This window comes from Oryx dammah, unplaced genomic scaffold (genome assembly GCF_014754425.2).
Source record: "Oryx dammah isolate SB20612 unplaced genomic scaffold, SCBI_Odam_1.1 HiC_scaffold_1, whole genome shotgun sequence".
In the NCBI taxonomy this organism is placed as follows: Eukaryota; Metazoa; Chordata; class Mammalia; order Artiodactyla; family Bovidae; genus Oryx; species Oryx dammah.
Window position 1 is genome coordinate 21,443,211 of NW_024070185.1, and position 72,089 is coordinate 21,515,299.

The following is a 72,089-nucleotide window of genomic DNA, read 5'->3' on the forward strand; positions in this document are numbered from 1 at the left end:
TAGTGACTCATACAAAGATGTCAGCAGTACACTGGCAATAGCAAAATGACATTTCTAAATTTAGCAGTTTATAAATCTTTAGGATGCCGGTAACATCCCATCCCCGCTCCACCATGCTCTTCTTCCACAAGTTGCTCATATGTGCAGAAGTCCTAAATGTGCATGGAGACAAGATGGAGACGTCCTCAGGGCACATCTCTCTGTTCCTTTCTTAGTGCCTACCAACACCTCTGTGCACTCTGGATGAAGCAATATGTATATTTCCCAAATGATAGCTTTTATTATTCCATTAAGATGCTAAATTTGTCTGGAAAAAATATATATAGAATATGTGCATGTTTCCAAAGATTCCAATTCAATGAATTATTTTCAAGGAGCAATGTGGAAACGAGCAAATTTCCTCCATCCTCCTATGTTATCTGTTACATGATATGAAATATGCAGTAATTTCACAGCCTCAAGAAAATTTTTTGCTTCTATCATTTTCTCTGGTTTATACAAGGCATTTACCAAATGTATCATGCACTCCTGATGTCATTTTGCCTGTTGTTCTAAGATGTCAGGGCTACAAATGCCCTTCAGAAATTTTACTAACATATGACTAACATATGACGGTATGCAAAAAAAAAAAAGAGAGAATATAATAGAATTATAGTTGGTGCACTGAACATATGGCTAAAAGAGAGATTCCTGAGCAAAGTGACATACAGGTATGGACCTAGGGATTGTCATACTGAGTGAAGTAAGTCAGACAGAGAAAGACAAATATCATATGCTATCACTTACATGTGGGATCTAAAAGCACAGTACAAATGACCTTATCTACAAAACAGAAATAGAGTTACAGAATGTAGAAAACAAGCTTATGGCTGTTATTGTTGGTTTTTTTCAGTCTCCAAGTTGTGTATCACTCTTTGTGAACCCATGGACTGTAGCACTCCAGGCTTCCCTGTTCCTCACCATCTCCCAGAGTTTGCCCAACATGAGTCCACTTAATCAGTGATGCCATCCAACCGTCTCATCTTCTGTCACCTTCTTCTCCTTCCCCCTTCAATCTCTCCCAGCATCGGGCTCTTTTCCACTGAGTTTGCTGTTTGTATTAGGTGGCTAGAATATGGGAGCTTCAGCTTCAGCATCAGCATCAGTCCTTTCAATGAGTATTCAGGGCTGATTCCCTTTAGGATTGACTGGTTGGATCTCCTTGCTGTCCAAGGGACTCTCAAGAGTCTTCTCCAGCACCATGGTTCAAAACCATCAATTCTTCAGCACTTTGCCTCCTTTTTGGTCCAACTCTCACATCCATACATGATTGCTGGAAAGACCATAGCCATGACTATACAGACCTTTGTCAGCAAAGCAATGTCTCTGCTTTTCAATACACTGTCTAGGTTTGTCATAGCTTTCCTTCCAAGGGGCAACTGTCTTCTAATTTTGTGGCTGCAGTCACCATCCGCTGTGATTTTAGAGCCCAAGAAGAAGAAATCTGTCACTGCTTCCACATTTTTCTTTTCTATTTGCTATGAAATGTTGGGACTGGATGTTTTTTATTAATATTGAGTTTTTTAAATTAATTTACTTTTTATTGGAGGATAATTGCTTTACAGAATTTTGTTGTTTTCTGTGAAACCTCAACATGAATCAGCCATAGGAATACATATATCCCCTCCCTTTTGAACCTCCCTCCCATCTCCCTCCTCATCCCACCCCTCTAGGTTGATACAGAGCCTCTGTTTGAGTTTTCTGAGCCATACAGCAAATTTCCATTGGCTATCTATTTCACATACAGTGATGTACAAGAGAAGAAAAAAGATCTACAAAATCAATCCCAAACAATTAAGAAAATGGCAATAGGAGCACATATATCAATAATTGCTTTAAATGTAAATGGATTAAATGCTCCAACCAAAAGACACAGACTGGCTGAATGGATACAAAAACAAGACCCATAAATATGCTGTCTACAAGAAACCCACTTCAGACATAAAGACACATATAGACTGAAAGTGAGAGGATGGAAAAATATATTCCATGCAAATGGGAAGCAAAAGAAAACTGGAGTAGCAATTCTCATATCAGTCATAATATTGAGTTTTAAGCTGGCCTTTTCACTCTCCTCTTTCACCCTCATCAAGAGAATGTTTAGTTCCTCTTTGCTTTCTGCCATTAGAGTGGTATCATCTGCATATCTGAGGTTGTTGACATTTGTCCCAGAAATCTTGATTTCAGCTTGTAACTCATCCAGCCCAGCATTTCACATGATGTGCTCTGCATGTAAGTTAAATAATCAGTATGACAATATACAGCCTTGTGGTACTCCTTTCTCAAATTTGAATCAGTCAGTTGTTCCATATAAGTTTCTAACTGTTGCTTCTTGACCTGCATACAGGTGATAAACTTATGGTTATCACAAGGTAAGGGAGAGGGAGAGATAAACTGGGAGATTGGGATTGGCATATACATGCTACTATATATAGAAGATATAACTAATAAGGACTTACTGTATAGTATATGGAACTATATTCAATGCCCTGTAATGACCTATATGAGAAACAAATAATAATAATAAAAAAGAGTATATATGTATATGTATAACTGATTCACTTTGCTGGATACCTGAAACTAACACAACATTGTAAATCAATGATACTTCAATAATTTTTTTAAATAGTTGCTATTAATCCCTCATTTGCACACCTCTTCATCATGGAAATCTTCCCATCAGTGAATGTAAGAGTCCATCATGTGGACTTCCACCTACTTGACATGACTTTCTACAAATGGTTAAGTATATAATAAGCCTTTTGCCTCTAATATTCCCTAGTGGCTCAGATGGTAAAGCATCTGCCTACAATGCCTACCATGTGGGAGACCTGGGTTCAATCCCTGGGTCAGGAAGATCTCCTGGAGAAGGAAATGGCAACCCACTCCAGTATTCTTGCCTGGAAAATCCCATGGATGGTGGAACCAGATAGGCTACAGTCCATGGGGTCGCAAAGAGTCGGACAGGACTGAGCGACTTCACTTCACTTTGCCTCTCTTCCATTTTTCTCCACATATCTTTATAAAATATCCCATTCTTGAGGTCAATGACAACAACAAAACTGTCATTTAAGTGGGATGGAGTGGGAGGAAGGTTCAGAAGAGAGGGGACATATGTGTACCTATGGCTGATTCAGGTTGATGTATGGCAGAAACCAACACAATATTGTAAAGTAATTATTCTTCCATTAAAAGTTAATATTTTTTAAAAGAGAAAAGAATAAATGTATCCAGCAGATGAACATACTAAAAGGCTGAAATCAATAAGATAATTCTTTACAAAATAGTAGCTTAGTGGCAAAGCTGAAGTATAGAGACACAGAAATTACTTACAAGAAACAGCTTTAGTCAAGGTAGGGAATGCACATTTTGTGACTATATAGAAGTGCAGACATTTCCCAACAGCCTTCCTCCACTCACATTTGCTTTCTCTCTCTTTATTTAGTATTATGCTTCTATCATTCTTCTTAATTTACCTATTTCTGATTCCTCATCCCTCAACACTTTTTGTTGTTAGAAGTTCTAGAAGGAAGTCAACTGGATTAGTTTTCTAAGATAGTAATTGTATTCTCTAATTTATAGAAGGCTTTCTGAATACAGAAATAATTCTCTCTAAAGTAGAGATAGCACTGTATTGAAAAATGTAAACATATAGTATACAAAATTTTGGTTGACATGTGACCAGATTAATCAAAACTTTCATCTTTCTTTGATATGTTAAATATCTCCATTGGTAGAATTTGTCCTTAAGGGATTCTCAGTTATTCTATTTGTATTGTCTGATGTGCTTACCATTTATATTACAACAAATAGAATGTTCTGTATTCGAAACAATTGAACTGAACAAGCAGTTCTTGACTTTGCATGTCTAATATACAAATTTCAAAGACTCAGCGTGTGATATATTATGCCTGGTTACTGACTCAGCTAAGTATCTCTACAATGAAAATAAAAGCATCTGAATCAAGAGTCCCCTCTGGCTTAAGAAAATAAAGTAATCAGCTTTCCAACTGGATTAAAGATAATGGTTACTCCTTGTTGGGAAGAAATGAGGTCAGATTCTGTTTCTACAATCAGGTGACTTTTAGGCTCCCACCTGAAGATCCAATGAGGATAAACAGAACTTCCAATTATGCTTAAAGATAGGTTGTAGGGAAAGACAGGTCCAAAGTTTACTTCTTCAAGATGATTATTTGCTGAAGTTTGTTACTGAATTTATACCAACAAATAAACTAAAATTGGACTTCCTTGATAGCTCAGTTGGTAAAAAATCTGCCTGCAATGAAGGAGCCCCTGGGTTGATTTCTGGATTGGGAAGATCTGCTGGAGAAGGGATAGGCTACCCACTCCAGTATTCTTGGGCTTACCTTGTGGCTCAGCTGGTAAAGAATCTGCCAGCAATGCGGGAGGCCTGGATTTGATCCCTGGATTGGGAAGATCCCCTGAAGAAAGGAAAGGGTACCCACTCCAGTATTTGGGCCTAGAGAATTCCATGGACTGTATAGGCCATGGAGTCGCAGAGAGTCGGACACCACTGAACAACTTTCACTTTCACTTTCAAACTAAAATTAGCACCACTTTCATTTATTCCCATTTTCTTAATCTTAAAGCATGAAAAAAAAGCAATACTTCCCTGAATTTTTCTTTATTCTTTTTACAATTCAAGATGTACACATCTATCCTATTTTTTATGTCTTTTAGATATTGATGAATTATTTAGAAAGTAGGAACCATGGGATCCAATTCTTTGGTGACAGTTGTTCACCCATCCCAATCTCAAAGCAAATTATAAAATAACAGTTTTGGTACTAAGAGGGCAGTAACTATGTGATTTTTTTTCTTCTTTCTTTCTGTTTTTAGTCTATGGTAGTTCCTATTGTGAAGTGATAATTTGGCTTTTCATTGTTGTTGTTATTTTAGTCCCTAAATTGTGTCAGATTCCTCTGAAACCCTATGGATTATTATTGCCCATCTGTCTACTCTGTCCATGGGATTTTTCAGGCAAGAATACTGGAGTGGCTTGCCATTTCCTACTCCAGGCGATCTTCCCAACCCAGGGATCTAACCCACATCTCCTGCATTTCAGCCCTTTATTTACTGCTAAATCACCAGGGAAGCCCATCTTTTCATTAATTGGTTAAAAAAAAAACAAAAACTTTTTTATTTCCCTTTCTTTCTCCCTTAGAGAGAAAAACTGTTGGCTGGATGCTGGAGATATTATTACTAACAAAACATCTATATGGTCTCTTTATTAATACAGGACTTTAAAGGGAGGTAAACTTTTATTTAAGAGATTTCTGTATAAAGACAATAATCTGTCAGCTAGGTGTGTATAGAACAGGGAGATGGAATCACTGACTCAGGTCTCAGGTGCAGAGGGAAAGCCAATGTCACAGGAAACAATGATATGACAAACAGGCCTACATTGATTAAGCTGGGCTATTTTCACAGCTAACTCCAGTAAATGCAGGCAGCAGAAAAACTAAGGTGTCAGTCCAATTCTACCCCTTCTCCCCAGATATCACACTTGGCTCTAGAATTCTAGGAAAAGCAGATGCTCACTCTGCCCCTTGTACAAAGTCACTATTTACTGGCATCAGGACAATTTATTTAGGCTACTCCAATCCCTTTAGACTCAAATCTTTCAGAATATCTGAAGAAATAGACATGGCTTGTCATGACCACACTCCTCAATAAACAGGAAAGCAAAATGCTTTTCTACATAAACATCTGTTGCAAAGCAAATGAGTGAAAGCAGTGTAATTTTGTTTTCCCTTTCTTACTACCCATGGTGTAGCCTCCTGTGTCACAGAATTTCTACACCTGCAGAGTACAAAAAATGAGGACTTTGATGTACTATAGTTATAATGCACCTCACAAAATTTTCTTCCTCTTAAATGAGTTACAGTCATTTCATCTTAAAAAACATGAAATCAGAGGTAATTAAAAAGTAGCTGAAAGAGCTACTCAAACTCTAATCTCTTTCCTTTATAAGAAATGGAACCAACCAACTCCTCTTAAATTAACCATTAAGAAAAAAAAAAAGATGAAAGCTCACTAAAAAATGACTTTAGTCAACCTCATGCCAATACATAAGCATCTAGAATGAGAATTAAGTTCATAGCATATCCTTGCTTTGTGTTGTGAAATAGAGACTACCTGGTATGGCTAGAGAAGACAGGAAATTATAAAGCTTCCTATTAATTAAAAAAAAATAGACCTGGAAAAAATGTTAAAAATAATCTACAGCAGCAACTTACTCTTGTGATAAGCAAAGTGGAGTAGAGGGAAATTAGTGGTCTGCCTATGAGTAAACATTTACTTGGAAATAGAAGTAAGATTGAAAAACAAGACATGGAAGAGCAGAGGCTCTAGAGTCAAACTTTCTTTGAATACCAGCTATGCCTTAAGAAAAGTTACTTAAACTCTTTAGCATAAATCCTCTAACTGTGAAACAGAATTATTTATTAATACCTATGTTGTAAACTTAAATAGTTGCAGGATAAAATGAGATAATGCACTGTCTATAGAAGCTATCAGTAATGAAAACAAACTTGCCTTCTCCAAATTTAAATAATGAGAAAAATAATGGATCATAGCTGAGAAAAGTGAAATCTTCTTTCAGAAAGACCTGACCAGAGTTACCAATCACAGCTAAAAGTGAGAGCAATATTTGGTGGGTTCTAGGATGGTCAGTCTAGGGCTTCCCTGATAGCTCAGTTGATAAAGAATCCGCCTGCAATGCAGGAGACCCCGGTTCAATTCCTAGGTTGGGAAGATCCCCTGGAGAAGGGAAAGGCTACCCACTCCAGTATTCTGGCCTAGAGAATTCCATGGACAGTCCTGGTCAGTCTAAAGGCAAAGAAAAACAAGATACTTAAGCAGTTGTTAGCAGTGGTCATTCATGCAATACCCAGCAAAAGATCACCTGGTCCGGCAGACCTGAAAATTTGATCCCCTGGATAAATAAATACATGTTATAAAAAAGGACAGAGTAGTATCCTCAAAGCCTTATTTATTAAGCATTTATATCTTACAACCAAATTCTCCTTTTCTGGTAGATTCTAAACAAACATCGACTTATATGATTTGCCACTATAGTTTGATTATTGAGAAAAATATCCCAGGAAATTAACACATTGATACATTATGTTAATGAGAACTTTGTTAGCATGAGTCTGCATTCTTGAATGTGATCAAATTGGGAATCCTAATGAAAATTTAATTCAGGGATGAAAGCAAGTCCATCATTATGAATATACAACATTTGAGGTCATACTATATGTCTCCATAGCCTGCTGGTGTTTTCCAGACGAATTCACTCTGAATTTTCATGTGCCATACAGACTTTTGGGTAACTTCTCTAATAATAACTTTTTAGAGTTATGTTGGAATGATTAGGGATATATTATATTTAAAGTATCCAGTGTAAAGCCTTGGCATATGTCTCAAGAAGTATTCTCTTCCTTTACATTTTTAAGTCAATACACTTTCCTCTATATCACTCTTATTCCAAGTTTCACCTTTGCACATAAAATTAACACAAATTAATCGACATATTTTAATTTTTAAAGATCTAAAAATAATTCATTTTTCCAATAAAAATAATAAATACATTCAATATATCAGACAATGCTATCTGTTAAAGATTCAATAAAAAATAGGATGTTCTAGATACAAAATACTAGCAAACCAAATTCAACAATACAGTAAAAAGAACATATACCATGATTGGTGGGATTTACCCCAGGGATGTAAGGATTTTTCAATATCCATAAATTAATCAATGTGATTGATTAACAAATTAATAAACTGAATAAATTAACAAACTGAATAACAAAAACCATATTATCATCTCAATAGATGCAGAAAAAGCTTTTGATAAAATTGAATACCATTTTATGATAAAACATCTCCAAAAAACAGGCACAGAGGGAACAAAATTCAACATAATAAAGACCGTATATGACAAACCAACAGCTAGCATCATACTCAATGATGAAAAGCTGAAAGCATTGCCTCTAAGATCAAGAATAAGACAATGATGCCACTCTTGCCATTTTCATTCAACATAGTTTTGGAAGTCATAGCCACAGCAATTGTAAAAGAAAAACAAAAGGAATCCAAATTGGAAAGGAAGAAGTAAAACTGTCACCATTGGCAGATGACATGATACTACACAGAAAATCCTGAAGACACCACCAGAAAACTATGAGAGTTTTCAACAAATCTGGTAAAGTTGCTGGATTCAAAGTTAATATACAGAAATCTGCTGCATTTCTACAGAACAACAAACTGAGAAAGAGAATTTTAAAAACAAGCCCATTTACCATCACATTAAAAAGAATAAAACATCTAGGAATAAATTTACCTAAGGAGGCAAAAGACCTCTACTCAGAAAAATATGACACTGGTGAAAGAAACTGAAGACAACACAAGCAGATGGAAAGACATGTAATGAGATTTGAAGAATCAATTGTTAAAATGGCCATGCGACCCAAGGAAATCTGTGGATTAATGTGATCTTTATCAAAATACCAATGGCATCTTTATAGAGCTGGAAAAATATTTTTTAAACTTGTATGGAAACCCAAGAGAACCCAGACGGTCAAAAAAGTCTTGAGAAAGAAGAACAGAGTTGGAAGAATCACATTCTCTCACATCAGACTTTACTACAAAGCTGCAGTGATCAAAACATTATGGTACTGGCAAAAAAAAAAAAAAAAAAGACATATAAATCCATGGAACAGGATAGACAGTCCAGAAATAAGCTCATGCACTTATGGCCAATGAATATACAACAAAGGAAGGAAGAATATACAATTGAGAAAAGACAGTCTTCAATAAGTGATGCTGGGAAAACTGGTCAGCTACATGTAAAAGAGTAAGTACCCTATACAAAATAAACTCAAAATGGATTAAGATCTAAATGTAAGACTGGATACTATAAAACTCCTAAAAGAAAAGATAGAATACTCTGACTTAAATTGAAAAGATACTAAAGCAAAAGTAAATAAATGGGACCTAATTAAAGTTAAAAGCTTTTGCACTGCAAAGTAAACCATTGACAAAACAAAAAGACAACTTACTAAATGAGAGAAAATATTTGCAAATGATATGACCAATAATGGATTAATATCCAACTTATATAAATAGCTCATATAACTCAATAGCAGGAAAACAAACAACCCAATTTTAAAATAAACAGAATAACTGAATAGATGTTTTCCCATAGAGGACAAGCAGATGGCCAACAGGCACATGAAAAGATGTTTAACATCACTAATTATCAGGGCATTGCAAATCAAAACTACAATGAGATACCACCTCACACCTGTCAAAATGGCTATCATCAAAAACAACACAAATAACAAATGTCTTCCAGGATGTGGAGTAAAGGGAACCCTGTTATTCTTTTGATGGGAATGGGAATTGGTGCAGCCACTGTGGAAAGTAGTATGGTGGTTTCTCTAAAAGCTAAAAATAGAACTAACATCAATTCAGTTCATTTGCTCAGTCATGTCCAACTCTTTGCAACCCCATGTACTGCAGCATGCCAGGCTTCCCTGTCCATCACCAACTCCCAGAGCTTGCTCAAACTCATGTCCATTGAGTCAGTGATGCCATCCAATCATCTCATCTTCTGTCATCCCCTTCTCCTGCCTTCAATCTTTCCCAGCATTAGGGTCTTTTCTAATGAGTCGGCTCTTCATATCAGGTGACCAAAGTACTGGAGCATCAGTTTCATCATCAGTCCTTCCAAAGGATATTCAGGACTGATTTCCTTCAGGGTTGACTTGTTTGATTTCCTTGCAGTCCAAGAGACTCTCAAGAGTCTTCTCCAACACCACAGTTCAAAAGCATCAGTTCTTCAGCACTCAGCTTTCTTTGTGGTCCGACTCTCACATCCATACATGACTACTGGAAAAACCACAACTTTAACTATATGGATCTTTATTGGCAAAGTAATGTCTCTGCTTTTTAATATTCTGTCTAGATTGGTCATAGCTTTTCTTCCAAGGAGCAAGCATCTTTTTATTTCATCTGCAGTCATTTTGGAGCCCAAGGAAATAAATTCTCTCTCTGCTTCCATTGTTTGCCCATCTATTTGTCATAAAGTGATGGGATCAGATGCCATGATCTTAGTTATTTGAATGTTGAGTTTTAAGCCAGCTTTTCACTCTCCTCTTTCACCCTCATCCTCACCCTCATCTTCACACTAACCTTAACTCTAACTGCTTTTCATCAACTTGATAAACTTGATAAACTAAATAGAACTACCATGTGTGTGTATTAAGTTGTTCAGTCATATCAGGCTCTTTGAAACCCTATGGACTATTGCTTGCCAGGCTCCTCTGTCCATGGGTTTCTCCAGGAAAGAATACTGGATTGGATTGCAATGCCCTCCTCCACAGGATCTTCCCAACCCAGGAATTAAACCTGCATCTCTACATTGGTAGGTGGGTTCTTTACCACAAGCACCACCGAGAAAGCCCAGAACTACCATATGACTCAGCAATTCTACTCCTGAGAATTGAACAGAGTTAAACTTATTAATTCAAAAAGATACATACACACCAATTTTCATAGTAGCATAATTTATAATTGCCAATATATGGAAGCAACCTAAGTGTTCATCAACAGATGAATGGATGAGGAAGATGTGGTATGCATATATATACACACACACACACAAATACTACTCAGCCATAAAAAAGAAAGAAAATTTTTCATTTGTAGCAGCATGGATGGACTTGGACAGCACTATGCTAGGTGAAATGTCAGTCAGAGAAAAGCAGATATATGATATTACTTATATGTGGAATCTAAAACTACAACAAACTAGTGAATATAACAAAAAAGAAGCAGACTCACAGATGAACAAACTAGTGGTAACAAGGAAGGGGAGTTTTAGGGTAGGGGAGTGGGAGGCACAAACAAAATAAATTCTTAATATGTAATCATCAGGTAATAAAATGGGAGAATTTTTTTTAATAGGGTGCTTCTTTGATCTGAAACTTACTTTCTACCTAGTTTCTTCATTACGGTACTATGTGATTATTGTAATAATAGAAGCAACAATATTATAAGACAGTGGGTGCGTAAGTAGAGCCTAGCCTTGGGGAAGAGTAAGAACTTCCTATGGAGCATAACAAATAAAATGTTTCTAACAAACAAGATATGGAGGAAATGTTTGGAGTAGGAGAAGGGGGAGGAAAAGGAGTAAAGAAGGAAAACTTTGAGTAAAGGCCCAAACATAAGAACTAGTATAGGAAACTCAGGGAATTTTAAATTATTCAGGAAAATTTGAGAGTTAGGGGCTTATCCTGAGAGAATAAAGGATTTTGATGAAACACAGTAACATTTGAGTTTCTTTAAAGAAAAAAACAAAAACAAAACTCACTGGCTGCAACAGGATAGTTGAATGGAGAAGTAATGCCTGAGACAAGGAGACTACTTGTTGTACAATCAAACTAGGAGATAACTTGAGGACATGGCATTGTGTGTAGAAGAACATGGCCTGATTAGATAAACATTTAGTTGTGAGATTAAAGACAGGATGATTTCCAGGACTTTTGTTTAGGCAAATGATTAAATCATTTCTTTCTTTAATACCAGAAGCAGAGTGGAAAGAGGTAGAATGGAGATTACGGGTCATCTTGTGGTATTTCCTTTTGAGAGAACTGTAGAATGGATTGATGAGAACTGTCTGAGCTAAAGATTATATAGTTATCAGAATAGAGTAACAGTTTTGGAGAAATTCATTCAGGAAACCTATGTGTAGTAAGGAGAAAAAACTAATTACAAAATCCTGGATATTTAATAACATGGTAAACAAGAAATACATTCAGTATCTGAGCCAATGAATACATATCAAGCTGCCTGCCATGCAGGAGATAAGTTCAATCCCTGAGTTGGAAGATCCCCTGGAAAAGGAAATGGCAACCCACTCCAGTATTCTTGCCTGGGAAACCCCATGGTCAGAGGAGTCTGGCGGGCTACAGTCCATGGGTTTGCAGAATAGGACATGACTGAGTGTTCTTGCCTGGAGAATCCTAGGGATGGGGGAGCCTGGTGGGCTGCCGTCTCTGGGGTTGCACAGAGTCGGACACGACTGAAGCTACTTAGCAGCTTAGCAGAGCAACCTAAGACATCGGATAAACATAATTGTGGTTTCAAACCATGAATTTTAAATCATTATAACTAGGCTCAAACACATCTTTATTAATCAAAATAGGAACCATTACAACCAACACATTTTTGTCAATGAGAAATAAGTTTGTTTATTCCTGTAGCATAAGTCTGTGCCTTGGGATTCAGTGAACTCTTGGAAAGCAGTTTCTGCCTCCTGCTAGTTATGGAAGCATTTTCCCTGCAAAAAGTTATTGAGATGCTTGAAGAAGTGGTAGTCAGTTGGTGAGAGGTCAGGTGAATATGGCAGATGAGGCAAAACTTTGTAGCCCAATTTGTTCAACTTTTGAAATGTTGGTTGTGTAGTGTGTGGTCAGGTGCTATTGTGGAGAAGAACTGGGCCCTTTCTGTTGACAAATGCCAGCTGCAGGCTCTGTAATTTTTCAGTGCATCTCATCAATTTGCTGAGCATACTTCTCAGATGGAATAGTTTTCCCAGGATTCAGAAAGCTATAGTGGATCAGACAGCTTGGGAGCAGACCATCAAACAGTGACTATGACCTTTTCTTGGTGCAAGTTTGGCTTTAGGAAGTGCTTTGGAGCTTCTTGGCCCCACCACTGAACTGGGCATTGCACAAAATCCACTTTTTGTCACACATCACAATCCAATTGAGAAATGGTTTGTTGTTGTGTAGAATAAGAGAAGACAACACTTCAAAATGATGATTTTTTTAAAATTTGTGGTCAGCTCATGAGGCGTCCACTTATCAAGCTTTTTCACCCTTCCAATTTGTTTCAAATGCCAGATGACCACAGAATGGTCAATGTTCAGTTCTTCAGCAACTTCTTGTGAGGTTGTAAGAGGATCAGCTTCAATGATGCTCTCAGTTGGTCACTGTCAACATTTGATGGGCAGCCACTACACTCCGCATCTTCAAGTTTCATGTCTCCTTTGCAAGAGGTGGTCTTCTTGAACCACCTCTACACTGAAAGTCCATTAGAAGTTCCTGGGCCAAGTGGGTTGTTGATGCTGTGAGTTGTCTCCACTGCCTTACAACCCATTTTGAACTCAAATAAGAAAATTGCTCGAATTTGCTTGAATTGGCTTTTTGTCTAACATAACTTTTATAGTATAAAACACATATAAAACAAATAGTAAGTTAGAAGTCATTAGCAAAAATCATAAAGCAAGAAATGTGCATTAAAATTATGTATAACTTAACTACATTTATTTAAGAATGTATTACAGTATCTAAAGGCAAAGTTCAACAATGCAAAACCACAATTACTTTTGCAACAACCTAACAATATTCTTCAGAAGTAGGTTTTTCACGTATATATATTTGGACCAAACAAAAAAATAATAATAGAGAAGGACTTTGCTATACAAAGTTAATTTTCTAAGGACAACTTAAAGAGTAAAATATCCCTAATGGTATATAAAGAACCTGTAACAAGAACAAATGATCTAGTATAGATGATTGCAACAGTCAGTGTAGAACAGGGAGTATTTTGCTAATTATTAATTTAGACACCATTGTCAATGTTGATTCATATAACTTGTATTCTACCCATTGCTTAAGAAATAAGCTATTCTCTTTTAAAAGTCCTCTTTTCTCCCATTTTATATCAATGGATGCCAGAATACAGAATTTTCAGGTGCACTGTTGGGAAAAACTTTATATGGCTGTCAATTTAGCATTTTTAGTGAGGACTCTATAATATTTATTATTCAGTGCTAATGTCATCCAATTGCTTAAGGTAGATTCATTTTTGTTCTTACTTTTTATCATATATACAAAGCCACTTATCTTAGAATAACTAATCTTCCATTTTCCTCCACTCTACTTTCTTCATAAGGTATATTTTCATTGGTAGTAATGTTTTCATGTTATTGTTATCTCCTGACTATAAAAATGAAATTACATGCCAATGGAGCAAACTTTTCACTCTGTACATAAAAGCTAATGGCTTTTAGAACTCCATGCATTTCAATCAGGTAGTTTTGTAGTTAACAATAAGTTGCTTTCTTGGATGGTTGACTTAGAATGTTGGCTACCCAATGTGATGATATCAATTCAAAACTAAAGTGATAATTACCAATCATCAATAACTACCTAGGAAGAAACAATAGCTATGAAAAAAAAAAAGGCTTAATCTTTCTCCAGTTAAATGTACACTTAATAAGAAATATAAAATGTTATTGCTTCAGAGTGGCTATTAGTTTTATGAGATACATTAATGTTTGAAAACATTGCAGAGATTAATATTTTTAAAAATGAAACAGACTACATTGCTGCTGCTGTTAAGTTGCTTCAGTGGTGTCCAACTCTGTGCGATCCCATAGACGGAAGCCCACCAGGTTCCCCTGTCCCCGGGATTCTCCAGGCAAGAATACTGGAGTGGGTTGCCATTTCCCTCTCCAATGCATGAAAGAAAAAAGTGAAAGTAAAGTCACTCAGTCATGTCTGACTCTTAGCGACCCCATGGACTGCAGCCTACCAGGCTCCTCTGTCCATGGGATTTTCCAGGCAAGATTACTAGAGTGGGGTGCCATTGCCTTCTCCAAAACTACATTAGAGAACTTACTAATTATATTTTAGGAATATAATTTTGGATTTTATGGCTTCTGTCTACTCTAAAGTTTTTACTTCATATTTCTCTTTCAAAGACCTTAATGACCATTTTCTCTGATCTCATCAGCATTTCATGGATATTACACAGTCAATTTCTACCATAAAGGTCAAAAAAGGTTTAGAACTTGGCCATCAGTTCTTGTCAGAACTGAAGAACTAATTTCTTTGTAACCCAACCAGCAAAAACACAGATATTGCATAATTACTGACCTGTTCTAGAAGACAGTAAATGACCAATATACATTCAAACTTAATCAATGGAAATCTGACTAGATAAATACCATTTTAAAGAAATGGACTTAGGAAAAGTGGTGAGTCAGTTTGAGTTAGGTGATTGAAGGGTATAGAGAAGTTCTAGTAGGTACCAAAAGGAAAGGAAGTTATATAACCAATGCATGTTTTGTGTTTGCTTAAACTCAGTCTCTTTAATGCACAACATAAATACAAAAGTTGACTACATTTTATATGTGAGTTCTGTTGTTTATGAATAGGATGTTGGTTATTAACATAAGATCAATCTCTAAAAATTGTTTAACTCTTCAAACAAATTTCATTTTTAGTACATTCTTATGTCATTGCATACATATATGAAATTATTAAATTAGTTAACAATTATTTTTAAAAGCTTATTAGAAATAAAGAAAACATACTACAAAAGTAACATTAAAATTATTTTTGCCTTATAATTACATTTTTACTATCAATCAGTGCTCTGTAAAACTACTATTTGCCTATATTTTTCATTTCTTTCACTTAAAAATAAAAATATGATTCATCATAAAAGGGCTAGGTCTCTGTTGAAATTTGTTATTAGGATAGGCCCTGGGGGAAATTACTAGCAATGAAGAGGAAGGGAGGAAAGATAATTATTTCAACAACAACAAAAAAAGAAATGAATGAGTGAATAAGCCCAATAGAGGACTGTGTGAAAAGCAGAATCAGCATGGGGCTCATGAAGCATCCTATAGTAAGATTAACCAATGATAAATGAAAGTCAGAATGGGATGTGCACTAAGGTTCAAAACCTGCAGGATGGTGGAGTGCAAAGAGATGGGGAAGGGGTGGGGAACTAGAAGAAACATAAATGGTAAATCATTAGAAAATCTTAGATGAGGTAAAAAATGACTCAGGGATTCAGGTGGTTCCCAACTACTACTATATGGAGCTAAATTCATAGTGTAGTATAAATTATCTAGTCCAGTTCCCAGAAAGGAACGGTCTTTGATGTGTCCCATCAGACATTCAAACTGTACTTGTCATCTGGATTCTCTCATTCTAGGTTAACATTATCTCAAAGACAGCTTTTCCTACAGATTATATAGTCAAAGGAATGTTTTATAAGAGTGGTTAAAACTATATTCTGGAAGGAATCATAAGCAGTTTGTCAGAGAGTTAATACACAAGTGATCTAGGGTTCATTAGAACAACAATTCATCAATAGCAATATAATAAACATTCTAGAGAAAAATTTTGTAGTTGTTTGACAGAGCAAGCTGCAGGTAAATTTGGGGCATGTTAAGGGTAGGGGGAGTATAAATTGAAGGACAAATTTCAGCTGCATAGCAAACTATGTAGATTCACATGCACAAACCCATTATATAGACATATAAAAAATCACAAACTGAAATATATATACAGCTAAAATCAAATATTAATTTTAATCTCTATTCAAGGTAGAATAACAAAATTATCTCTGTCACCATTCTATTTAAATCCCTTGTTCATCACCTTGGTTTTGTATTATTCATGAATCTGCTTCAATAATCCATTCAGTTTGTATTCCAATCATCACATCCTTATTATTTCAGGTTTTATACATAATTTTTAGTGTCTCTGCCATCATTTGGCCCATGTTCACATTTTCTCTTGTTCAATTAAATATCTGTAACACTAGCTACAGTTATGCTTAGGTTTCTACTGTGCAGATCTAGGCAACACCGGTATTTTTTTAAATATATATTCTTCAAAAGTGTTCTCTTCAAATGCCAGCTTCATATTTCACAGAAATGATTGTCCTCTTAACTTTGTAAATCACCCTATGCTTTCTTTGAAATAATAGTGATGGATCTGTAGATTATACCATTGTTTGGCAAATAAGAAAAACAGTACAATTTGCAAAGTTAAAAAATTAAAAAAATTTTCTCTACTGTGCAGTCATCATTAATTCTCTGATATTTGCTGTTTTGCACTATAATGTCTTCCCACACTGGCACTAAAGAAGGCAGATTTGCCTAACAGTTGTGAATATAGACTACCAGAATCAGCAAGCGCTGATCATGATGGTTGCTTTGCCACTTACTAGCTGTGTGATCCTAGATAGATTATCAAATTATGAAGTCTCATTAAACCTATGTGTAAGAGGAGACAATAATTCTCATTACCAAATAATTTGTGATGGAAATTTTATGAATAAACATGTATATCACTCAGCACTGGGATTGTTATATTCTGAGTCAAGAAATGATGACACATTTTTTGTTTTTTCCCAGTTAAATAATTTCCATCCATTATGTAAGGACTATATAAACAAGTACTAGCAATTTACAAAATTAGTGAAGTAACAATCATGTAACCACTGCTCGATAACCAAACACAAATTTGAAGTAAAGAAATGGCAACCCACTCCAGTGTTCCTACCTGGAGAATCCCATAGACAGGGGAGCCTGGTGGGCTACAGTCCATAGGGTCACAAAGAGCCAGACACAACTGAGGTGACTTAGCAGAAGATTCCTATGGCCGTACATTTACTTAAAATATGAACTGAACCCTAATGAACAAAATAGTAAGCCACAGGTAGTTAGAGGAATACGAGTCACTAAGGACACAATAAATGTCCTATAGAAAATTTTGACTTTTATTTAGGATCACAGCAGGTGCATTTTTAGCCAAGTTAAGGCAGGAATAACTTGAGTGACTAGTGTTGTAGCTTACAGAGGTCAGCCAGATGATCTCCATGAACTGTTAACTGGCTTTTGACATTCTTTAGGAATTCATAGAAAGAAAAAAACTTAGCAACCCACTACAGTCACTTTCTAGGAGAAAAGTAATAATCCACGACAAAATAGGGGCTAGTATGCTCAAATTGAAGAAAGTAGGGAAAACCGCTAGACCATTCAGGTATGACCTAAATCAAATCCCTTATGATTATACAGTGCAAGTGAGAAATAGATTTAAGGGCCTAGATCTGATAGATAGAGTGCCTGATGAACTATGGAATGAGGTTTGTGACATTGTACAGGAGACAGAGATCAAGACCATCCCCATGGAAAAGAAATGCAAAAAGCAAAATGGCTGTCTGCGGAGGCCTTACAAATAGCTGTGAAAAGAAGAGAGGCAAAAAGCAAAGGAGAAAAGGAAAGATATAAGCATCTGAATGCAGAGTTCCAAAGAATAGCAAGAAGAGATAAGAAAGCCTTCTTCAGCAATCAATGCAAAGAAATAGAGGAAAACAACAGAATGGGAAAGACTAGAGATCTCTTCAAGAAAATTAGAGATACCAAGGAACATTTCATGCAAAGATGGGCTTGATAAAGGACAGAAACGGTAGGGACCTAACAGAAGCAGAAGATATTAAGAAGAGGTGGCAAGAATACACACAAGAACTGTACAAAAAAAGATCTTCACGACCCAGATAATCATGATGGTGTGGTCACTCACCTAGAGCCAGACATCCTGGAGTGTGACGTCAAGTGGGCCTTAGAAAGCATCACTACGAGCAAAGCTAGTAGAGGTGATGGAATTCCAGTTGAGCTGTTTCAAATCCTGAAAGATGATGCTATAAAAGTGCCAAACTCAATATGCCAGCAAATTTGGAAAACTCAGTAGTGGCCACGGGACTGGAAAAGGTCAATTTTCATTCCAATTCCAAAGAAAGGCAATGCCAAAGAATGCTCAAACTACCACACAATTGCACTCATCTCACATGCTAGTCAAGTAATGCTCAAAATTCTCCAAGCCAGGCTTCAGCAATACGTGAACCGCGAACTTCCTGATGTTCAAGCTGGTTTTAGAAAAGGCAGAGGAACCAGAGATCAAATTGCCAACATCCACTGGATCATGGATAAAGCAAGAGAGTTCCAGAAAAACATCTATTTCTGCTTTATTGGTATGCCAAAGTCTTTGACTGTGTGGATCACTATAAACTGTGGAAAATTCTGAAAGAGATGGGAATACCAGACCACCTGACCTGTCTCTTGAGAAATCTGTATGCAGGTCAGGAAGCAACAGTTAGAACTGGACATGGAACAACAGACTGGTTCCAAATAGGAAAAGGAGTACATCAAGGCTGTATATTGTCACCCTGCTTATTTAACTTCTATGCAGAGTACATCATGAGGAACGCTGGACTGGAAGAAACACAAGCTGGAATCAAGATTGCCGGGAGAAATATCAATAACCTCAGATATGCAGATGACACCACCCTTATGGCAGAAAGCGAAGAGGAACTAAAAAGCCTCTTGATGAAAGTGGAAGAGGAGAGTGAAAAAGTTGGCTTAAAGCTCAACATTCAGAAAACGAAGATCATAGCATCCAGTCCCATCATTTCATGGGAAATAGATGGGGAAACAGTGGAAACAGTGTCAGACTTTATTTTGAGGGGCTCCAAAATCACTGCAGATGGTGATTGAAGCCATGAAATTAAAAGACACTTACTCCTTGGAAGAAAAGTTATGACCAACCTAGATAGTATATTCAAAAGCAGAGACATTACTTTGCTGACAAAGGTCCATCTAGTCAAGGCTATGGTTTTTCCATTGGTCATGTATGGATGTGAGAGTTGGACTATGAAGAAGGCTGAGTGCCAAAGAATTGATGCTTTTGAACTGTGGTGTTGGAGAAGACTCTTGAGAGTCCCTTGGACTGCAAGGAGATCCAACCTGTCCGTTCTGAAGGAGATCAGTCCTGGGTGTTCTTTGGAAAGAATAATGCTAAAGCTGAAACTCCAGTACTTTGGCCACCTCATGCGAAGGGTTGACTCATTGGAAAAGACTCTGATGCTGGGAGGGATTGGGGGCAGGAGAAGAAGGGGGCGACAGAGGATGAGATGGCTGGATGGCATCACTGACTCGATGGCCGTGAGTCTGAGTGAACTGCGGGAGTTGGTGATGGACAGGGAGGCCTGGCGTGCTGGGATTCATGGGGTCACAAAGAGTCGGACATGACTGAGCGACTGAACTGAACTGAACTGATGCTTCTATAGGCAAAAGCCATCAAATTGGCTTTTCTTCCCAGTGCCCTACAGTTACACAAAATTAATGTTTATCATGGATACTCATTATTATTAGAATAGTTCACTCATAGCATACAGGAGAACCTTTCATTCTGCTATAGACCCCTACATCTTGAGGAATCTCAAAATATGCAGACAGATACATGTATTTTCATAAATGAAATCGTTCTTTTGCAATCACAGATACACCACTCTTTGTTTTTCACTAAATTTCCAAATAAAAACAGAAATCACTGGAGAAAATCTTTCTAAATAACAGCTGTAATAATTGATGGGATAAGATAAAAAGCTTTAAAAGTGAATATTTATTATAATTTTGTTATATTAAGAAAGTAACTTAAAGAGATAGAACACTTTGTCACATTTCACATGGTGATACTGGGAAATATTTACACACACACACTATGTATACTATAGATACTTATACTATAAGTGAGTGAGTGAGTGAGTGAGTGAAGTCACTCAGTCGTGTCTGACTCTTTGCGACCCCATGGACTGTAGCCTACCAGGCTCCTCCGTCCGTGTGAGTCTCCAGGCAAGAATACTGGAGTGGGGTGCCATTTCCTTATTAGTATACTATCGTATTCTAAACCAATAGTGTATTTAAGAATACGTCTGTGGGAGATTATGCCTATGTGTATTTGAAGTATTAAAAATCTGAGAATTTTAATTGTGTCTCAAGAAATTTTAAATTCCCTGAGGTTAGTTAAAGTTTAGAAGGGATGCATAAAAAGTTATTCCCTATTTTTTCTTTCAGTTTAACTTCAATCCATGTCTGAGATTAGGATAAACTTGCAGGTGCTATGATGTAAGCACACATCAAGTAAATACATTATGAATACACTTTCCTTCTCACCATTCCTAGAGATGTTCCATAAGACTCTTAGGATATAGCAGATGGAAAATTGTTGTCTACCAACTTAAGTTTCCGAAATCCTGAAATGTTATTATCTAGTCTCATTAATTTGTTTGTTTTTAAAATTTTCAGTGAATGATATTATAGAATTTATGCTAGGCCAGATCCAGAAGTATATATATGTAACACAATACACCTCCATCAAATACATTTTAGTCTTCTAAGAAAACAAAAGTAACTTTGTCACTACAGCTGTGATAGCTGTCACAATAAAAGCATGCAGATACTGAAGGGAGTCAGAGAAATGTCTTCTTCCCCAGACTTTTCATCAGGAAAAATTAACAGGCTGAGTTGAAGAATGAGTAGAAATAGGAATAAGTGTTGTGAAGAGATGGGAGGGGCTATCCAAGCACAGGAAAAAGCAAGGGGGATGTTGGAGAAAGCAGTAGGTATTTGAGAAATAGCAAATAATTCAATATCGTGGAAAGAGTGCTTGTGGGAACATTGTCAGAAAGAGGACTATGAAAATAAGAGGAATATTCTTACATATTTAATGAACTACTTATTCTAGGATGAGCAAGAGCACAGTACTACACACATTAAGAAACATTTCATGTGAGGGAACATAAATCAATAATTATGGGTGTGACTCTAGAATCAAACTGCCTTGTCTGAAATCTCGGCTCTTCCACTTACTAGCTGAGGGAGGGGTCTTAAGCAAAAATTTTAACTCGTGTCTCACAAAATCATCTATAAGATGAGGATAAAAATAGCACCTACCTCATGATTTATGTAAGGTACAAAAAAGGGAAGCGTTTAAAGGAGTTTCTGACACAATTCACTGCGTGTTATTTTTAGAAAGAGAACAAGGTTCAGAGGAGACAGGCCTGTTTAATCCGACTTGTCATGAGAACCAGTCTCACAGGGTCAGAATAGGCAGTGAGGCCTTCTTGATATATTAGTAAGAGAACTGAGGAGGACTCTGCTTAGAAGGTGGAGAACACTGAAAGATCAGTTAGGCGTTTACTCGTCAGTGGAAGTGAGCTCATAATGTTTGTGCCTTTGAAAAGGCAATGATATGGAGAAGATGCAAAGGAAAATAAGAAATCAAAGTCACAAAGTGTCAGAAGACACAGGAAAGAGAGAATAAAACTCATGATTGAGCCATTTTTGTCTTCCATAAGTTTTGTCTTCCGCAACTCCTCTGCCTATGAATGCAGTCTCATTCTGTCCAGTACCTGAATTAAGCATAGAGTAGTAGAAACTCAAAAGAATTTCCCAAACCCCAGAAGGACTGTTCCCTAAGAAGATTAATAATGCCAGCTCTGGATTTACTCTGAGCAGATTGGGCAGTGCAATACAAGTACTTCATATAGCTCATAGGTCTTATGTGCTGTAATGTCTGACTCTTTGCAACCTCATGGATTCTAGCTCACAAAGCTCCTCTGTCTATGGAATTTTCCAGGCAACAATACTGGAGTGGGTTGCCATTCCCCTCTCCAGGGGATCTTTCCAACCCAGGGATCGAACCTGCATCTTTCGTGTCCCCTGCACTGGCAAGTGGATTCTTTACCACTGTGCCACCAGGGAAGCTGCAGGCATTTCATAGTAAAGGTCTAAATATTCATTTCAAAAGTTGATAATATGGAATACTTGTTGCCACCATTAATTAGAGATGCTAAGATTGCAATATTTATATATTTCATACACACACACACACATACTATAACAAAATTCAATTCTAGCACTAACTATCCAAAATTAGAGTAGAGTCCACAAATTAAGTATATAGTCCTCAACAAGACTGCTTTCATTTCATATGCCACCTGTAAATTCAGGAGTCCTCAGGCCTCTGATATTTATGACCAACTTGCCACATATTTAGTGGTTCCCATGATTTCCTCAGGTTTGATAACTCCCTAGACTGACTCATAGAACTCAGTAAAGTGCTATCCTTATAATTAGACTTTTATTATTATAAAAGATACAAATCAGAGCAAGTCAAAGAAGGCAAATATATGGAGAGTTCTGGGAAAATCCTGAGGGTCCTCTCATATGGAATCAAGACTTGTTACCTCTCACACATTGATATGTTTACTAGCCAAGGAGCTTACCTAAGCCTTCCTGTCCAGAGATTTTATTGAGGTTTCACAATGCAGACACAGTGGTTAAATCATTGGCTAGATGACTGATCTCAGTCTTCAGGTCCTCTTCTTCCCAGAGGTTGGGCTTATAGCATGTGGCTCCAAGTCCTAATCCTCTAGTCAAATGGTTGGTCTTTCTGGCCTGCCTCCATTCTGACTCAACTTGGAAACTTAGCTGCATAGGCTAGCCAAGAGTCCATTAAGAAGCATCCCATGTGTATAAAATCAGTAGTCATCTCAGGAGCCCATCGTGAACAACAAATATACTCTTATCTCTCAGGATATTCCAAGGGTTTAGAAAGTCGATCCCAGGAATCTGGGACAAACAGACAAATTCTTTACTACACAATAGACACAAACATATGTGCATATAGACATTTTTATGTAACTGGAAAGCAGCTAAGTACTTGATATGCTATATATACTGTATATATACTGTTACACATACTGAGAGAATAAGAAACAATTCTTGAACTTTAGGAAGTTAGCCTTTGATTACTAGGGTGAGGGTAGCCTTTTAAGCTAGGGTGAGGGTAGCAAATTGTCAATATCTAGCAATGTTAAGTTCTAGGAGGAAAAGGCAAACATTGAAGACTGTATGTCACAAAGCAAACAGGTGCTCACTAATACAAGCATTTCCCTGGAGCTCTTATCATTCTTACTCTTTCTGTAGCATAAACCTAGGCACAAAGGAGAATGAAGACAGAGTTTCACTTTCCCAGTAGGTTTGCTGTCTTTAATTTAGCCTCTCTTTTTAAGACCAAGAAAATTATAACCATCTGAAAGATTAAAATTTTGAACCACTTGGAAGCTTTTAGTAAGATATAATTAATAGTTAGGAGGAACTTTACTAGACATTTGGAATGAATTGAACCATTGCCTAATTATCATACTAAGAAAATTTTTTATAAAAAAGGCTTGGGTATCCAAATCACTTAGGGAACTTAAAAATGCCACTTTAAGTGAATTGTTGTGGTTTTTATATATTGAAGCTCTCCTGAAGTTGTATAAACAGGAAACTACAAGACTAAATGAATATTTTAAAACCATTAGCCACTGAGTTCCTTGCTAATTGTGCAATTTTATATATAGTAAAACTTGAGCACAGCTTAAGTTTTTCATGAGATAAGACCTTTTGAATTTGAAATTCTATTTTATTTCATTGCAGTTTTAATTTATTGGTTAGTACTATGTTAATATATCCACTTAACTTTCAACAGTTTTTGCAAATGCCTTGATTTTTTAACTCCCAAGCATCTCTGAAACAAATGATAGCACATAGGCAAGGCGCTCCAGCTCCACTTGTCTAACTACAGATGAAAAAAGGCATTAAGCAGAGAAAATAATCATTAAAGGATCTTTTACAGTTGGCTGAGGGATTGTTATGATTGGAATGGGAGGGACATTAACTTGCACATTACTCAAAGCAAAGTATAATGATATATTTTACAAGTTAAAGAGGCTTTGCATTCTACTAAGATCATTTTCAACCATATAGAAGAAATGGCTGAGCAATTTCATAGTATCTTTTTGTCTCAGTGTATTGGATTGAAGCATAATTGATCCCTACTAGTTTTTATGAGTTGGGTACAAATGCACACCATTAATGTAGAACCTATTCAAATATGCCAGCTCTTTAATAATACACTTCTACTGGAAAGACTGTTTAGTCCTTACACCAGAAGTCCTTTTCAAACAGATATGCCTACTTAATACTCTGGCCAAAGTTCAGCACAGCTCCAGTCTCTGATAACAATCACATCATAACCTCATTGAGGGGTGCTGAATAAACATTAGATTAGAAGCCTACAGACTTATTGTTACACTCCTCCTTGGATCTTTTGCTCCAGGCTCTCCAATGCCACAAACAGAAAGGGAGTGTGATCACAATCAGTGATCATAATCCTTTCAAACATCACAAATCCTTATTTTCTGGTTCAAGAACATCTAGAGTTTCTCAAATGTAACTGCACATGCCCTGAACTGTGCTTTTTTGAACTGATGTCACCCAAATATCATGCTCTTTTACCTAGGAAATCAAAGTTCAAAGAAACAAAGAAACTTGTTCACAGTCTTGTTTTAGTAATGAGTAAAGTGGGAATTTAACTCACAGTTTCTGACACCAAGTTATTGTTCTTTGTCCTGTAAGAAGTTTCTATCCTAAATGATGCACAAAATTGAACTTTATCTAAGGATAATCTACTTCACAACCACTGGACAAATGGGATCATCTTCCTCTATCTCTAAAGATTGGTTCTATTCTGATTCTGTTGTGGTTGAAAGGTTTTATTACAGCTGTTCTGTGAGTTTACCCCTGGACTGAAACAATTTAAGCAATCAACCTCATGTTCAGTTAATGAGTAAAGTTTAAAGGAGTGTCTAATGTATGCAAATCTTCATTCCAGTCTCACTGAGAGGAAGAATTATATATGGAGAATTATCAATCACATACTCATACACAGTCATATATTCAAGAATGTCAACCATGGCATTGTAACAGCATAGAATTGGAAACACTTCAATTATTTTCTGTGTACTACCAGTCTTTTCTAATCCATCCTAAAAGTTGTTGCAATTTCAACTTCTGAAAGCCTAGCTCTAGTAACTTTTAAGCTCAAAAGCTGTCATCCTTTACATCCTTTGCTTCTCTTCTCTAACTAAATAATTGTAAAACTCATTTGCCATCCAATGGGCAGTGTCTTGAGGTGGGCATGGCAACCCACTCCAGCATTCTTGCCTGGAGAATCCTATGGACAGAGGGCCCTGATAGGCTACAGTTCATGGGGTCCCAAAGAGTCAGACACGACTGGAGCAACTTAGCATGCACACATGGGCAGTGTCTCGGGCCTTTAGTTAGTTAGTTAGTTAGTTTTAAACCTGTAGGAAGTGTGATAGTATTCTAACAAATTTTGCATGCCCCTCTCCTACAACTCAATTTTTCATCAAGTATCACTATTGTTCAGGCAATCTAGGCGACTCCATGGACTTAACCTGCCAGGATCCTCTGTCCATGGGATTCTCCAGGCAAGAATAATGGAGTGGGTAGCCATTCCTTCTCCAAGGGATCTTCCCAACTCAGGGATCGAACCTGGTTTCCAGCAATACAGGCAAATTCTTTATCATCTGAGCCATCAAGAAAGCTTAGAGCCTATCCGGAAAGGTTAAAATTTAACATGTTATAAATAGGAGCTGTCCTTCTCAAGGTGAATCAACAGATGAGAAAAATATTTCCAACTATGGTGATTTTTTTCATGGGAGTTGAGGAGTGAAAGAAAAACAACAACAACAACTGGAATAGGCACTGCTCTCCTTTAAACTGGAGAAGGAAATGGCAACCCACTCCAGTATTCTTACCGGGAGAATTCCAGGGACAGAGGAGCCTGGTGGGCTGCTGTCCATGGGATTGCACAGAGTTGGACACAACTGAAGTGACTAAGCAGCAACAGCAGCAGCAGCAGCTACTTTAAACTGGATTCTTAATGTCAATCATGTATCATTACTCATAGGCCATCAAACATGTCTTCATTTTTCTGAATCACAGCTGTGGAAAGGGTTAAACTTCTATCCAAAGTGATCTGGGACCAGTAAAAATCAGGGAATGTAGATAGATCAACATATCAGAATTAATGTGCCTAGAGTAGAGGAAAATATTTGATGATTCCATTGTCCTTACACTGGAAAATAAAAGTGACTTTAAACTACCAAAGCACCACTTTCTGTACCAAAATTAACTGTTGGGAAAAAGCAAGTCAAACATAGTAACTAGAAACCTAGAGGGAATAGAGAAGAAAAGGAGAAAATGACCTAATTTCACACGCCTCCATAGGCTGCACAGCCAAACCAAGTATAACAACCTGCTGCCATAACACTTACATTAGTATCACCCTTTATATTTTACAGGGTATTCTATACATATTATCTTATTCAATCTGAATTTCTGTTGCATTTTGGTAGCACTGTGATATCAGAGATATTTATATCCTAATTTTCAGAGCCTGTGAGTATTTTTGGTTACATAGCAAAGATAATTGTGATTGCAGATGGAATTAAGGGAGATTTCTTTGGAATATCCAGCTGGGTCCAGTGTAATTCCAAGGATCCTGAAAAGCAACAGAAGAAAGTCATGTATAACTGATTCACTTTGCTGCACACCTTAAACTAACACGACATTGTAAACCAACTATACTCCAGTTGAATTTTTTAAGAAAAGAAGAAAGCCAGAGGGAGATACAACTACAGAAGCTTGCATCTGTAGAGACGCGGTGTTAATGACTTCGAAGATGGAAAAGGGGAACCACAAGCAAAGGAATGAGGATAGCAACTATAAGTCATGTAAGTAAAGGAAACGGATTATTCTCTGTAGCCTCCATAAAGGAACAAAGCCCTGACATGGCCTTCATCTTAGCATAAGGAGACCTTTGCCAAGCTCTGAACTACAGACAGTAAAATAATAAATGCATGTTGCTTTGAGACAATACATATATGGCCATTTATGGTTTTTATGTATACTCGTATTTTAACATATGTATTCACACCATCTCCCTTCTACTGCTTATGTATTCCTTGTGGGTATGGTTGCCTTACTCATTTTGGCATCTTTTAATCTAGAATGCTTAGCACAAAATTTAATAAAGACTATGACTGATATAACTTCTGCTTTTTAGTCTCTGATTAATATTTTACTTTTGAGTCAAACTTTCAGATTTCTGCTACCATATACTGATGTATCAACTTCCATGTCTATGAGGTTTGAGAAGACTAAGTTCACATTTCATTTATTTAGTACCTGGCATGTAAAACAAACTTAAAATGTATTTGATATGAAAGGAAGAAAGCAAGGGAAAAAAGGAAGGAAGAAGGAAGGGTGCAAGCTATGAAACTAAGGCATGACCACAGATATCATGATACTAAATATTTAAGAAAGTTCAAGTTTACAGCTTCACATAATTAATAGTGCCTACCTAGTCCAGAATAGGTATTATTTACATATTTGCTTAATGACTGTCTAGATTTGCTTAAAGTTTTGTTAAACGGATGCATATCAAACTTTCCTAAGTTTATTTGATCAGCATATTCAGGAATACTCTATGTTCTATTACTGAATCTTCAACTTTTTACAAGTGGATAACAGATGGGCCAAAGATGTCCAAGTAACATATATAATTAACCAATAGAATGACAGTATTATGAAAACTGGAAACATTTTAATCTTCTTATAAGGACAATTTGCACTTCACCATTAGGTAAAAATAGATTTGCAATCTTTTGCTTAGAGTAAAAAAACATCACCTCAGTTCAGTTCAGTCACTCAGTCGTGTCTGACTCTCTGCAACCCCATGAACTGCAGTCCGCTAAGCTTCCCTGTCCATCACCAACTCCCAGAGTTCACCCAAAACATAGGAATTGTCAATTTCAGCATGAAAATTCGAATATAATGTGAATCATGTAATGACACAAGATTCTGTGACAAACTGTTTCCTTATAACTTCAGTTCTGTTCAGTCGCTCAGTCGTGTCCGACTCTTTGCGACCCCATGAATCGCAGCACGCCAGGCCTCCCTGTCCATCACCATCTCCCGCAGTTCACTCAGACTCACGTCCATCGAGTCAGTGATGCCATCCAGCCATCTCATCCTCTGTCATCCCCTTCTCCTCCTGCCACCAATCCCTCCCAGCATCAGAGTCTTTTCCAATGAGTCAACTCTTTGCATGAGGTGGCCAAAGGACGGGAGTTTCAGCTTTAGCATCATTCCTTCCAAAAAAATCCCATGGCTGATCTCCTTCAGATGGACTGGTTGGATCTCCTTGCAGTCCAAGGGACTCTCAAGAGTCTTCTCCAACACCACAGTTCAAAGGCATCAGTTCTTCAGTGCTCAGCTTTCTTCACAGTCCAACTCTCACATCCATACATGACTACTGAAACAACCATAGCCTTGACTAGTCGGACCTTTGTTGGCAAAGTAATGTCTCTGTTTTTGAATATACTATCTAGGATGGTCACAACTTTTCTTCCAAGGAGTAAGCGTCTTTTAATTTCATGGCTGCAGTCACCATCTGCAGTGATTTTGGAGCCCAAAAAAATAAAGTCTGACACTGTTTCCACTGTTTCCCCATCTATTTCCCATGGAGTGATGGGACCATATGTCATGATCTTCGTTTTCTGAATGTTGAGCTTTAAGCCAACTTTTTCACTCTCCTCTTTCACTTTCATCAGGAGGCTTTTAGTTCCTCTTCACTGTCTGCCATAAGGGTGGTGTCATCTGCATATCTGAGGTTATTGGTAAGTTCAGAAATTTTAATTTTATTAACAATGTTCATGTCAGACCATTCATTTTTAGGCTTGATATCTGAACAAACTCCTGCCTCTTAACTCTATCACAGGAGCTGATAAAATATTTCAACTTCAGGTAACCTATTTTATAGGAGATTATTGCACCAAACTGTGCCATTGCTTTCATTTTCCTTGGATGGTTTTGTTTTGTTTTGTTTAGCATGCAAACTGATTTGTTCCTTTGAGTTGCTGATGTTTTTAACCAGATGATTAAGTTTAAACTGATCTGAGATTTTTATAAAACAGAGCTGTTTATCCATTGGCTACAACTATATTTTCCTTTCTTAGTGATTAAAACTTGGAGAGCCATATGCTCACTCATCTAAGTCATATCCTTTTGGGTTTTGGCCTTAGTCTTTCCTGCTGTTGGCAAACAAAAGGGAATGCTTCCAATATATAGGGCTGCCCTCTAGTGAAACCTATAAACCAAAGGGGACACTCATTTTTAAAGGTGGACTTAGTTTTAAATTACCTTTCCAAAGTAGATAATTCTCCAGGTTCCCTCTCAGATTGATCTGCCAAGCCAGCCACTTTGTTAGAATTAACATGGCCTCTTGAATTTGCGAACCACAGATGGTGAAGGCATATAAATGTAGTAGCTGGAAAACACGCTTCTATAAGGATTCCTAAGCAGCATAAATTATGAATGGATTTCTCACTTACCTTTTAATTGCAGGCACAACATGTAACTTAAGTGATATACTGAAGGAAATCTCCCACTAGTTATACTTGCCCATCCTAGCCGATTCAAGAGGTTTTGAAGACTAAGAGAGAAAACCTATTTCTGTCTAAGTAGGTCACAGATCTGAATACTATTAATGAGTTGAGCATAAGGTATTTTCTATTAATAATTTATTTTTTCACTGCAGTTCCTTCAGTCTTTCTGTATCTCTGTTCTAGTTTCCACTTTACTACAGTATTTACAGTACTCACAAGCAAAGTTATGCCTCCCTCCTTTTGTTTCTGACTCACTTTTCTAGTTTATTGTCTCTTATTCAAGCAAAAATGAACAATTGAAAATATTTAGATATCAACTTTCCATACGAAAATGGAAAAACAGAACATTCTCTTCAATTAGGTTTGGAATTGTGATTTCTCTTCCTTGAATTTTAATTCTCATTTTATTAGCCAAACAACATGCTTGATCTCTCCTATCATTTTTTTAAAAAGCATAGCACTGAAGCGTGGCCAAGGTGGTGGAATAGGAAGACTCTGAGATTATCTCCTTCTACCAGCACACCAAAATTACAACTACTTACAGAGAAACTATCTGTGAGAATGACCTGAAGACTAGCAGAAAATATTTTCCACACCTAAAATATAAAGAAGGAACCACAGCTAAACTGGTAGGAGGGATGGAGGTGTGCTACAGTCAAAACTCACACTTCTAGAAAGGTAATGCACAAATAGGAGGCATGTACAATTATAGTGGTCCTTTCCAAGGAATGAGATTTCTGAGCTCTACATTGAGCTCTCCAGCCCAGGGATCCTGAACCAAGCTGCTGCTGCTGCTTCAGTCGTGTCCGACTCTGTGCGACCCCATAGATGGCACCCACCAGGCTCCTCCATCCCCAGGATTCTTCAGGCAAGAACACTGGAGTGGGTTGCCATTTCCTTCTCCAATGCATGAAAGTGAAAAGTGAAAGTGAAGTCACTCAGTCATGTCCGACTCTTAGCGACCCCATGGACTGTAGCCTACCAGGCTCCTCCATCCATGGGATTTTCCAGGCAAGAGTACTGGAGTGGGTTGCCATTTCCTTCTCCTCCTGAATCAAGACAAGCCCCCAAAATGTCTGGCTTTGAAAACCAGCATTGCTTACATTTGGGAGAATCAGTGAGCTATGGGAAGCAGAGACTTCACTCTTAAAGGCAGGCACAAAATCTCACACACTGAGTCCCAGCACAGAGGCTTTAGTTTTAAGGGAGCCTGGGTCAAACCCACTAGCTGATATTGCAGAGCTTCCTGGAGAGGCAGGAGGAAACTTTGGGGACAAAGACACTAGCAACAGTCACTTTAGTGTAAGTCACTTTAGTCGCTTACACTATCACAAGGACACTGGTGTTGGCAAATGCAAAGTGCCATTTTAAAGTACTCCCTTTAACCTATTAGCAATAGGGGCTTACCCATCTACCACTTGGCTGGCAGCAGCCCTGCACCCCCCAGGTCTCACAGTAGACTGCAAAGGAAGACTATCCCACTCTCCAGTGGGCCAGCAGCCACTATAAGAGGCAGGTCCTCACAGACAGCCAGTCTGGGCCAACTACCCCTGCCCATCAGGGCACCTATGCTACTCAGCCTCACTGTAGCAGAAGAGCTCACAAGCTCACACAGGGGCACTCAATAGGTCTGGTGATCAGAGGGGAGCATGCTGCTGGGTCCCATAGGACGTCTCCCACTTAAGGCCACTTCTCCATCAAGAAACTAAGTCAACCTGCCTAAGACTTAGAAATTAACGTATACAATTGGGCAAAATGAGGCGATAAATACATTCTAAACAAATGAGCAGACAAAACTTCAGAAAAAAAAAAAACTAAATGAAGTAGTTATAAGCGAGCTATCTAATATAGATTTCAAGATAATGAGCAAACAAATGCTCACCAAACTCAAGAGAAGAACAGATTAACAGAGTGAGAATTTCAACAAAAGTTTATAAAAATAAAGAAGAACCAAACAAAGCTGAAGGATACAATAACTGGAATAAAAAATATGCTAGAGGGAATCAACAGTACATTAGATGATACAAAGGAACAGATCAGCAAACTGGAAGAAAAAAGTAGTAGAAATTATCCAAGATGATCAGAAAAATAAAAATGAACATTTATTTATTATTATTTTTTTAACTTTACAATACTGTATTGGTTTTGCCATACATTGACATGAATCCACCATGGGTGAACATGAGTTCCCAATCCTGAACCCCCCTGCCACCACCCTCCCCATATCATCTCTCTGGGTCATCCCAGTGCACCAGCCCCAAGCATCCTGTATCCTGCATCGAACCTGGACTGGTGATTTGTTTCTTACATGATAGTATATATGTTTCAATGCCATTCTCCCAAATCATGCCACCCTCTCCCTCTCCCACAGAGTCCAAAAGTCTGTTCTATACATCTGTGTCTCTTTTGCTGTCTCGCATATAGGGTTATCATTACCATCTTTCTAAATTCCACATATATGTGTTAGTATACAGTATTGGTGTTTTTCTTTCTGGCTTACTTCACTCTGTATAATTGGCTCCAGTTTCATCCACCTCATTAGAACTGATTCAAATGTATTCTTTTTAATGGCTGAGTAATACTCCATAGTGTATATGCACCACAGCTTTCTTATCCATTCGTCTGCTCATGGACATCTAGGTTGCTTCCATGTCCTGGCTATTTAAACTGAGAATAGGTTAAGAGACCTTTGGGACAATGTCAAGCATAATAACATTTGCCTTATAGGGATCACAGAGGAAAAGAGAGAGAAAGGGATAGAGAACTTATTTGAAGAAATAATGGCTGAAAACTCCTCTTATGGGAAAAGAAACTGACATTCAGGCCCAGAAATCACAGACAGTCCCAAGCAAGATGAACACAAAGAGGTACACACCAAAAGACATTATAACCAAAACAGTAAAAACTAAAGAGAAAATCTTTAAAGCAGCAAGAGAAAGTACCTAGGTATGTACAAGGAAAAACCCCATAAGAATATCAGCTGACATTTCAGCTAAAACTCTGTAGGTCAGGAGGGAGTAGCATGATATACTCAAAGTGATGAAAGGAAAAAAGCCTACAACCAGGAATACTCAACCTGTCAAGTTTCAAATTCAGATATGAAGAAGAGTTAGATTTCTACAGAAAACAAAACAGAGTTCTGCACCACCAGACCAGTTTTACAAGAAACATTAAAAGGACTTCTATAAAAAAGAAAAGAGGCACAACTAGAAATACAAAAATTATGAAATGAAAAATCTTATGGTAAAGGCAAATATAATACATATTATATCTAAATATAATACATATTATATATATATGTATATATATATATAAAGGTAGGTAGTGGATCAACCACTTATAAAGCTATTAGGAAAGTTAAAAACAAAAATAGTAAATCATATATATTCACAACAAGTAATTAAGGGATCCACAAAATAAGACATTAAATATGAAATCAAAAACACCTAGTCGAGATAATTAGGTACATAGGATTCTAAGGACCATGAAAGAAAATAGAAACTGAATAAACCATATGAATGTTGGAATGTATGGATCAATAATTTAAAATAAGTGTAATAGTACATTAGGAGATGAGTGAAGATATTCACAATATAAGCAAGAATAAGACATCTTATAATAAAACGTGCAAATCATGAATATATAAAGAGATAGGAGAGGATAATACAATTTAATAATAAATATGTGAATTGAGAGAAGATTATATTGAAAATAGAAAGGAAAGGAAAATGGAGACAAAAATAAAATGAGGAAAGCTATAAAATCAAAACTAAAATGTATGGAAATAGAAGTAAAAATGAAGTTTTTTTGAAGTTTTTTTTAACATAAAAATGTCCATATTGAGAACACTTTTGATAAAAAGGCTCAGATAAAATAAAATAATGATGCTGTAAAGTTTTTGTTATCCCTAAAATAGCAATAATCATAAAAGTGAAAATCCAATTGGAATAGGTGGTCATCTCATGTGCCTTCCTAATACCTTATACAAACTTCTACCATAGTATTTTCCATTCTTTTTCCGTATACTCTGCTCATGTACATGTCCTCCCAGAGTCAATAATATATCTCAGAAGAACAAGTGTAGGCTTATTTTACCTTTGTCTTCTAAAGTTTACACAAAGGTATTATACTCTATCACAAACCTTGCCACTCAATGGACATCCTCTATATACTGGTTAAATGAAGCTGAATTGGTTTTTGTCAACCTCTTTCAATTCTACTGCTCTTTTACTTTATCTCTTGTGGCCTCCTGGATCATACCCCAAAGATAGTTTACTTCAACTAGATATTTTGATGTCTGTTTGCTCTGCAATTGGTCCCTAAAGCTTCCCCATTCTCGGACCAGTTCATCTGATCTTCTAACCTACTACAATGCCTGATGATGACAAGTAGATGCATGGCAAATACAAAACTCAGACCTGTCTCCCAGTTTTCATTGCCCATGTGATTGCACTAACATTTAGAAAATTGTTAATTAGTGGACTGGATAGACAGAAGAATGAAAAGAATGAAAGACATTATCAGATACAATATACAGAGTGCTGGAGGAAAACATGCTCTCAGATAGCCTTAGGAATAAAGCAGCCTCTCCCTTATGTAGACTGATCCACAAAATAGAACATACATGCATACCCTGGATAAAGACTTTTTTGGAGACAAATTGGATGAAAGTCAGAAAATCAACCTATTTTTTAAAATTTCCTTGCCTGACTTTTAAAACTTTCAACAATTTCCCTTGCTGTTGATTAGGAGATAGATATAGAATTATTGGGTTTCCCTTGTGGCTCAGCTGGTAAAGAATATGCCTGTAATGTGGGAGACCTGTGTTCAATCCCTGGGCTGGGAAGATCCCTTGGAGAATGGAAAGGCTACTCACTCCTGTGTTCTGGCCTGGAGAATTCCATGGACTATAGTCCATGGGATCGCAAAGTCAGACATGACTGAGCGACTTTCACTTTCATAGAATTATCTCTGTAATTAACTTTGTATTTGAAGTTCTCATATTGCTACCATCTTTCTAAGCCAATTAAGCATACCTTTATCATGCCTCCTGGTGGGGTTATTCAGTATGTGCTAAATGGTTTAATTAAAATCTGTCCTATTTCCCTAATGCCCATTTGGAAGAATACCTTTCTCAAAATAGCAATTAAATATATAACAACCCATTACTTGGGAAGAAAAAGAATCACCAATTGTTCACTAAAGATCAACAAGCAGACTTTCAATTATCTCATTTTATAGCCTACTTTATAAATATATAATGACATGTTTCTTTCTCTTTCTAACTGTATTGGCCAAAGTAATCCCCTAAGTTGGGAATTTAGATACCTTATAATAGAAAGTGTCCTACTGCTATCATTAGAGTGGATGGGAAATATACAACGGCAAATACAGTGATGTTGTCAATAGGAAAGATGCATGGTATGGTGAAGAGAGATTATTTTTTACAGATGAACCTTCACTATTTCTAACATTGGGTAAGCACTGTGCCAATATCTTTATAAATAGTATTGCAAATCCTTATAAAGTTTAATATTACTATTTGCATTTCATAAATGATGATAATGTAGCTTGGGGAGGTTTAGTGGTTCTGCCAAATCCATTAGCTATTAAGTGGAGGACAGAATTTGAACCCAAGTTTACCCATCAGTCAGTCAGTTCAGTCGCTCAGTCATGTCCGACTCTGTGTGACCCCATGGACTGCAACACACAGGCTTCCCTGTCCATCACCAACTCCTGGAGTTAACTCAAACTCATGTCCATTGAGTCAGTGATGCCATCCAACCATCCTCTGTCATCCCCTTCTCCTCCCACCTTCAATCTTTCCCGACATCAGGGTCTTTTCAAATGAGACAGATCCTCGCATCAGGTGCCCAAATATTGGAGTTTCAGCTTCAGCATCAGTCCTTCCAATGAGTGTTCAGTACTGATTTCCTTTAGGATGGACTGATTGGATCTACTTGAACTTCAAGGGACTCTAAAAGTCTTCTCCAACACCACAGTTCAAAAGCATCAATTCTTCGGTGCTCAGCTTTCTTTATAGTCCAACTCTCACATCCATAAATGACTACTGGAAAAACCAAAGCTTTGACTAGATGGACCTTTGTTGGCAAAGTAATGTCTCTGCTTTCTAGTATGCTGTCTAGGTTGGTCATAACTTTTTTTCTAAGAAGTTAGTGTCTTTTAATTTCATGCCTGCTGTCCCCATGAGCAGTCATTTTGGAGCCCAAGAAAATAAAGTCTGCCAGTTTCCACTGTTTCCCCATCTATTTCCCATGAAGTGATGGGATCAGATGCCATGATCTTAGTTTTCTGAATGTTGAATTTTAAGCCAACTTTTTCACTCTCCTCTTTCACTTTCATCAAGAGGCTCTTTAGTTCTTCTTCACTTTCTGCCATAAGGGTGGTGTCATCTGCATATCTGAGGTTATTGATATTTCTCCCGGCAATCTTGATTCCAGCTTGTGCTTCATCTAGCCCAGCATTTCTCATGATGTGCTCTACATATAATTTAAATAAGCAGTGTGCTCCACAAACACCCACTTTTTTCCTTTCCAGAAGAAATGAATGGAAGCTTTAAGTGTAAGTTATATATTATAAACTTTGGCTGAACTTTATCTTACTTCTTTTCCCTAAGATCTAACTATAAGTCTCTGCAATTTCACAAACAAAGGATGTGACCTTAGGGAAGCAACAGCACCACTCTGGACTCAGAAAGGGCGGGATTTTCTTCCTTTTACACTTAAGGTTCCTCCACAGGAAACAGCATAGCAGCAAGAAGATGCTTACGGATGCTTACAGAAATCAGCAATGTGTCCCAAACTAGAGCCCATACAGAAGAGTATATATTATGGTTGAGGCAATGTTCTAAGGTATTCAATCCTTATGTGATAGTACGGATTTTTAGCCAAGTTGTTAGCTTTCCTTCCCTAAACAAGGTCCTGACACAAGATGGTTTGAAATGATTTGCAAAGTTTAACACATACTCACTTCCTGTGGCACTCCCAAATAATGTCTACTGTAGACTGGTAGGGCAGCACTGCTACTGCTAAGTCGCTTCAGTCGTGCCCGACTCTGTGCGACCGCATAGATGGCTATCCTAAATAGCTATTTGAGCTAGATCCATTATGTAGGGAACAGAAGACTAAACTCTCCAAAGCTGGATTCTCATGCATTTTCTGCCAACAATAAGTTCACTATAAATGAAACAAAAAAATTAAAATTTAAACCTATGAATATCTTTAAATGTCTAAGATACATAACAGAATTGAGCTGTCTTTGTACTTACTAAGTTTGTTCAATGATTGAAAATCATATTAAATAGTTACTTCTGAAGTCAGTGATTAATTTACAGTTGTTCCAGGAATCTCTACTTTTAATTGTTTCTTCTGTGTCCGATAAAGGAATCCTTGAAAACAGGAACCTAGAATTCTCTCCACACAGGAAGCAAAAACTCAGACTTTCTGGCATAGCTTATACTAGGCTTCTGGAAATTCATTTTTAATAGTCTTGGTATGCAAAAGGAATTGCTGTTAATCCTAGAGCACGTTAGTTTTCCCCAAATAGCATTCTTTAAACCAATAATCAGGAAAACAATGAAAAACAGAGAGGGGGGTATAGAGAATGCTGCTTCAGGATCTGTCTTAACAACATATATTTATTCATACAGGATGCAACTGATATGTATTTAGAATCTTTGAGGTAGAAATTGAAATTTACAAAGCTGAGGCCCAAGGCAAGAAACATAATCAGGAATTTTCTTGAAGGTTATCTGAACAAGTTCCCTAAATATAACAGCAAAATGGGAAAGAAGACAGTATTAGAAGTGGGATTCAGCCAGGATCACATAATATGTTCTCAAAAAAACAAACAAAAGGAACACTTCAAATAGTAGAAATATCTCCCCTAATTAGAAATATCTGCCCCTTCATGGGTATATCAAGCAATAGACTCTCCCATACCAAAGTCCCACTTACTAATTTTTATTTTGTCTATTTACAATATTATATTAGTTTTAGGTGTACAGCACATTGATTCAGTATTGTTGCAGGCTATAGTCTGTTGTTGGTTACAAGATAATTGCTATGATTACCTGTGCTATATAATATATAATTTTCATTTATCAATTTTATATATAGTAGTTTGTATCTGCTAATTTTATACCCTTAATTTGTCCCTCCCCCTTCCCTTTATCTTTTGGTAACACGAGTTTGTTTTCTATATCTCAAGTTTGTTTCTGTTTTGCATATACATTCATTTGTATTATTTTTTAGATTCCATATATAAGCGATTTCATACAATGATTGACTTCTTTCACTAAGCATAATATTCTCTGGGTACTTCCACATTGCTGCAATTGGCAGGATTTCACTCTTTTTTGTGGCTTAATAACATTATATGGTGTGTGTGTGTGTGTGTGTGTGTGTGTGTGTGTGTATCACATCTTCCTGATCCATTCATCTGTTTTTTTTTTTAATAGAAGGATATTTATTTAAAATATCATGTTAGTTTCAGGTGTACAGCACAGCAATTCAGTTACACACACACACACATATACATACATAAATACATATATATATATATGATTATTCAGATTTTCTTCACTTATAGGTTATTACAAAATATTGAGTATAGTTCCCTGTGCTATACCATATGTCCTTATTGGTCATCTATTTTATATATAGTAGTGTATATATGTTAATCTTTACCTCTTAATTTATCCCTCCCCACAAAATACCATCTGTTGATAGATACTTGAGTTGCTTCCATATCTTGGCTATTGTAAACAGTGCTGTCATGAACACTGGTTTGCATGTGTCTTCTTGAAGTAGAATGTTCATTGTTTTCTAGACATATACCCAGGAGTGGAATTGCTGGATCATATGATAGTTCTATTTTTAGTTGTTTGAGAATCCTCCACACTTTTTTCCCATAGTGACTTCAACAATTTACATTCCCACCAACAGTATACAAGTTACTTTTATTTATCTTTTTCCTTTCTGCATTTTTAACAGTAGCTCAACTGCTTTAGCCCTGTACTATGGTCTGCTTCAGAGTCAAACAACTCTGATGGAAATTAGTAGTGGTTAGAACTGGTCTCTCTTTAAAGCAAAAAGTAGTCCCATCCAATGTTACTGAATAACATTTTCCTCTCCCCCAACTACGAGCTTTTCTGCACAACCATAGAGAGGAGGGTGCAATTAGAAATTAGATAATCATCCTAAGAAAGAATAGCACTCATTACATATTTTAACACTACCCTTCATTCTAAATAGTTAATTATGGATATCAAGCATTAAAATAGAAAGCCTTGCAGCCTGTACAGAAACTCTCTTGAAGAGACTGTTTCCAGAAAAATGCCGAAAGTGCCTCATCTTCTCCCATAAAAGCCAGAGAAGATGATGACAGTCCAGCTGCTCAGCAAGGACTGCTCACCCTTTATGGGCTTCCAGAAACTTACATGCAGCATAAAGAAATTCATATTTTTATTGCCTCATATTCTCTCAGCATGAAGAAGAATTTACATTTCTTAATTGGCTTTCTTTCTCTCAGCACAAGAAACTGCAACTATCTCACTAGACTCTACTGCTTAGCAGCCCCCAAGAAGCACTTGTATAACTTATTTATAAGGAGGGTGTAGAGCAAAGTTTTTCAGTAAAGTCCAAGGACTACTTATATTAGGATTGCTAAAATGTGTTGTATATGTGCAATCCTAAGTGAAGTGAAGTGACTCAGTCGTGTCCGACTCTTTGCAACCCCATGGACTGTAGCCTGCCAGGCTCCTCCACCCATGGGATTTTCCATGCAAGAATGCTGGAGTGGGTTGCCATTTCCTTCTCCATTCCTAAATTGTAACTACAAACTAACAGTGGGATTCAGAAATCTGTATTTCAAAAGTTCTGTATGCTTTTCATTTATGCATAAAGTTGAGAATTACTGATTTAACAGAAATGTCATAGAGTTATGAACCCATCCAGGAAAACTTTTCTTTAACTGTTTTTTCCTAGGTTAATAAGTTTGAAATGGTGAATTCTACCCATGCTCTTTTAAGTTCTAAGGGTAGGATATTTGTAAGACATGTACCTGGAATTCATTCAGTTAGAAAAGTCCTGAACTTTTTAATTCAAAAAGGAAGCTTAGACTTCTAAGCCCATTCCTCTAAATCACAGACACAGTCAATTTCTTTTCTACAACTGTGAACTCTGAAGGCACAATCTTACAGATTAAAAATGTTTTGTAGAATGAGACCCTAGTACAGCATTAGGAATATTGTCAGTAATACTGTAATAGCTTTGTATGATGATAGATGGTAGCTCTACTTACCATGGTAATCATTTTGTAATATATTGAAATATCAGATTATTATTTTGCATACCTGAAACTAATATAACATTGTAAGTCAATTATACTTCAATTAAATAAACATGTAAATAACTCTTAAATTATAAAAAATAATTTTAAAAAATGAGATCCAGTTTCATTTCAAAGTTCCAGTGAAAATGGGCACTTTGATACGGAGCATTTAACAAGTTTTCTGGATCTGTCAATTACCAAGTTTTAGAGTTCAGTGATGGGACCAAAACTTGACTATTTAGAAGTTAAAGGTTGTAGATATATATATATGTATGTAGATATATATATATATGTAGATATATCTATATACATACACACACATATATATGTGTATATGTGTATATCTACATTTGTAGATATATATATATCTATATATATGTAGATATATATATACATACACATATATATATGTATATCACTTTTATTGGTAGTTGCAAAGATGTATTGAGCCAAAATAATCATAATTTTTGCTCTATATGCTGCTTAGGTACCTGTAATTATATTCAGTAATTATGTAGTTCTTGAAAATATTAAGAACTAATCTGAAAACTCCAAGCTCTTCCCTATTGATAACTGCCTCAGAACCACAGTTAACTGAGCCGATTGAGAAGCCAAAAAACAAAAACAAACAAACAAGAAAAAGTGATGAACACGTGTCAGGTACTTCTTCACATGAGTTCACATATTAGATGTTCTATATTCATTTTCTCAATTAATTTGAACCTGGTGGAGTGTATACTGGGCTTCTCTGGTGGCTCAGATGGTAAAGAATTTGCCTGCAGTGTGAGTGACCTGGGTTTGATCCTTGGGTTGGGAAGATCCCTTGGAGGAGGGCATGGCAACTCACTCCAGTATTCTTGCCTGGAGAATCCCCATGGACAGAGGAGCCAGGCTGGCTACGGTCCATGTGGTCACAGGAAACAATTAAGCGACTAAGCACAGCACAGCACAGAGTGCCTACTATCTCCATTTTCCATATAAGGAAGCAGAGAGACTTTAGAAAGCAAATAATTTTTCCTGACCACATTTTTATCTGTGACTAACCTAGATAGCATATTGAAAAGCAGAGACATTACTTTGCCAACAAAGGTCCATCTAGTCAAGGCTATGGTTTTTCCAGTGGTCATGTATGGATGTGAGAGTTGGACTGTGAAGAAGGCTGAGCACCGAAGAACTGATGTTTTTGAACTGTGGTGTTGGAGAGGACTCATGTGAGTCCCTTGGACTGCAAGGAGATCCAATCAGTCCATTCTAGAGGAGATCAGCCCTGGGTGTTCTTTGGAAGGAATGATGCTAAAGCTGAAACTCCAGTACTTTGGCCACCTCATGCGAAGAGATGACTCATTGGAAAGGACTCTGATGCTGGGAGGGATTAGGGGCAGGAGGAGAAGGGGACAACAGAGGATGAGATGGCTGGATGGCATTACTGACTCGATGGACATGAGTTTGGGTAAATTCCAGGAGTTGGTGATGGTCAGGGAGGCCTGGCATGCTGCAATTCATGGGGTCACAGAGTCGGACTCAACTGAGCGACTGAACTGAACTGAACTGAAGATAAAATCTGACCTAACATCTGATCATCTTTAAAGCATGTGTTTTCTCCAGAGAGAAAGAACAAAGAAATGAGATTAAGCAGCAGAGGAATAGACATAAGAAAGAGAGAAAAACCATAAAGAAATTTCCATTGTAGGCTTTACTGAAATTAAGACGTTTCTAGGAGAAACTGTTGTGCTGAGTCAAAATGCAGAGAATAGGGGCTATGGTGTTTTTCATAGGCATGGTAGTGTTCCAGTAAAATATGTTGTAATGGTGTCCATAAGTATCTGGTACCCTTAAGAAATAGTAGAGCTCTGGCATCTATTCTAATTTGAACCCCACATGGCTACAGTAATTTATCAGAATGCCTTTACCCATTAGTGTAACAGAGAGAGAACAAAAATATCTGAGAGCCAGCCACTTTTGCAAATAGAGCAAAAGTGTCTTACAATAAAGTTCTTTTCCTAGGAATAATGTCAACTGGAGACATTTTGGGTCCTATCACAACATTGTCACTAAATGTTTTCAGTTAAAAGTTTTTCTTTCTCTTGTCTAAAAATAGTTACAAAGTCTAAAAAAAAGTAGAAATTATTTTAAAATATGTCTCCAAATAGGTGAAAACTTTATACATAAAAATTTTCATTATGAAATGTCAAAGATTCTGAAATTAGCAATCAGAGCTCATGACTTTTCCTATATCTTTAAAAAAGGATAGAAATTTATGTGTATGTTTCATATTTCAAAAAGACTATATAGATACTTCAAAGTTTTTTTTCTTTTAGGCTTTAGAGGTTGGGGTAGAATAATTATTATTAAGAGAGAAAAGATATATGAACTTGATTCAGAGTTAGCTGAATAAGTTTTACCAGAAAATTACCCACCCAAACTTTGAATTAAAATTTTATAAAATATCATTAATATTTTTATAAAGAGATCTTTCTTCCTAAGAATCTTCATGGTATCTGTGAGAAAAGTTTCTATTAATATATTGATAATTTTCAAAATATAATGAAATGGGACTCATCAATAGTATCAACCTTAGAATTTGTAATCCAAAAAGAGTCTAATCTAATGAGTTATGGTCAGGCCCTAGGACAGAATGTCCAGAAGAGACACTTTCTGAGGGCAAAGTGATTACAGAACTGACTGTTCAAGAGCTAATTCACAAGCAAATATGTCCTTCTACTGCAGTGAGCTATTTCTGAGTTCTCTGCAATCCTAAAGTTCTTCTTGGTTGCATTATTAGCTACCTAAAGAAGGCAGAAAGGAGAGAAATAAGGAAGTCAGAGGAACAAAGATCTATCAGCCCATACTCCAAAAGCAAGACCACTCATATAGATTATATTTGGGATTTCCACAAGATTTTGTTAAAGAGCTTCCGTGGGGAAGTTAGGTATATCATCAATGTTACAAATATTTGCTCTATAACACCACTGCATTAACGTCTTCAGTATTCTAGGCACCTCACATCATATTCTATTGCTTCTATCCAACTGACTTAGACTAAGTAGCAATCTCCTTCTTAGGAATGTCTATTGGTCCTTCTCCCCTCTCCCCTTACTGAACAAAATTGTGCTCAATATTTGCTATGAGAGAAAATATTCATACAGATATATGCTGACATCAAGTAGAACTACTCTTTGTCCCTTCTGCTATGAGAATACTTTTCTATCATCAACTAGCCTTCTTTCAAAGCAGAGAGTCTGGTGAGGAAAATGAGAAAAAGGGATAGATAGCAAAGGAACTAACTAAATATTTATATTTGTGAGTAATAAAAATCTCTAACTAGACATCATAGTGAGGTAGCACTCAACATATTCAATTGGCAAACAACAACAGATAAAACTGAAAACATCAATTTTAGTATGAAAAAAATTAATTTGAAGGACAAAGTTTAGAAGAGACCACTGATTATAATCTATGAATTAGGCAGAATTCCCCTTTCAGTTACTTGAAATACTGGACAAGGACATCTATATTCATTTGTCAAGAAAATCTTTTTCCTTCAGGCAGTTGTGTCTCAAAATAAAAAGAATGAAATTAATCTGAACATGCCTAATTCATCCTCTCCAAATTCATCTAGCAGAGCAAGTCATTCCACTTCCCAGGAGGCTAGTTAATAACAACAATTTTTTTTTTTTAAGAAAGGCAAAAACTAGCAGGATTTGAGGCAAGAATCTCCCCCTAAAAATCCCCATACAGGAAAGTTTCACCTTTTATCTATCATGGTTTCTGAAAATTCACTAGTTCACTACCAGAGATTCATTCCTTTGAGTAAAGATGCCTTAAGTAGAGTTTCTTTTTAATTTAAATGACCCTCAGAGGCAAAATACCATTAACTCCTAAAATCTTTACTATACTGGCAGAGATTAGAATAACTTTAAGGAAGAGAGGAATCACAGAGAATGACTCATTTTTCTCTGAGTATCTCTCATATATACATGAGGTATAGATGTTAATAAACTTGTTTTTCTCTTTGAAAGAAAGAAAGAAAGAGATCAGAGTGGGAATGGAAAAGGGAACAAGATTACTGGTAAAGACCAGAAAAAGTAATATAATAACTAGATCACAGGGCTGGGTCAGGAGCACTAGTTCCAGTTTAGATTGCTTCCTTACATCCCAGAAACTCGATGATCACTGCTGTAAAAATTAATGGGTTGAACACATTGAGATCTAGAGTTCCATCCAATACTATCAATTATGGCATAACTGGAAGCAAATATAGAGATGGAACCGTAGCCTAAGTTGCTGAGGGTAACAGTAGAGGGAGAAATGTAAAAGGAATTCATAACATAAGACAAAACATAACTATTTTCTACTTCCTTAGAGAATCTCAGCTGCTTAAAATTTAATCCAGATTTGTTTCTATTTTGCTTCACCCATCAGTATAAATATGCAATATAAAAATACCATCTTGAATGGAATAGACAGTTCACTCTCTTATATCAAAATATAAAACCTATGGAAATGTAAGTAAAAATTTTAAAATGTACGTTCTAAATATTTTTATAGATATATTAATACATATTCTACCCTTAAGCCAGGATCAAAGTCCCACTCTTCAGTTCCACTGCAGTCTCTTCAGCCCCGCTTCACTTAGAGGAACAACAAATAAAAGACCAAGAGGGCAGACTGTGATAGAAGACTCATTTTAAGCTGAAACCCAAATCATTATAATTACACACAGTTCATAAGTGCAAATGGTACCCATTTCTTGGCAAATTAAAAAGCCAAGTGATGAGAAATATTGCTGAGCTAAACATGTCCATTTAATAAGCCACGCAAATAAACACTCCTATTATCCCTTGACACACACACACAAATTGGATCTGTAAGTCTAATAAAATCACATTTGTTTTACCTAAAGGTCCTATGAACCATCTGGTGCTTATCTGTGTGCTTCTTATTCTCTATTAACTTATGCTTGGTAGGAATTAAGGCTTTTATATAATTATTCTTTCCACTGGCTTTAAATTATTAGGTCAATGCATGCAGCTGGAGCTAGTGGTACAATATGAAACTATTAGAAAAAAATATTGAAGATCAAATGATATTAGCAATTTTATATTGTAAAATTTAGACTGTAATTAGGCCTATGGGTTTTGTAATGACAGCTTTTTGGAAATACTGTACAATGCTAAGTTATATTCACAAAACACTTTTTTCTAGTTTCAGATTTTTATTATAAACTTCTTATTCCTCTGGCTGCTAAATCTATAAACTTTTCAACATGTCATATCACTACATGTCAATATAAGATCTATTCTTAGCTTTAAGTTTAATGATATAACCAATTAAAAAGCTTCATAGAATAATATGACAAATATCTTCAAATTTAAAATATTACTGCTAAGGAATAAAGAAACCTGAAGTGCCAAAGAATTGATGCTTTTGAACTGTGGTGTTGAAGAAGACTCTTGAGAGTCCCTTGGACTGCAAGGAGAGCAATTCAATCAATCCTAAAGGAAATCAACTCTAAATACTCATCGGAAGGACTGATGAAGCTGACGCTCCAATCCTTTGGCCACCTGATGCAAACAACTGACTCACTGGAAAAGACCCTGATGCTGGGAAAGATTGAAGGCAGGAGGAGAAGGAGATGACAGAGGATGAGATGGTTGGATGGCATCACCGACTCAATGGGCATGAGTTTGAGCAAGCTCTGGGAGATGGTGAAGGACAGAGAAGCCTGGCATGCTGCAGTCCATGGGGTCACAAAGAGTCGGACACAACTGAGCGACTGGACTGAAGGAGTAAAATAAATTTAGTGACTAAAAAACTTGAGAAATTTCTCAAGGGATAAATTTTGTGACCTTTCATTAATAAGTGTTTTTAGAATAGAAAATTAGTAGCCAACTATCTGCATATAAATCCTTTAATAGTTGGGCTTTATATAACTGGTTAGAAAGGAAAATTCTTCTTTTTCATACCATTGAAAAAAACACTAAGAGAAAGCTTTGTAAATAAGGCAAAGAAGGGGTGCCCCTATCACAGGCTCATTTATGGTGCCTCTATGGGAAGCTGTGCAAGGGTAGAAAGATATGAGAGATGTGATTCCAGATTCTGTCAATGTATGAGCAGGAAAATGAAAAAGGTCTACTGCCAAGTATATTTGTCAAGTAATCAAAGTTTGGTTTCCTAATCTCTATTCTGTTCTTCTTCTTTTTCCATTCTGCAATGTCTTTTCATCTGGGAATCTGGATGTCCTCTGACTTCTGCTCTAACTTTTGACCAATCCTTAACTGTCAGGAGGAAACTAACATAACTATATAACTACAGGCTCTTCTTTGACATCTTTTCCAGTCTAATCTGTTGCTGGATCACCTTTCGGTAACACCATTGCCTTATTGCTTTCCAGAATATGAGTTGATCCACAAAGAGCTCATTGCTTCCCAAGACTGTTCATTTCTGATTTAGATAATACTATTACATTTCTTTTCAAAAAATTATTCCTTGTGTTAAACCAAAATCTTCATCCCTTTATTTTCTTTCCATAGGTTCTGGCTCTGCTACCTATTTTTCCCACAATAGCCCTTTAAAAATATTAAAGTTCAGATATTTTATATCTGAGTTATTTTAATTTACTCCACAACAAATATCAATAGTGCTTTATACTGTTCCTCATATAAGACACTGCTTATTGTTACTAAGACACACCATGGTTTCTGCATAAAAGAGAAGAAACTATGCAAGTGAAAGACAGTAAAAAATAAAACTGAAATTTAGTGTGGGAGGTAAAGGTGAATGAGTGAGAGGGATCCAGTTGTTATAATAATTCTGAAGAAATATTAATGTTAAGACTATATGGTCAAAGAAAACATTCTTAGATCTCACTGGAGTCAATATAGATTTCTTGCTTCTCTGGAATGTATTTAAAAGCAGAGATGCTATGATTAGAACCCTCAGTTTCAACTGCAAGGTCCACAATAGCATAGACATGATATGGTGAGCCAATTTCACCACATTTGAGTATCATTATCTGAAAAGTATAAAAACAGTAGTGAATCTGAAGTTTAATGAGATAATATGTGTAAATTTTTCAGTGGTAGGCTCATAGGCTCATAGTAGTTCAATAAATAGTTTATGCTTTATGTTTTCACTGGAACAAAACTGATCGTTTTCCAGTGCAAACTAAATGAAAAATAATGATTTTATCATTTTTACTGAAAAAGAGAACATACTACCTGGAACCTTAATGAATACATCCCCAGAGTTCTGTAGTTGGAATGTTTGGCTAGCAAAGGGAGATACTTAGCATTTATTGGTATTTTTTGGAGGAGAGATTGGTTCAAGATGGTGTAGTAGAAGGACCTGTGCTCATCTTCTCCCGCCAGAGCACTAAAACTGCAACTAGCTGTGGAACAACCATTGAAAGGAAGACTCTGGAACCCACCAAAACAAGACACCCCACATCCAAGGACAAAGGAGAAGCTGCAACAAAACGGATCTCCACAGGACTTCGGAAAAAGAGACTCCACTCTTCCAGGATACAGACGAAACCTTGTGCACATCAAGACCCAGGAAAAAGGAACAGTAGCCCCACAGGAAACTGAGCCAGACCTACCTGTGAGTGTTTGAGGGTCTCCTGCAGAGGCGTGGGCCAGCAGTGGCCTGCCATGGGAAAAGAGGCACTGGTAGCAGAAATCCTGGGAGATTAATCTCTGAGTAAGTCCTTTAGGAGGTCCCCAGTAGTCAGACACGACTGAGCGACTCCACTTTCACTTTTCACTTTCATGCATTGGAGAAGGAAATGGCAACCCACTCCAGTGTTCTTGCCTGGAGAATCCCGGGGACGGGGGAGCCTGGTGGGCTGCCATCTATGGGGTTGCACAGAGTCGGACTAAAGCGACTTAGCAGCAGCAGCAATAGCCTTAGCACAGAGCCTGTAGACTCCAGGCCTAGGTCGCCTCAGGCCTAACTAACAGGGAGAGAATGCAGCCCCACCCAGCAGCAGACAATTGGATTGAAGTTTTACTGAGCACGGCACTACCCAGTAGAGCTTGACCCGGTTTTCTCCAGTCAGTCCCCTCCATTAGGAAACTTGCACAAGCCTCTTATTCCCATCCACCAGGGGGCAGACAGAAGAAATAACTACAAGCCCATCAGCCTCCAGAACTAATACCACAGTCACAGACTTTTAGAAAGCTTGGGAAGGAAGCAATTTGAAAAATGAATTCAAATGACTTAGCTGGAGTTTTTATTCCTGATGCTTATAAACATGATTTTAAGGTATAAACTGTTAAAGATGAGGTCACAAGTTCAGTCCAGTTCAGTTCAGTCACTCAGTTGTGTCTGACTCTCTGCAATCCCATGAATCGCACCATGCCAGGCCTCCCTGTCCATCGCCATCTCCCGGAGTTCACTCAAACTCACGTTCATCGAGTCGGTGATGCCATCCAGCCATCTCATTCTCGGTCGTCCCCTTCTCCTCCTGCCCCCAATCCCTCCCAGCATCAGAGTCTTTTCCAATGAGTCATCTCTTCGCATGAGGTGGCCAAAGTACTGGAGTTTCAGCTTTAGCATCATTCCTTCCAAAGAACACCCAGGGCTGATTTCCTTTAGAATGGACTGGTCACAAGTTAGTAGTGGTGAATTAAATACTATTTGTCTGAAACAAAATTGTTAGAAAGCATTATCAGCAATAAATGCTGAAGGTTGAAATGTAAAAATTTTGTTTAATCACTGGAATGGCCAATAGCTTCAAAGTTTAAGAAGACAGATAGATAGATGTATGTTTATATTGTGCTCTGCTTAGTCACTCAGTCATGTCCGACTCTTTGTGACCCCATAGACTCTAGCCCTCCAGGCTCCTCTGTCCATGGGGATTCTCCAGGCAAGAACACTGGAGTGGGTTGCCATGCCCTCCTCCAGGGGAATCTTCCCAACTCAGGGATCAAACCCAGGTCTCCTGCATTGCACGCAGATTCTTTACCAACTGAGTCACCAGAGAAACACAAATATGTACATAATTGTTATAAGGTTAAAAATTAAAGCAATTTAAAATCAAAATAATTGGGTATTAGAATTTTTAATATTTACCTTATAGACGAGCAAATTACAAACACTCTGTACTTTTCTCTACTTCCATTAGGTATTTGGAATACTGACAGGTCACTGAAGAATTTAACTTTTAATAACAAAATATTTGTTGTGGATCTACTATATACCAGATATCCTACAATGTACCTTACATAAATAACTCACTTAAATTTCCCCAAATTATGGGATTATAATTAAAGTTGCCCCATTTGGCAAATTAGGAACAAAGGAGGAACAATGACACTGAGACTGACTAATTTGCCTGAAACCTGGAGCTAAGAGGGTAAGATTGGAATCAGGTCTGAATCTCAAAGCTATGCCCTTATCATAGGTTTGGAAAGTTATTTTAATCAGAGTAGTAAGGCAATGGCTTGAAAAATTATTCTCAGGAACTCAAGTCCCACTTTCAGTCAATTCAGTTCAGTCACTCAGTCGTGTCCGACTCTTTGCGACCCAATGAATCACAGCACCCCAGGCCTCCCTGTCCATCACCAACTCCCAGGGTTCACTCAGGCTCATGTCCATCGAGTCCGTGATGCCATCCAGCCATCTCATCCTGGGTCGTCCCCTTCTCCTCCTGCCCCCAATCCCTCCCAGCATCAGTTATGCAGATGACATCACCCTTATGGCAGAAAGTGAAGAGGAACTAAAAAGCCTCTTAATGAAAGTGAAAGAGGAGAGTGAAAAAGTTGACTTAAAGCTCAACATTCAGAAAACTAAGATCATGGCATGTGGTCCCACCACTTCATGGGAAATAAATGGGGAAACAGTGGAAACAGTGTCAAACTTTATTTTGGGGGGCTCCAAAATCACTGCAGAAGGTGATTGCAGCCATGAAATTAAAAGACGCTTACTTGGAAGAAAAGTTATGACCAACCTAGACAGCATATTCAAAAGCAGAGACATTACTTTGCCAACAAAGGTCCATCTAGTCAAGGCTGTGGTTTTTTCAGTGGTCATGTATGGATGTGAGAGTTGGACTGTGAAGAAAGCTGAGTGCCGAAGAATTGATGCTTTTGAACTGTGGTGTTGGAGAAGACTCTTGAGAGTCCCTTGGACTGCAAGGAGATCCAGCCACTCCATCCTAAAGGAGATCAGTCTTGGGTGTTCATTGGAAGGACTGATTCTGAAGCAAGTCCCACTTTAGCATACTGTAAAAATTTATGACTTTGATTTTGTTAGAAATATTTTGAAAATCTTGTGATGTTTCAAAGTTTTATTATATAGAATACTGACATGAATGCATTTCATAGGTGCTTTCCAAAGAGTTCTAAGTACCTTACTAGATCTAAGTACCTTACTAGATCTAAGTACCTTGTCTTTCTTTGCTCTTTATGAGAATTCTGAGGGGGGAAGGGCTCTTTGCCTATGATACAGGATATGAAAGATATCTACAGTAACTTTCCTAAGAAGATAAAAAGACAATAAAGTGCTCGATACAGAGCCTTGGGTTCTCTGTTCACTACAAACTGTCCTTTATTTTACCAAACTATGTTGTGCTTTCTGTTTCTTTATAGGAAAGGCTACTGAAAAGTTGTATTTCAGATCCTGAACTCTACTCAGCACAGTATTGACTCCCTGGGAGGTATAGAAATGACTCCAGGTACAGAGAAGTTAATTTGGGGTGCCAGGGGTGGAGATTCTAGTTGCCTCTCTCTAAGTATGGTCTCTCGTCTCTGTCCTACTTCTGTTTGAAACCCTAATTATAATAGTATTCACATTCTGAATTTTAATAGCAGCATTTTCAGTTTTCTATTAAAAGCTCTATAATTACTAAAATTGAAATCATATGCACCTTTCAACATATCAGTCTTACAGGATTATCTGAGAAGGCTATCTGGAAGGTGAGTTGTTTACTTTACATGGCAGATCTCTGGGTTAGGCAAATACCCTAATATGATAAGAAGATGAGATATATTTGAAGTGTATACTTCCTGGTTATCAGATGATTATAGAAACTATATAGTTCTTTTTTTAAATTTAACATGTTGCCCTTACTTAAGCCATTTTATTCACTCTAAAAAAAAAATCTTTCCTTCCACTTTAAGTGAAGTTCACACATTAACAATTCCATGGGTAAAACCTACATAAGCTATTAATAATAACCAAACATTTTCTGTGGATCTACCATGTACCAAGGCTCCCAGGGCAGCACTAGTACTAAAGAACCCATCTGCTCATGCAGGAGCCATTAAGAGACGTGGGTTCCATCCCTCGGTTGGGAAGATCCTCTGGAGGAGGGCATGGCAACCCACTTCAATAATTTTACCTGGAGAAGCCTGGTGGACTACAGTCCAAAGCATCACAGAGTCAGACATGAATGAAGTGACTTAGCATCCACGCATGCACCACGTGCCAAATCCTGTGCAATGTGCCTTACATAAATCATCCCATTTAATCTTCTTTCCCAACAACCATGGACTATAACTTATTAAATGCAATTTAATCTCAAAAGTAGATTTGTAATTTGCCAAATCTGTGATAAATTCTCAATAATCTTTCATTTAAAACTAAAAACATAAGCAGGGCAGTTTATTTTCAGAAAAAGAGAGGGAGCGAGAAAGAGATGGTTTCAAGTGACATGTAATCTAGATTCTACAAATTTAATTCATCCATTCAACTGCTATTTTTTGAGCAAGCCCTTCAAATCCTTCCTTGGAATACAAGTGACCCAGAATCTAATATTATAACTCACTTAACACTTATTCTGGGGGTCTATCTTCCTTACCACAGTTTCCTTATCTGATTTATAGCTCTTACTTGTGGAATTTTTGTTACTATTTGCCTGCCTGGAGTGTTTACTCTTGTTTTTGCATTTGACATTTACAGATTTCCTTGTAAATTCCCTCAGATGTGTCTGGTTTTCTGTCTATGCCAAATAGGCCAGTAGTCAGCAAAAAAAAAAAAAAGTACCTAATGCTAAAGGAAATGGGTAAAGACAAGCTATTTGTGATCTGACCTTTCCTGCTATGAATGAGAGACCTGAGTCATTCTCATTTGCTCTAGATTGCTGTGTGAAATTCAAACTTTCCCAAAGGAAGTAGAAAAACTGCTGCCATGTTCCACCTCACCTCAACTGCTGATGAATGCAGTTATCCCTGTGAATTCCATGCACATTGATTATATTTACTGCATAACTTGGGGAAGAAGATCTATCAGATTAGAAGACGACCATGTGCTTTGGCACAGGTTTGTAAATAAGAGCCTGATCACTGGTCTATAATATGAACATGATGTTACCTTTTCTCATTTTAAATTCTCTGGAAATTATGCATTACACTTTTTCCCACTGCTTCCTCCTAGTGTGAAATAACTTAACTGGAAAAGAGAATCTATTAATAATCAAGCACCTGGAGGTCTGCAGCTAAACAGTAAAGATGATATGAAATCTGTTGATAGTGACTCTTGGTTCCTGAGCTGTGAAGTTAATTTTTTAATAACATTTCTAATCAAATGGCAACAGAGTTATCACTTTTTCAGGCTTTGTTTCATCTGAACACAACAGTGAAGATTTCCATTCAATCAAATAATTTCCATTTGATCAAAAAAGGTATTTACTGTGTATACTTTAGTGGTGGATATCAAAAATAAATACAAATATTAATTCAAGATATTATCTTACAGGCAACATATTAAGAAATTTTCAGGCATAATCATAGGTAAAGAAGCTACTCTTTAGAAAGGTTAAGTAATTTGCCTAAGTAATAGAGCTGAGAGGTTACAGAACCAGGATTTGAACATAGAACAATTTCTCTTAAGGATCTGGTTTCTGAATTGCTATTGCTACCCTAATATGGTTTTCCTTAAAAAAAAAAAAAAAAAGAAAAGAAAAGAAAAGCAACCACTAATGTTGCATTCTCTGACTACAAGCTCATTTTCAATGAAAGAGATAGATACAGACATATACAGAGTCAAGCCAAAACATCAATGAAAACGCAAATCATAGATGTAAATGAACTAAAAGAAAAGCAGCAAAGGAATGAATACAAAGGAAATGAATACAAAGGAAATGAAGGAAGAAATGTAATTCTTAATGGGAGAATAGTATCCATTCTGCCTTATACAGGTCCAAGAGTTATTGCACATGCTTCTAGTTCCCCATTGTCTGTTTAAGCTATTCATTTTCCTTCCTCTTACATGAACCCCTCTTTGTGACAGATGCTGCCAATTATCTCTCAGAATCTGTTTTGCTTCTACAGAAATAGATATCTTGATATTTTATTTTGGCACATGGTTACCTGGAGTAGAGGCTAAATTTCAATGTGAATCAATCTTGGCTTATAGAATATAAATAGTGTCTGTACAACCTACAGAAATTTTTCTTAATTGTAAGAGTATGCCCCTTCACTTTTCTCTGTCTTGATAGCTATGAAGTAGAACTGAATCCATATCTTGGACCATGAAGTAAACTTGGGAGGAGAGGCTCCTTATTGGAGGAGCAGTAAGATCTATGCATTCTGATTACCCTAGAAAGTAGGGTAATCTATTATTATTACCTCTAAAATGTTACCTAAAAGTGAAATAAACTTACTCATATATTCTTGCAATAACAATAATCAAAATTTTGTAATTGCAGATTTCTGATTCTCATACTGAATCAAATTCTAACCAATCTAACCTCTTTTGGGGTTCATGAAACCAGGGTTTATTAACTTACAAGTCTTCAATGTTAATTAGGTTCCTAATTAGTTCCTTATGTTTATTAAGGACATGGCATCTGGCCCACATAATTTCTCTCCACTCTAACTCTCACCATCACTACACATAAATTCAGTGTTCCTACACTTGCTCTCCTTGGTACAACCCTATTATGTACACTATACTCAAACACTTTCTACCTATCTATCTTCCCTAGAACTGTCTTATGAGAAGGCCTGAGAATAACACTAAGCATAAGCAATTAGCACAAGTCTTTGATCTTGGTTTCCTAATACTATTTCCCACAAAAACTCATGCTTATCTTCTGATAAATGACAAATTTCAAGGCTGAATTAGATAATATGCACCTGTAACAACTTGTATCAGGAAACAAAAAAGTGCTCAAAGAATGATGTGCACGCTTGCAAGCTAAGTCACTTCAGTCATGTCCAACTGTGTGAGATCCTATGGGCTATAGCCCCCCAGGCCCCTCTGTCCATGGAATTCTCCAGGCAAGAATACTGGAATGGGTTGCCATGTCCTCCTCCAGAGTGTCTTCCTGAACTCAGGGATCTAACCCAGGTCTCCTGCATTGCAGGCAGATTTTTTACCATCTGAGCCACAAGGGAAAGCCCAAAGAATGATGCAGGCATGTCAAAAGGACTTTGAAGCCAGCTTCAAAGAGTTTCCCACTGTTAAATAGGCCTTGGGGTATCCAAATATATTCAATATTCATTATCCACAGATCCCATATTTGTAAATCTGCCTACGTGCTAAAATTAACTTATAACCCCAAAATCAATACTAATAACAATTTCAGTCATTCACAGAAAAACAAAGAAACACACACAAAAAAATGACTTGTCTGATATACACATTCCCAGCTGAGCTCAAACTTGATGACACACCATCTACTTGCTTCAGCTCTCACACATAAAAAAGTGTCCTTTTCACAGTCTACTCAGTGCCATATTTTTCATAATTAGTGTTTTTTGTTGTTCAGTTAAGTACAGTGCTGGTATGCAGTCTACTGTTTCTAGGTGCAATAAGAAGGTGAAATGCCTTAAGAAGATAATGTAGGAGATAATTTTTCATCAGACACGAGTTATAGTAATGTTGGGTGTGAGTTCAATACTAATGAATCTACAAAATATGTTAAAATAGGTCCCTTTAAAAAAAGATTATTGGTGATCAGTTGATTAAAATGTTGTAGTCAGAGGCTCACAGAAACCTGACTTTATATTTCCCCTAGGAATAAGGCTTAAATAGTCACAATTCAGTATTCATTGTGACATTATGGAGCATAGAATTACCACAGATCATAAAAATTAATTGTAAATAATAATAACAACACATTGTAACCTACTAACTAAAACAGAAACTGACAAATCCATACAAATATAATTAAATTAATTTAAAGTTTGATGAAAAATAACATATTTTCATAGTCTCGACTAGACATTTTATACTAGATATTAATTGAAAGTATGTACAACCTGGTAGGGTGCCTGAGAATGTGACATCTTTTCTGTGATATTCCTATAAAAGTTCCATATTCTGCAAGCCCCAAAGTATCCAGGTTATAAAATCAAGGAAAGATGGAGAAATTCTTCCAAATGAACACTGAGATGACATGACAATTTCATACAGCACAAAATTCTGGACTGGGTCACTTTGCTATGAAAACACTATTGGGACAATCAGCAAAACTTGAATGGAATCTGGTAATTACATGGTAGTAATGCATCACTTCTGATTATCTGATTTTTGTCTGCTTTGTGATTTTATAGGAGAACTTTTTATTTATAGTAGAGAGTCAGGAGTGATTAGAGCATCCAGTTGGCAACTTAATCTCAAATGGTTCTGAAGAAAAAAGTAATTTGCCCTGTACTTCCAATTTATCTTTAAGTTTGTGCTGTTTTCAAAATTAAAGTGCTTTTAAAAATAGACATTGGTTTCAGTTTTTTAAAATCTACATAAGATATGTCTTCTACTAAGAAGATCAAACCAGTCAATCCTAAAGGAAATCAATCCTGAATATTCATTGGAAGGACTGATGCTGAAGCTGAAGCTCCAATACTTTGGCAACCTGATGCAAAGAGCTGACTCACTGGAAAAGACCTTAATGATAGGAAAGATAGAAGGTAGGAGAAGAGGCTGACAAAGGGCTATAGTTGGATGGCATCACTGACTCAATGGACATTATTTTGAGCAAGCTCCAGAAGATGGGAAAGGACAGGGAAGCCCGGTGTGCTGCAGTCCATGGGGTCGCAAAGAGTCAGACATGACTGAGCAACTGAACAACTACCAAAAAAATACTATAACATTGTCCATTGTGTCTTAAATAGTAAGTCAAGGAGCTTTATAGTCTGATGAATAATAACACATGATTTTTTAAGGTTTATGTGATAATATAAATAAATTTATACTGAATAGCATGAAAATGTGCCCAGTTGCATATAGCAGTTGGTTGGTCTATGATCCTCCACTTCATAGGCCATTTATGAGACCTTATCCTTTCACTTATTAACCGCATTTTTATGTCTTCATAATTTTATTCATAGTACATTCTTCATTCATCTGAGAGAGAAGTTTCTATAGGAAATTCTGAAATATATCAGTGCCACATGGAATGAGAGAAATTTAGTGCTTCCCTGATACAAAGCTTTTAGTAGCAGCTCCAGCTTTTTTTTTTTCAATTTGTGCCTATGAATCCCAAATTCATAGGCTTACTGATCAAATTTCTTAAAACTCCTCTTTCTTCACTAGACAATTCAATATAAATGCTCAGTAGTCAATCTATATGCTCACAGTAGTGTCTAACTTCTATTTGTTAGACATATGGACTTTGCTCCCAGGGATCATTTGCAAACAGGATCCACATACATGAAAAAAATTCACATCACGTTATTATTAGTGTTCCATTTTGAAATAAGAATTGTGTGCTAATTTATTTGAAAATCATGTCATCCCCAAAACATTTATTCAGCCATATTCCCCAAAGATTTTTTTCAGTAACCAGGAAATATTAATACATTTGTATCAAACATAATCAGAGATACTCTGTCAGTTGGGCATCAGGATTTAAACCTTAAAGAACACAGGTGACTGATGTTAGGAGTGACAGATTTCTCAGGTCTTTTGATTTTTTCACATTCTTATGTCTAGTGGATTTACTTCTCTCTATTCATTTTTGCTATAGGAATGCAATTTTCAAGGTCCTGAATTTCTTTTTCATGCACAGTGATTGCTATTCTTAGTCCCAAAGGATTGTTCTGTGAAATACTATTTGATTGTGGTGCTCCTTTTGTCATTGAATCTAATGTGTATGACTAAATTTACTGTTTAGTTAAAAATTTCTACTAAAAAAAATTAGAGTGGCATATATTGAACTCTAAGTAAAAGAATTACCATCATGTATAGTATAGCATAGCCAAATCTATGTTTTGAAAACTTGTATTTAATGGCTTAGTGTTTTTGTTTTTTTTTTTTGGTTTGGGCTGCAGCTGAAAATTCCTTTAGAGTGGCCTGTCCAGCTCACAGTGACCTCTTTTTCTGATAGGTGTGCCCTCATATGTGATTGAGCCCATGGAGCAAATCAGACCTAAATTTAGCCAAATCTACTCTTTCTCTTATAAATCTTGGGGTTGCAACTGAGGAAAAAAATTCCAGTCTTGGCTGGACTCATAAGTAGAGGAGAAACTTAGCAAATGCAGAATGTCTGTATACACAAAATATCAGAATCAAATTGAGGGAGAACAAAGTTGATACTCAGTGAGATTCAGAGGCAGTGAATAGGAACAGAACAAAGTGACCCAGATTCCAGATAGAGAGCTGTGTTTGGATTCTACAAGATTCACAGGATCTTATCTTTCTTTCTTTTTTTTTTTTTTTGGTAGTTCAAATTTTTTTCTACTATTTTTTAAGACATGCCGTAGAGAATGTCAAATTATTCATAGTCTCTGAATTTCAGATCAAATGGTAATATCAGAGAAGTAAAAACTCACTGAAAAAAGATTCAGTTAATGTAAATTCCTGACCACCCCAAGCCAGTCCATGAAATCTGCTATAATGTTAAGAAGGACATTAAGAGTCTAACTTTGAAAGAGTACATGATGAAGAGGAGTAAAAGAAAAATGATTCTTACTCAATTGTTCACAATAGCTATCACAACTCACAACATTTTACCATAAGAGAATATAAAGCTCACATTTCTGTGATTACACACATACATCACACACATAATCATATAAGAATATAATATATATTATGTATGTATATATAGTATGCATAGTATATATGTACATACATAAATATAGAAAGTGTATAAATATATAGTATATATGTACATATATAGGTATATACAGAAAGTATATATATATATATGCACATACACAAAGTGGTTATCTCACAATATCTAAATCTATCTATCTATATATATATTCTTAGAATAGGGCTTCACTGATGGCTCAGTGGTAAAAAATCTGTCTGCCAATGCAGGAGATAGGTTCAATCCCTCGGTCGGGAATATATCCTGGAGAAGAAAATGGCAACCTACTTCTGTATTCTTGCCTGGAAAATCCCATAGACAGAGGAACCTAGAAGCCTACAGTCTATGGGGTTGCAGAGTTGGACACAATTGAGTGACTAAACAAATGCTATTATAAATTGTATTATTTATTTAATTTTAAATTTCCAATTGTTTGTAGCTAGTATATAGAAATACAGTTTTTATTGTAGAAATTGTATTCTACAAACATACCAAACTCATTTATTGGTTTTAGTACCTTTTTTCTAAAATCCTTAGGATTTTACAAATTGATAATCATGTTTTCTTATTTAACTTTAAGCTTTTTTATTTTGTATTGGGGTGTAGCCAGTTAACAACATGGTGGTAGTTCCACTTGAACAGCAAAGGGACTCAACCATACATATACATGTATTCATTTTCCTCCAAACCCCACTCCTATCCAGGCTGTGTGCCAGCCTGAATAATCATGTCATTTTTAATAAAGAGAGCTTTACTTCTTCATTCCCAAACTTTCTGTATCTTGTAACTTGTTTTGCCTAATTATTCTAAAAGAGATGGAGAAGTAAAGAGAAAAGGAGCTCCAGATTGAGGCAGAGAAGAATTCTTGAGTTCTAATGAGATTAGAAATGCTAATTAGATTGACCTGAGCACTAATCTACACCAAAGTGTTAGGGAAAGAACAAAGGAAAATAAGCAGAATAATCTTTTGGGCTCACACAGGCCTGACAACACTTAGTGTTTACATCAGTCAAAGTGGAAAGGCTTCCTAATACAGGGGACATTTGGTAGAGTCCTCAAAATACAATGGCATTAAAAAGAGTCCAAATTAACCTTAAAATAAAGGCTCCTTTGGATTTGCCCGAACAATCTTAAAACCAAGACTCAAAAGGATCAAACTAATTCCATGCAATTAACTACAATCCAAAACAAATTCAACAGTATTTAAAGGACTATCTCAATAGCCAATAATGTGTAGTTCATATTATCTAGAATGTGAATGAGTAGGAAAATATAATTCAAATCATGGGGAAGGTCAAACAATTTAAACAGTTCCAAGAATTTCACATAAGGTAAAATTAATGGAAACAGTTATTAAAACAAATATTATAAATAAATTTAAAATATTCAAGATGACAGATGAAAATATGAATATGATGAAAAGAAAAACTGAAGATCTAAGAGTCCCAAAGAGACCTTCTAAAGATGAAAAATATAATAACTACAAAGAAAATATACTGGACATGATTTACAAATCAGAGACTTTAGACAAAGGAAATCAGTGAATATGCAGATATATTAAAAGTAATGATCCAAAATTTATAACTCAGAGGAAAGCTTAAAATACTGGACAAAATGAACAGAACATTAATGACATGTGGGTAAGTATCAAGTTGTATAATAGATAATATAATTGTAGGCACAAAAGGATAGTAAAGAGAAAGGATAGAAGAAAATATTTGAAGAAATAATGTATAAAATTTGCTAAATTATATGAAAATTAAGAAGATATAGACCCAGAAACTCAGGCAGAAAAAATATTTTTAAAAATAATATTTTTCTCTTACATTCCCACTTTTGGTAATATTGTTGTTTTTTCACATGCTACAAATTCCATAATACTTTGTTTTTATTTCAGACACAAAATTATCTTTAAAAATTAAAAACTAATTTAAAAACAATAAAAATGCTAAACATATTCACCTGCAGTTACCATTTCTCACACTTTGCCTTTTTTGAAGGCATCGTGTAGGCTGACAAATTTACATATTATCCTGGCATTTAAAAGAAGGCCTTCCCATTGTCGTATACTTTCCATTGCTTTTATGATAAACCAATGTAATTACTTATCAGTGTTCTATTGATTGATGATTTTTTTTTCCTGTCTCTTTTTAAGATCATTTTTAAAATATTTTCTCTTCGACCTTTTCACCAGTGTGTCTAGATGTAAGTATCTATGTTTATTCTATTCAGTACTCTTTGAGCTGCTTTTCCTGAAAAGTTACCAGTTATCATAAAATTTGAAATATTTTTCAGCCATTATTTCTTCAAAAATTTCCTTCCCCTATTTCTCCTCTATTTCTCAGATTTCAAATGTATATATAGTGGACTAACTGATTTTTTTTTTTTAATAAATCACTGAGGCGTAGTTCATTTTCACAAGCTGTTTTCCCAGTTCTAGAATTTTAATTCCTTTTTCATTTTTATTGCTCTCTGAAACTACCTGTTCATTTATTATGCTTATTTTCCCTTTATATCATTTAAATATTTAAAATAAGTGCTTTAAAGTCCATGTCTGCTAACATTAACATTTCTGTTATGGTATTTTATTTACTTATTTTTCTTGATTTGGATAATTCTTGAGTAACATTTTACACAGGTTTAACAATTTTTATTGTGTTCCAAACACTGGGAATGATACATTGATGAGTGTGGAGGTTTGTTGTTTTCTCTTTTTTTTAAAGTTTTGAGTTTTGTATTTGAGTGCAGTTAATTTATAATCAGATCAACATGCCCCCCCTTTTTTTTTCCACTTTTTGAAGAGGTTTTAGTGTGACGCAGTTCAGGGCTAGAATAACTGTATTCATAATACATGTCTTTTTGGAAGTCTCAACCAAATGTCAAGGTCTCTCTTTGCTGTCTTATCAGACCTACATTTTCCAGTACTGTAGTAGCACTGGAATTTCTGTTTAGCTAATGATTCCACTAGCTTTTCTCCACCATGCTTTACAAAAATTCTGCTCATATATATGATCTTAGTGTTCATCCAAAGGATTAATGCTACTGCCAGGACAATCTGGGGCCTCTCTGGTAGCTCAGTAGTAAAGAATTCACCTGCCAATGCAGGAGATGTGAGTCCAATTCCTGAGTGAGAGGATCCCTAGAAGAGGAAATGGCAACCCACTCCAGTATTCTTGCCTGGATAACCCTATGGACATGGGTGCCTGGTGGGCTACAGTCCAGGCAGTTTCAAAAGAGTTGGATATGACTTAGCAACTAAACAACAATGACAATTTGGGAGAGCTCTATATCTGTGTACCTCTGACTTTTCTGGGACTCTAACCACACCAAAGTGAACTCCTTTAGCAACAACAAATTCATATTTCTAATTTCTCAGTTCAGTGAGATCACCAAAATGCATTCCCCTGAATTGTGGTCCAAAATGTATATCCAGGGTGAAATCCTATGCAATCATGTGTACCACCCTTTTCTTAGGAATTATAATCCTCCACTGCCTATTGTAAAAAGCCTGAAACTCAAGCTTCCTATCATTTTTTTCCAGGTTTATATAGGAGTTTATGTCAGGAAGCCTAGACTAGTGTCCATTATTTCAGGATGATCAGAGCAGAAGTCCACCTAAAAGCAATTTTAAACCATAGGACAGATTACTTATTTTCTTCTCACTTCAAAATTGAATTCCAGCTTAACCTCCAAAATGAGACTGATTGTTACCTTTTCAAGCAAAGAAGATTTAAAAGAAAATACTTCAAAGGTGAGTTTACACAAGCCCCAGTCTTACATTCTACTTGTTCATCAATCTCCCTACAACTGTTAGTGCTGATATTAACGTCAGTTAGAGAATTTGGCTTTTCCAAATCTTCAAGCTCCAAATCAACAACCTCTCAGTCAATGTGGATTTCAGACTGCAGACTGAAAAGATCACTCTTAGAAATGCTACATTTTCTTCGCTTTTCACTTTCAGATATGGTGGTAGTTTAGTCGCTAAGTCGTGTCCAACTCTTGTGACCCCATGAACTGGATCCCATGAGGCTCCTCTGTCCATGGAATTCTCCAGGCAAGAATACTGGAATAGGTTGCCATTTCCTTCCCCAGGGGATCTTCCAGACCCAGGAATTGAACCCCAGACTCCTAAATTGTAGGCAGACTCCTGCATTACAGGTGGATTCTTTATTGGACTGAGCTACGAAGGAAGCCATATCTTATTTCAAAACAAGTTAATTCCATGTAATTAGAAAGGCCTAGGGCTCCCCGGTGGCTCAGTGGTAAAGAACCGGCCTGCATTGCAGGAGACCTGGGTTCCATCCATGGGTCAGGAAGAGGCCCTGGAGGAGGAAATGGCAACCCACTCCAGTATTCCTACTGGGAAAATCCCATGGACAATGTAGCCTGGAGGGCTACAGTCCATGGAGTTGCTAAGAGTTGGACATGCCTGAGCGACTGAGCACAGAGGAAAGATAAGCTTAAATCATGCTTGACCAGACTTCTGGCTGTGTGATTGTCTTGGTTCCATTCTTCTATGTGTCAGCATCACTTCCTAGTTGACTTCCTTTATGGGGACAATAACACTGCACCATTTGTAAGTTTCACTTTGTATACCACAACGTACTAGAAGGAGAAAAGTTATTTGTATAAAAGAATTTCTACCTGGATACAGGTCACGAAGCAATGGTTAGAACCAGATGTGGAACAACTGACTGGTTCAAAACTGGGAAGGGAGTACATCAAGGTTGTATACTGTAACCGTGCTTATTTAACTTATATGCAGAGTACATCATGCAAACTGCCAGGCTGGATGAATCACAAGCTGGAATCAATATTGCTGGGAGAAATATCAAAACCTCAGATATGCAAATGATGCCACTCTAATGGCAGAATGAAGAGAAATTAAAGAGCTTCTTGCTGAGGGTGAGAGAGGAGAGTGAAAAGCTGGCTTAAAACTCAACATTCAAAAAACTAATTGTTGTTAATTTCCCCTTTCATACTTGTTAGCATTTGTCCTACATATTGCGGTGCTCCTATATTGGGTGCATATATATTTATAATTGTTATATCTTCTTCTTGGATTGATCCTTTGATCATTATGTAGTGGCCTTCTTTGTCTCTTTTCACAGCCTTTGTTTTAAAGTCTATTTTATCGGATATGAGTATTGCCACTCCTGCTTTCTTTTGGTCTCTATTTGCGTGGAATATCTTTTTCCAACCCTTCACTTTCAGTCTGTATGTGTCCCTTGTTTTGAGATGGGTCTCTTGTAAGCAGCATATAGAGGGGTCTTGTTTTTGTATCCATTCGGCCAGTCTTTGCCTTTTGGTTGGGGCATTCAATCCATTTACGTTTAAGGTAATTATTGATAAGTATGATCCTGTTGCCATTTACTTTATTATTTTGGGTTCGGGTTTATACTCCCTTTTTGTGTTTCCTGTCTAGAGAATATTCTTTAGCATTTGTTGGAGAGCTGGTTTGGTGGTGCTGAATTCTCTCAGCTTTTGCATGTCTGTAAAGCTTTTGATTTCTCCTTCGTATTTGAATGAGATCCTTGCTGGGTACAGTAATCTGGGCTGTAGGTTATTTTCTTTCATCACTTTAAGTATGTCTTGCCATTCCCTCCTGGCCTGAAGAGTTTCTATTGAGAGATCAGCTGTTATCCTTATGGGAATCCCCTTGTGTGTTATTTGTTGCTTTTCCCTTGCTGCTTTTAATAGTTGTTCTTTGTGTTTGATCTTTGTTAATTTGATTAATATGTGTCTTGGGGTGTTTCGGCTTGGGTTTATCCTATTTGGAACTCTCTGGGTTTCTTGGACTTGGATCACTCATTATTAGAGAAATGCAAATCAAAACCACAATGAGGTACCACTTCACACCAGTCAGAATGTCTGCGATCCAAAAATCTGCAAGCAATAAATGCTGGAGAGGGTGTGGAGAGAAGGGAACCCTCCTACACTGTTGGTGGGAATGCAAACTAGTACAGCCACTATGGAGAACAGCGTGGAGATTCCTTAAAAAATTGCAAATAGAACTGCCTTATGACCCAGCAATCCCACTGCTGGGCATACACACCGAGGAAACCAGAATTGAAAGAGACACATGTACCCCAATGTTCATTGCAGCACTGTTTATAATAGCCAGGACATGGAAACAACCTAGATGTCCATCAGCAGATGAATGGATAAGAAAGCTGTGGTACATATACACAATGGAGTATTACTCAGCCATTAAAAAGAATACATTTGAATCAGTTCTGATGAGATGGATGAAACTGGAGCCGATTATACAGAGTGAAGTAAGCCAGAAAGAAAAACACCAATACAGTATACTAACACATATATATGGACTTTAGAAAGATGGCAATGATGACCCTGTATGCAGGACAGCAAAAAAGACACAGATGTGTATTGCGGACTTTTGGACTCAGAGGGAGAGGGAGAGAGTGAGATGATTTGGGTGAATGGCATTGAAACATGTATAATATCATGTAAGAATCGAATTGCCAGTCTATGTCCGATGCAGGATACGGCACGCTTGGGGCTGGTACACGGGGATGACCCAGAGAGATGGTGTGGGGAGGGGGGTGGGAGGGGGGTTCATGTTTGGGAACGCATGTACACCCGTGGTGGATTCATGTCAATGTATGGCAAAACCAATACAGAATTGTAAAGTAAAATAAAAAATAAAAACAAAAATAAACAAAAAACTAAGATCATGGCATCTGGTCCCATCACTTCATGGAAAATACATGGGGAAAAAGTGGAAATACTGACAGATTTTACTTTCATGGGCTCCAAAATCATTGAGGACAATGACTGCAGCCATGAAATTAAAAGATGTTTGCTCCTTGGAATACAAACTATGACAAACCTAGAGAGCATATCGAACAATAGAGACATAACTTTTCAAACAAAGGTCCATCTGGTCAAAGCTATTGGTTTCACTAGAACCAATAGTCAAGTATGGATGTGAGAGTTGGGCCATAAAGAAGGCTGAGCACCTTCAGAATTGATGCTTTCAAATTGTGATGATGAAGAAGACTCTTGAGAGTCTCTTAGACAACAAGGAAATCAAACCAATCAATCTTAAAGGAGATCAACCCTAAGTATTCATTGGAATGACTAATGCTGAAGCTACCGTTTCAATACATTGGCTGCCTGATGTAAAGAGCCAACTTATTGGAAAAGATCCTGATGCTGGGAAAGATTGAGGACAGGTGGAGAAGGGGGTGACAGAGAATGAGATTGTTGGATGGCATCACTGACTCAATGGACATGAGTTTGAGCAAACTCCAGGAGATAGGGAAGAACAGGGAAGCCTGGCATGCTGCAGTCTATGGGGTCGCAAAGAGTTAGACACAACTTAGTGACAGAACAGCTAACAACAAGATCACATGCTCCAACATTAACCTAGATTCCCAAATAAGGCTGAGTGCTCTGGAAAAGAGAATAGCAGCTCAATGCTTAGGAGGCAACTGTTTATTACAGTTGTAGTCTGATCTTATTTCTTTAATGTTATATCATAATCATTTTCCAGTCTTCAAAAATTTTATTTATCATACAGATAAAATAAACTATACTTCATAAATTCTGATACTGTTGTGAAAACTAAATAATTTTCTGGAAGCTTCTTTTTTTTTATCCTGACCATGTCACGGTGAAAGAAGTTAAAGGAAGATAAGTATTACATACTCCAATTCGCAGATAAAATAATTTTGTCATAATATGCTTAAATGGTTAGGTCAAAGTCATAGAGAGACCAAATCAGTACAATGCCAGTGATCACACCAAAATTTCATGCATCAAATAATCCTCACTCTAAAACAGCTATCTATGTATAGAAAGGGTAGATAAATTAATAATTTTAGCCAGATTAGTTAAATTTCAAATAAAGACTTTTCAACCTTTTTCAAATGAATAAAGATATTATTAATCAAAAGGCACATAATAAAAATTCATTTGTATTTTAAATTTTTATTTTAAAATGTATTACACTCCAAACTTATAAAATCATTTGTCCCATTCTTGTGTTAATCTTTACCTATATATTATTATCTTCTTTCAGATACGTATTCACTCATTCCTCTGAAATTCTTTCTGTGTCACTAATTTGACACTCAATTCTTTTCCCCTCTCTGACCTCTTCTTTACTCTCTCCTTCCATTTCCTCTTTTCTCTCCTTATTCCCACCTATTACCTCATTGCCTCAAAGACGTAATAAATAGATGAGAGAAAAATACTGGAGCACTTACGATTAACAAACTCAATCACAGTATCAAGTAAGTACATTACTATAGTTATATTCCAACCATATCCAAACTAACTTTTTTCCAAAACACTTCACAACATGCTACAATATGCATTCTCAATTATATAAATATTTCTTACATAAGTTTCATAACTTTAACCTCATACTTATTCCTAAAAGTCAAAGAAAAAATAAATCAGATAGTTTATACAGAGGATTTATACAATGCCTGTACAAAATAAACAGCTAATAAATATTGCCTATCTTCAATGTGTTGTAAGAAAGCTACATATTCCTTAACTAATTATACCTGAAACAATAAAAAAAAAAAAACAGAATAGAAATTTCAACCAAAAAAACCCCACACCCATTGAAAAGCTACACTGTTTCCTATTTCTAAGTGCTATGTGGTCATTTTGGCTTGTGGATGACACTATTTCTCACAACTTTTTTTTTTTTTTTTCCACTACCAGGTCTATCCCCGTTTAGGAATTTTAGGTGGAAAAAAATCCAATGGGTCCTATGATTGGAGCTGTATGAGATACAATTGAGGACTGTGTATAAGAAAGAGATTTGGTAATTATGAGAGTCTGAGAAATAATATTCCTAAACTATTATCAGCATTTTAAAAGAATGAGGTACTACTAGTCTTTTGAGCTGTTTGATTCATCCCATTAGTTTATTCAAAGATAAGAACTGCTGAAAATTGCACAAGATGAAATGTTTTGCATGAGGCCAAAAACTTGGTAACCTGAAGTAAGATTAAAGAGCTTTTCTGTAGAGGATCAAGTTGGATATATCCTGAAATGTTTTCCTGTTCCTCTGAGACAGAGCCCTCTAGCTCAGCCTCCCACTGGGCTGCTGGTTACCATCCCCTCCCTCTGGGGCAGAATTAATTAGTGTCTCTGGGAAGCTCTTCCAAACTACTGTCCAAAGGACATACATAACAGGGGCCCCTCAAGAAAAATCATCCTGTCAACCTTTTACCACCCCACAGCCCATTTACACAGCTGATGTTTTAATACTTATAGTCCTGCAGTAAATTTAGCACAGCAACATGCAAAGTGCTACTCTCCAGAGAGACCATATTTAATATTTTCCTTTGCAGATTAGCAGTACTAAATTTACTTCTTCCTTCTTGCTATTTAGTATAGCCTTATATTTGGCATGCAACCTTAATAGAAATGTTTTCCTAAGCATTTGAAATACAAACAGCATCAAAACAATTTCCAGGCAGGGCACCAAATGAGTGTCTGTTGAAATAGGGAATCACAGCTGTAAAGGGATTGAAGACTACTGCACGTACACCATCCATCATATATCTGTCTGAGGCACAGAAGCGGGGAGAGTTTGTCGCCTTTGCTGCTCCTGGGAGTATAGAGCCCATCAATCTAGCCATTTCAGCAATGTCCGCTATGCCTTTCACTCTCCACCCGCATTGGAGATCTGGAGCCTTTCTGCAGCTGATCCCTGCCCTTCCATCTGCTTTGGCATCTGTGCTAGGAGCAGCAGCAAAGCCTCACAGCTGTGATTTCCCTTGCCCAAGCCTCTAGGACCAACTCTGCAGATGCTCTAAGCACAATATAATTGGGATATTCTTTCAACCACTGCTCACATATTCCTCTGAGTAATACAGAGACAAAAATAAAACCTATCAGAAGTAATCATGAAAAGAGAGATTTCTTCTCTCTATCCCAAGAACCACAACAAATTACTAAGGCAAATAATTTACCAAGATTTCTGCTAAGGATGAGTCACATCACCAATAGTCTCCTGTGGAATGAGTAGGAAGAAACACTGTACAGCACTAAAGATACAAAAACAGCTACAATCAGAGCAACTCAATGTAGAATTTTTTTGTTCTACAATTCATTGTGTATGTGTGCACATTTACAGAAATAATACACGCATATTGTAGAAACTTGGAAAAATATCGACAATTATTTAAAAGAGGGGTTGGAAAATTATAGCCTGTGGGATAAATTCAACCCATTGCCTATTTTTATAAGTAAAGTTTTACTGGAAAACAATGATACCCATTTTTTTTAACCAGTTGTCCATGTCTGTTTCCTTGCTACAGCCAGAAGGTTTCTTAGTTGAAACAGAGACAGGAGATGGCCATCAAAGCCTATAACATTTATTATCTGGCCCTTTAGAAGAAAAAATATTATCTATAATCTGATAACTCAGATATAATCACAGTTACATCTTTACATAATGATTTCTCTCTTTAGGCCCTTAGGGAAGGGAAATACAGCCTTTTCTGAAATCCCATTTTAATTCCTCTTTAAGCAGAAGAAATAATCAGATTTTAAGAAATAGACTTATGTATGTCTCCTAGTGAATAGAAACGCAGCAAATAGCAGGAGAATTAATCTTCCTTTTTCACATGGGCACTGGCATCTCTACTGTTTCACATCTTCCTTTGAGACTGTTCAGTGGTAAAGTCTAGATTTGGACTGAGGCAGGGAGTGAAATAAGGATAAGAGGTTTATGGAAGCTTTCTGATGGGAAAGACTGACTGAGGGAAACTGGGTCTTATTCTGATTGGCAGGGCCATGTTCAGTAACTCTTTAATCCAGTTTTCTGTAGGTGGGTGGGGCTGTGTTTCCTCCCTGTTGTTTGGCCTGAGGCCAAATTGTCTACCTAAGCCTCCACCAGAGATTCCTAGACACTCACAGAGAAGTCTGACTCAGTTTCTTGTGGGGACACTGCTCCTTTCTCCCTGCTCCTGGTATGCACAAGGTTTTGTTTGTGCCCTCCAAGAGTCTGTTTCCCCAGTCCTGTGGAAGTTCTGTAATCAAATCTCACTGGCTTCCAAAATCAAACTCACCAGGGGTTCTCAGTCACTTTGCTGGGCTCCCAGGTTGGGACTTCTGTTGTGGGACCTAGAACTTTCTTAACAGTGCAAGAATTTCTTTGGTATAATTGTTCTGTGGTTTCTGGGTTATCTGCTCAGTGGCTCTGTGGTGAGGCTAATGGCAACCTCTTCCGAGAGGGCTTATGCCACATGCTATGTGACCAGGTCTACTGCACCCAGAGCCCCTGTCCCCACGGCAGGCCACTGCTGACCCATGCCTCTGCAGGAGACACTCAAACACTCAAAGGCATGTCTGGCTCAGTCTCTGTGGAGCCTCTGGGTCCTGGTGCACACAAGGTTTTGTTTGAGCTCTCCGAGTGTCTCTGTCAGGTATGGGATTTGATCCTAAACATGATTTCACCCCTCCTGCTTCCCTGACACCTCAGTTGGTCAAGAATCTGCCTGTAATGCAGGAGATCCTGGTTCAATTCTTGAGTAAGGAAGATCCCCTGGAGAAGGGATAGGCTACCCACTCCAGTATTCTTGGGCTTCCCTTGTGGCTCAGTTGGTAAAGAATCCACCTGCAATGTGGGAGACATGGGTTTAGTCCCTGGGTTGGGAAGATTCCCTGGAGAAGAGAAAGGCTACCCACTCCAGTATTCTGGCCTGGAGAATTCTATGAACTGTATAGTCCATGGGATCATAAAGAGTTGGACACAACTGAATGACTTTCACTTTTCACTTTAACCGTCTTGTTGGGATTCTCCTTTGCCCTTGAACATGGGGTATTGTATTTGCTCAAAGCCTTCTAGCTCCTCCACATTTCCTCCCTTTTTTCTCAATTGGGTATCTTTTTTGTTTGTTTGTTTCAAACTACCGCACAATTGCATGCTCAAAATTCTCCAACCCAGGCTTCAACACAACTGAGAACTTCCAGACGTTCAAGCTGGATTTAGAAAAGGCAGAGGAAGCACAGATCAAATTGCCAACATCCATTGGACCACAGAAAAAGCAAGAGAGTTTCAGAAAAACACCTACTTCTGCTTTATTGACTATGCTGAAGACTTTGACTGCTGCTACTGCTGCTAAGTCGCTTCAGTCGTGTCCGACTCTGTGCAACCCCATAGACAGTAGCCCACCAGGCTCCCCTGTCCCTGGGATTCTCCAGGCAAGAATACTGGAGTGGGTTGAAAATACTTCAAGATATGGGAATACCAGACCACCTTACCTTCCTCTTGAGAAATCTGTATGCAGGTCAAGAAGCAACAGTTAGAACTGGACAAAGAACAATGGACTAGTTCCAAATTGAGAAAGGAGTACATCAAGGTGGTATATTGTCATCCTGCTTATTGAGAAAGGAGTACATCAAGGTGGTATATTGTCATCCTGCTTATTTTGAATGAGGTATTCAAAATGCCAGGCTGGATGAAGCACAAGCTGGAATCAAGATTGCTGGGAGAAATATCAAAAGCTCAGATATACAGATGACACCACCCTTATGGCAGAGAGTGAAGAGGAACTAAAGAGCCACTTGATGAAAGTGAAAAAGGAGAGTGAAAAACCTGGCTTAAAACTAAATATTCAGAAAAACTAAGATCATGGTATCTGGTCCTATCACTTCCTGGCAAACAGACGGGGAAACAGTGCAAACAGATACAGACTTTATTTGGGGGGACTCCAAAATGATTGCAGATGGTGACTGCAGCCATGAAATTAAAAGATGCTTGCTCCTTGAAAGAAAAGCTATGATAAAACTAGACAGGATATTAAAAAGCAGAGACATTACTTTTGCCAACAAAGGTGCGTCTAGTCAAAGCTATGGTTTTTCCAGTAGTCATGTATGGATGTGAGAGTTGGACTGTAAAGAAAGCTGAGCACCAGAGAATTGATGCTTTTGAACTGTGGTGTTGGAGAAGACTCTTGAGAGTCCCTTGGACTGCAAGAAGATCCAGCCAGTCAATCCTAAAGAAAATCAGTCCTGAATATTCATTGGAAGGATTGATGCTGAAACTGAAACTCCAATACTTTGGCTACCTGATGCAAATAATCAACTTATTTGAAAAGACCATAGTGCTGGGAAAGATTGAAGGTGGGAGGAGAAGGGGATGACAGAGGATGAGATTGTTGGATGGCATCACTGACTCGATGGACATGAGTTTGAGCAAGTTCCAAGAGTTGGTGTTGGACAGGGAAGCCTGGCGTGAAGCAGTCCATAACATTGCAAAGTCAGACACGACTGAGCAACTGATCTGAACTGAGGGAGTGAAAGCCTTCTAGGTTTTCAGGCGAAGTAGTTTGCTTTGGCCTAGGCTAATAAAGAACACTTTATCTTGGAATTGTGGACCTAAACCCAACATCACAGTTTGAATTCAAAGAATCAACTCAGTCATACAGAAACATGCACAGTTTTATTCCTAATAGAAACTGTCAAGTTTAAAAAAAATCCTCCTCACCCTTATGACACAAGAATCTTGAAATTAGCAACTAGTAACATGTATGTAATTTCCAAGAATTTGATACTCTTATACTCATTTTTTGGTTCCCATTAGGAAGAAATTGCAAACATCTCTAATAAATCACTTCAGAGATGAGTATGGTTTGGTGTGGAACAATCTATTTCTAGCTATGTATTTATGCTA